Raw genomic sequence first — 63,602 nt, 5'->3', positions numbered from 1 at the left:
AAAATCCTTTGGTTTTGGTCAGAAACCCAGAAACAGGGCAAATTGAAAGGCCATTCAAATTAATAACTTGGGGCAAGGGATTTGCTTGTGTTTTCACAGCAGTTGGACTGGCGGCGAGGCACGTGAAACCGTACCGAGTCCAGATGCAAGCAGAGACAGACCCCAAGACCGGAGGAAGAGAAGTGGGCACGCAGACGTGAGCCGGTGTCAAGACAGCAGACATCCTTTCGTTCTACGTGCAAAAGAGACTTTGGGACTTGTTTTCTTGGGGACTTGGTTGGTGTTGCATTTCTGGGGATTCCCAGGGAAAAGAGGGCATTGAAAATGAAAGAACTATCCTTGTGCCTCATTCTCTCCTTGGTTGCCTTGAGCAATGCGGCAGTTTTGCCCATGGCTCAACCAAAAGAGAATGTTTGGGAGACTCTAGCCAATGCATCAGGTTTGGACACCATCTGCCTGACTCACTCAAGACCAGGGAAACCTTTTTCAACTTGTTTAGTGGGGTTGCCAGTGAGCAAATGGCCGATTCCAGAAAACATCCCTCCAAAGATTTCAAAGTCCATTGTAGATCCAGTGGGCCAATGGGATGTTTGGATGAAATTCCTTCCTGCGGCTCCTTTTGAACCCCAGGAACTGGAAATTCTTGGATCGGTCCAAATGCAATTCTGTGTGAAATTCGGCCTTTTTGGAGTGACAAAAAATAGAACTGTTAGACGTCACCCCAAACCTCAGTTTTTACAGAAATTCATCCTCTTGGTGTAATTACACTAAGATGCTGAAGAAACCATCCAATCATGTTCCAGCTCAGTTGCCGAGGGAAAATTTTTTCATTTGTGGGGACAAAATTTGGCCTGCAATTCCTGCAAATGCCACAGGTGGTCCTTGCAGCATTGGAATGCTTTCATTGCTAACACCCGACATGACATTGATGAGAAAACTAAAACAGAGAGGGAAAAGATCGGTTCAAATGTATGATCCAAATTGTGATGATGATGTTCACACATGGAGCAAGGCTCAGAGAATTGCAGTTGCAATTTTTTCACCACAGGCAGCGTCAGGAGCAGCCTTGACACAATTGGATCACGTGGGTTGTTGGTTGAGCAAACATGCCCGAGCTGTCTCTCTTGCACTGAGTGACATGTTGTTAGACATTGATAGTGTAAGATGAGCAAGCCTCCAAAACAGGGCAGCGATTGATTATCTTTTGCTGACCCACGGGCATGGGTGTGAGGAATTTGAGGGAATGTGCTGCATGAATTTGTCGGATCATTCCAAATCCATTCATGAAAACATCAGACAATTGAAGGAGAGTGTCAACAAACTTGGAGAGGTAACTGGGTCATGGATGGATGGTTTGTTCAATTTGTTTGACCTTTCACCATTGTGGAAGGAAATTTTGAAGATAGTTATATATATTTTAGTAGGGCTTGTAATCCTTCTCATGATTTTGCCGTGTTTGTTTCTATGTATACGGCAAGCCATGGACAAGGTGGCCAAGAAGGTGTTTTTGGTTAAAACAGGAGGGGGAGATGTTGGAGTCCAGGGCATTCCTTTGGTTGCCCTGGAGGGTCAGGGACCTGGGCAGGGGGGTCTGGGACCCCAGCCCAGAGCTCAGAGAGACACTGGCTTTGATTTCAGTCCATGGGAAAAAACTTCCTACACTGAGAGAAGGTTTACAGGCCACAAGAATGTGAGAAATAGTAGTTTAGCTTATCACAGAATGAGAAAATAATAGTTTTAGGTTCCTAGCATTGAAGTGAATGGGGACAAGATGGAGAATCTGGGGCGTTGTCTCCTTCTCCTTCTCCTTCCCTCACTCCATTGCTGCATTGACGTGGCACAAAGTAGTTAGTGAGGATTGGGTCAAAGTAAAGATGACCTTTTTAGTAATAGTGATAGACATTGGTAAGAAATAGTAAATAAGAAATACGTAGTAATTAGTATAAAAGATAAGGACAGCCCAGCTCGGGGGGAGACGTGAGGAATCCATGCAGCTGCGAACATCTTGTCGGACTCCGAGAAAATTGTAAGATAAGAAACAATAAACGAAGTATGCAACCTTGAAAAATCTAAACCTGAGAACTCCGTCTCTTCCTTCGGCTCGGCTCAGAGCTGTGCAGGGGAGCAAGGACCCTGAAACCACCTCAATGTTGGGGTAAGACCCCGACAACTGTATACCCCTGTGTTCTGCATTGGTTTTCCCTTCTGCATTGGTTGTTTTGTCTATTGTAAAACCAGACGTTTTCTGTCATTCATCCCTTCCCTGCACCTGTCACTGTCAATTCCCCCCCCCCCCTCCTCATGGTCGCCCTGTCACTCAGAGACCCTTCCCTGGCTTCTAGAAAACTCCGGGAAGGGTGCCGAGTGATAGGCTGGGGCCCGGGAGACCCCCTCCCCTCATTTTGTGGTTGGTCCCCAGTTCTATGGCTCACACCCCCGGTTAACCCCCCGATTCCTGTGACTGGCTGACCGGTTGTCGCCACCCCTGTTTCCACCCCCCCTTAAAAGCTGCCGCACGCCTGGCCTCAGGGTCTCTCCTGGGCAACCGGTGCAGCGTGCAGCAATAAACCTACATTGCATCCTGCTCGAGAGAGTCCGCCTTTCATTCAGCTGCCGAGGTCGCTTACGTCATCAACGTGCCCGTCGCTGAGGGTGAGATCCAAGATCCCACAGAGAGGAAGCGGCGCGCTTTGTCCGCCGCCCCGATCATACCATGTTGTCACAGTGAAACTCTGAGCTAGCCTGTGGACGCGCGGGTCAGCACAAATTGGACACGGTGACACTGCAGCTCCGGCACTGAGGGAAAACTCTCTGGAATGGACAATTAGGTAATTACTTAATTCCTACGTGCAGCTACTGCTGCAGAAGGAAGCGCTCGGGTGAGCAGGGCAGTGCCCCAGAGAGCCTCCTGGGGCCAAAGGCATCAGTCCCCCCATACCACAGGGATGGAGCAGACAGCCGGTCTCATAGCATCCCCTCAGAATGCTCATTACCAAGGGCTGAGGCAGTACAGTGGGATGTCCCATCTCCCAGCACTAGCCCTTGTGTCCTGCTGAAGCTTCACCCTCCAAAGCAAGTGACACTTCTGCTTAGTCCAGATGTGCACTGGACTGCCAGAGACAAGCCAAGGTGTAATGATTTTAATTAAATAAAACCAGGCAGAAACACCAATTAATGTAAGGGGTTTTAGTGTTAATATTTTTTGTGGGAGGAAGAGATTAGGAGAAAAAATAAACAAAGCAGGTTTAAGCTTAAAAATGAACAAAAATAGTTTTATTACCATATATTAAAAGACTGAGAAAAGAAAAAAAGTTGAGAAACAAGAAAAACTTAAACTAAAACAGAATGATACCTTAAAACACGCTTCTTTCCTCTTACAAACTATTAACTTTCTTATTGAACAACACAGAAAGACACAACTTAGGATTTTCAGTCAGTTTCACCACTTAGACATAACTACTCATTACTCTAGGAGAAGAGTCCTTCTAAGATCTTTTTATGAAGATGTTTGCTACAAGACAAAATAGTCCAGTGCTCTCAATGTCACACATCTGCTGCCGCCCAAAGTTTTCGCAGACTGTGATGTTCTATCCGCAGAGCTTCTCAGTGTGTCTGGGGTATTATTTACGAATACTTCTTCTGATCTAAAATTATCTTTGTCTCAAAAGGCTGAGACCTCCTTTTGACCCAGGAGCGGGGGTTTCAAAGTTCCCAAATAAATCTCCATTACATCAGTCCTTAATTTTGATTAGAATAGCATTCTACCCAAATAATACTAAGATGCTGCAAAGAACAGTTCATTTCTTCATAATTTATCTTAGAAAAGTCAGGTTAAAAATGTCCACTTCTTCAATCCTATTCCAATATTATTAGTTCTTTCACTTCTCATCTAACTGACTTTATGCAGTGTCTGTTCTATGTACCTTTTGTTTTTTTCTTTCTTCTTTCTCTCGAGGAAGAATTGTGCTTTAAAAGTTCTGTGTTGCTAAGAAAGGGTTAAATTTGCCCGGGCTTGCAAAGGCCACGTGCAAGCACCGAGGCTGCAGGGCTGAAGAAAAAATGCAAGGCCGTGCTGATAAAGGAAGCTGGTAAAGGTCCTTTTTTCCACCCCTCGGTCTCATCTAGGGCGGTCCAGCTTAAAGTTGTTATGGAGCTGCAGGCTTGCTTTCTCCACTGCCAGCGGTGATTAAGCTGGGCCATGGCTTGGCCCTTTCTTCCGTGGTCTGAGCACATGGGCCCACACCGCCAAGCTGCAGCTGCCCCTCTCCCCTGCCAGAAAGCAAGGGAGCGGGGCTCAGCCGGCCTAAGCCTTCCCAGTGCAGGCAGCGGCCCCCAGACCCCCGGCCAGGTCCGGCCTGGCCACCCAAAAGGGCAGCAAGGCCCGACCTGAGGCCGCCCGCCGCCTCTGATGTTACCTCATTGCTGATCCTAAAGCAAGAGAGTGGGCGGTCAGCAGCAGATTAGTTTTAAATGTTCCTTCCAAAGTCACAATGACAGTTCTCATTGGTCAACTTAGCTGCCAGTATCCCACCCTGCTTTTTGATAGGTCCTTGTCCTCCCCCCCTCAACCCACACTACGGTTAGGGCAGGGAAAAACATTTTACATTTCTCTATATCTAGAAAACAAAATTGTGCCAACCCATGATACAAGGACTTGTGGCATCAGCCAGTGCTGCAGTAAGCCCCCTGCATGCCCTGTCCCCAGAGGGGTCCTGGCACAGATGGGTCTGTGCATTTCCCCACACAGGATGCTCCAGTTTGCAAACACCAGTGAGAGAATTCACAAACACTGACTGATTTAGCACACACACAAAGCCAAACAAACTTTGCAGCTGATTAATCCTCACAGACTGGCAAAACCTCCCAGTTTCACTGAAATAAAACAGTCCATGATAGTTTTGGGGAATTTCTGCTGCACCAGCTGGGGGGTGCTCCTGCCCCAATTCCCAGAGACAGAAAGCTTGGGAAGTTCAACAGGAGCCTAGGGCTGTGCTCAGCATGGAGCTATTTAAATGCACTTAAAAGAGCATAACTGAAATGGTGACATTTCTGAGATACTACAGACAAGATACACAAATTACAAATAGACACAAGTAATACAGAAGGAAACTGAGGTTTTTTGAGAGCTGTATTCCCATTCAATTTTAACTCCATTTGTATTCAAGCACCCAAGAGTTACTGTCTGGGGGTGTATGCAGGGACTCCCATGCAGGACAGAACTCCAGCAAAAACTTACTGCTACTGCTCTCTAGTTCTCTTCAAGACGCCTTTGTGAAAACAAGAAATATAAATCAGGCTACATTTTTAAGTACAGAAAGGGACATAAACAGAATGTTCACCAGGCAGTTTTTCCTACCCCTGGGACTAGCACTAAGCTGCTGGAGCCTGTCTGGGACAGTAATCCTGGGACATTAATCCCCTGCCCCAAGGCAGGCACCAGAGCAGCCCAAGGAATTGCAGCAGCTCTTATTAGCTGGAGCAGGGAGGCTCCCATGGCTAAACGCTTGAGCACAGCATGGGGTGGGCTGGCAGCACACGTGTGTACTCATACTCACCCCTGGTACCTGCCACTGACAGCACACTCAGCAGCTGAAAAGCAGCCACAGGCGACAGGGACACCTCCTCCTCTGGCTGGCATGATGAAATGCCATTTAATAAACTGCTTCTGAGCTACTTGGGTATTTTTGCACATGGTTCTGGTGACAGCTGCTGTCTGGGGAGGATCCCAGCTCTAATTCTGGCCAAGGGTTGTGATTAACTCCCAGGACAGAGGAATCTGGTCAGGTGCAGTGCTGGCTCCCTGCGAGGGCAGGTGTCTGCAAGCTGAATCCCTGGCGTGAATTCATACTAGCCTCCTCTCACTCGTAGAGGGTTGGGCCATTCATGTATGTCTTGGTTTGAAAGACAGGTATCTGATAGGGAGGGGTGGGGCCTCTCTAGGAATGGGGAATTCCAATCCCTTCCCTCCAAGTTATTATAATTTAGAAGATTAAAGAGGCTTTTCAGTCAGAGCTATTGTTAGGAAAATTAATCCACGAATACCAGAGGTTTATGTCCACAAAGGAGACAGAGGAGTCCTTTTACTTTATTCGAATAAAGGGAGAGGCCATGGGGCATTTCCCCTGGGGTCTCTCAGTTTTTCAGAGGACGCAGCCTCCTTTTTATCCTAATTTCCCGGCCACATTTCCCTCTCTCTTTCCCCATTGGCTGAGGTACTTGAGAGGTACAGACTTCCCGAAATGCCTAAGATTCCCCTTTTAATGTATAACCCCCCTAATTTTTAATTTTTATGGGATTTATGGGGTTTTCTCCATTGTTGCTTTCATCTTTCAATATTAAATTTCATTTACAAACAAACCTATGGTTTGTGTGTAAAGGCAAGTATCTTCTTTTCCATTCATTAATCAATAGAATATTTTCCATTGTTTCTCTTATCTCTCAGTGCTAGTTTTATCTACCAGCAGACTCAGAGCTTGTTTGTAAAGACAAATCTTGTCATTCCTCTCACTATGGGGAAAGGAATAACAGTTCTTTACTAGTAAGTATAACAAGGCAAACAAACAACAACTACAGCATTAATAATAAACAGAACCAGGAACCTCGACGGGCTTTGTTTCACAAAGCCCAGGGCAGTCTGATCTCTTCGGACCCCGAGAGCACCAAGCTGGAATGGTGGAAACTCCTGGGCTGGTGGATGGAACTGCGAGAGTACCCAGCAGGCAAACGGGGAATGTCCTGGCAGGCAAGGGGGGTGTCCTGGCAAAGTGAGCAGTACTAAAGAAGCCATGATGGCTGGGCAGGGCTGGCCCAGCTCCAGCAGGGCAGGCAAAGGGGGCTCCGAATTCCTGGGCACACGAGCAGATGATGGATGATGGTAGAATTCCCAGGACCGGACCCTCCGTTAACAGTGGACTCCTCACGCAGCAAACAGCAGCCCGACCATTCCTCTACAATGCTGAGAAGGAAAAAAAAACCTCAGCTCTCCCTCAGCCCTGTCCTTTTCCCTGCCCCAAACTTAGTGTGATCATCTCCCTCCCAGCCATGTCTTTTTGTGTTGTTCAAGTACCCTCTAAGTATCAGCACTTTGTTTCCTAGTAACTTATGCGGAAAAATTCTTTAAGACAAAAAGGAACAAATCTAACCCCCAACATTATACCAACTTTGCAATACCCAAATCCAGAGGTAAACCCTGTCCAGTGCAGCGTCTTGGGCAGAACTGGGGACATGGCATGAGGACTGTGACACAGGATGGGGGATTTGACAGCTCCTGGGTGCTGTCATAAATAAAGTAGCCAAATTAATAATTAAAACAGATTTTATTGTGCGACCAAAATCGGTCTCGGAAAGCCACAATCAAAAGAAACAGCGTTGAGCCCGGGTTCGGCGCTGGGTGAACAAAGATTTGGACTCTATCGCTCCGAAATCCCCTCTGTTCACGAAATCTGCCTCTGCTGGGCCAGTTTTATACAGTCTTTCGACTAAGGCAGAGTTTTTTCATTCTTTCTGTAGCTCTTCCTTACTTCGCATATTCACGCAGTCTCTTTTCTTTGCTGCTGGCTTGACAAAACAGTTTCTGGGAAGAGATGAATGCTTATCTCGGTTTACGGGAACTTGTTGAGATGCAGATTGTCCTTATCATAGATGCATATCGGGTACTCATCATCAGGAAGTCTCAGTTGCTGGACCAGACTGTCCCTGGTAAAGGCCCATCTCTGTTCAAAGCCACTCTTTTCTATTGCAAATCAGGTCCTTCCTTTTGCCACTGCCCAATTTCACAATTGCAAATAAGTCTCTTTCCTTGCCGTTGCTTTTTGAATTTTTTTTTTTTTATTTTTTATTTGACAAGCACTGAGAGGAATGACAAGATTTGTCTTTACAAACAAGCTCTGAGTCTGCTGGTAGATAAAACTAGGACTGAGAGATAAGAGAAACAATGGAAATGATTCTATTGATTAATGAATGGAAAAGAAGATACTTGCCTTTACACACAAACCATAGGTTTGTTTGTAAATGAAATTGAATATTGAAAGATGAAAGCAACAATGGAGAAAAACCCATAAATCCCATAAAAATTAAAAATTAGGGGGGTTATACATTAAAAGGGAAATCTTAGGCATTTCGGGAAGTCTGTACCTCTCAAGTACCTCAGCCAATGGGGAGAGAGGGAAATGCGGCCGGGAAATTAGGATAAAAAGGAGGCTGCGTCCTCTGAAATACCGAGAGACCCCAGGGGAAATGCCCCATGGCCTCTCCCTTTATTCAAATAAAGTAAAAGGACTCCTCTGTCTCCTTTTTGGGCATAAACCTCTGGAGTTTGTGTATTAATTTTCCTAACAGCACGAATTATTTTATATTATATATTACAGTGCCAACAATCAAATCCCCTGATAGCTCCAAGCATGCAGCCCCAGAGCAAGTGGGAGCACGGAGGTGACAGGATCCAGGGGTTTTTGCAAGCCCACCAGTGCCCAGTTTGTCACACTCCAGCACTCTGGGGTCTCTGGAGGATTGCCACCACGACCCACTGCCTGGCTCCACCACAGTGCAGAGACCAGTGGTAGGAGACCCTCCCCAGCTACCCTCAGGAGCCTGGGGTTGCTGTCAAACCCCACCAGAGCCAGGCTGGTCTTGTGGGCACCCCGAGAGCAGAGCACTGCAAAGTTGAGGGGGCTCAGGGCACAGGCAGGCAGCAGCAGTGGGGGCTGGCAGGGACACAGTGCTCCTCCCTGTCAGGAGCATCAGAGCAGGATTTACAGCAAACAGCATCGGACACATCTTCCCTTGACACCTGTTCAGTTAAAACCACTGCCCAAAGATGTCATTTCCTTCAGGCATGGACAAGGAGAGACATTCCATGCTCAGAGACACCAAGTGCCCATCCCATGCCCATCCCCTGCTCCCGGGCACCGCACCCCAGGATATTTCCAGGCTGGATAGGAGCCATGTACCACTGCCAGCCTTCTTTGGGGATGCCAGGAACGGCTCTGAGGCAGCTTCAGAAAAACCGTTATTGCCAATCCTTACACACACAAAGCTTCATAATGCAACAGTGAATTCTTTTCGCCCCCGTGGCCATTGGGGCTGCCAGGCTTGACCTGGAGAGGGATCCTGCTCCCAGCCCTGTGCCACAGGGCTGAGCTGCAGCCACCTGCTTCCCCAATACAAAGGGAATCAAAAGGTAGAAGAGGTTTTTCAGGGACAGATCCTGGCTGCAGGCAGGATGCAGAGTGGGCTGTCCCCACACCCTGTGCTGGGCTGTCTCAGGCTTCTGTTCCTGCTGCTGGGAAGAATTCCAAAGCCCTGAGAAAGAAGAGGCAGCAGCCCCAGCCCAGACCTCAGCCCCGTGGGTTTTGCTAAGGGAGGGCTGAGTTATGGGGAGAGGAAGGATTTAAATCAGTGCCCAGGATAAATAATTGCATGTTCTGTTTATGATCCTGAGACAGTGACACAAAACAACAGAAAAAGACTTGAAAAGAACCAGAAAACACAATCCTGGTGAAATCCAGCAGTTCTTGCTGAGCTCTGAAATTCACCCTTTGCCTTTCTCCTGCAGATATCAATGAGCTTATCAGGCTCCTGCCTTGCAGCAGCAACAGAAGCGGTGGGAAGCACAAGACAGAGATAGGGATGGGGAAGCACCAGGAGAACAGCCATGGGGATGAGGCTGCTCCAATGGCCCCCACAACTACTCTGCTCCAAGGGCTCCAGAGCCTGGAGCTCTCTGCAACCAAAATAACCAGGACCAGATGTCTTGAGGGCCTGAGGGCCACTATGCTCACAGGAGTTTCTTGTAAGCACAGGGACTCAGAGGGGTACAGAGATGTCATTGGGACCTGATAGACAAACAGATTGCACAAGGAACACAGACACTGCAGTGAGGGAGCCCAGCCAGGAGCCTGTGGGCCCACAGGCAAAGGAGGAGCTGAGAGAAAAGCCCACAATGCCCAGACAAAATGTGGTGGTGTGAGAATTGTTTTTATTAAGTTATTAAGTTATTTTTGTAAGATTTTAAAGTTATTTTTATAATGGTTTAGTTCACTGTATACCCCTGTGTTCTGCATTGGTTTTCCCTTCTGCATCGGTTGTTTTGTCTGTTGTAAAACCAGACGTTTTCTGTCATTCATCCCTTCCCTGCACCTGTCGCTGTCAATCCCCCACCCCCCTCCTCGTGGTCGCCTGCCTGCCACTCAGAGACCCTTCCCTGGCTTCTAGAATCCTCCAGGAAGGGTGCCGAGTGATAGGCTGGGGCCCGGGAGACCCCCTCCCCTCATTTTGTGGTTGGTCCCCAGTTCCATGGTTCACACCCCCGGTTAACCCCCTGATTCCTGTGACTGGCTGACCGGTTATCGCCACCCCCGTTTCCACCCACCCTTAAAACCTGCCGCACGCCTGGCCTCGGGGTCTCTTCTGGGCGGTGGGTCAGAGAGTGCTGAGCCCCGTGCTGCCTCTCCCCCTGAATAAAATCCTGTTTAACTGAGCCCAGAGGAGTCCGCCTTTTGATTGGCTGCCGTGGGTTGCATTTGCCATCTGCTGACCGTCGCTGAGAGGGGAACCAAGACCCCACAGGGAGGAGGTGGCTCGCCCGGCTTGCCACCCCGACCTCATACGTTGCCGCGGTGCACGAGACTGAGCTAGCCCGTGGCCGCGCTCATCAGCGCGAGGAACAGCACCGTGACAGCGGTTTGGCGTCCATCGTGGGGCACCCCCCGGTCACGAGGCAGACCCCGCGGCACGGACTTAGGCTGCAAGAGCCTGAAGAAAAGTCCTTGGACGCCCCGCTACCCTTGGTCGAGCGGCTTCGTAAGATCACGCTCCCAAGGGACGAAGAGGACAGCCTGAAGCGCCCAGCAGGTCCTCTTCAGGCAGCTGATCTCGAGACCCCAGGCTTCATCGCATCCCAGGAGGGGGTAAGCCTTCTTCGTGAGGGGGCTTACTTTCGGAGGGTGCTCCCGGTGTGGAGACCCTAATTTCGGGAGGGATCCTCCAGGAGTGGGGGGGATCTCAGGCTGCGCAGCTCGGGGGGGTGGTGGTTAGCCTCATCCCCCTGCGGGTTACTCTCCTCGGGGTGCTCTTTTGTTCTTTTTTGTTTTGTAAACTTTAAGTTTCGAGCAGTTGTCTTTTGGGTGGAAGTGTCCACAAGGGTTTTAGACACTGCGATTTTATTTTTCGGTGCGGACCCCCCGGGTTTGGGTTTTAGGTTTTGCCCGGTTTTAGGGGAGTGACCTCCACGTTCGTTTTCTGTTAAGTTTGCTTTTGTCTGGGTGTCATCGGGTGGGCAGCAGGCAAGGGGGATTTGTTCGGGTTGAGGTGTCCCCGAGCCCCTGATTTTGGTTTCGGTTTCGGAGAGATGGGCGCAAAACTCTCCGCTGCCCAAAAAGGTGTGTATCATAGTTTTAAGTCGGTTGTGGAGCTCGCCCAGTTAAAGGTTTCGAGGGGCGAGCTCAAGGGGTTTGTGAGGTGGCTTTTCCTGCACTTTCCTCATGTGTCCCCGGAGCAAGTGTACAGCCCCAAGTTTTGGACGGTTGTACAAAACAAAATCCATGATCTGGTGCTCCAAGGGGACAAGCAAGCCACAAAATTCTTTAATCTGGCTGTGCAGCTCTCAGCAGCTGCTTCAACTACCAACAAGGGAGTGCAGAAAAAGCCCAGTTTTAGGCAAACCTCCCCCTGTTCTCCCTGTCCCCGTTCCCCTTCCCCTTGTCCCCAGAAGGGAATTCTGAAGGGAGCAGCAGGACCCCAACCTGCTGGCTCAGGCTCCCCCAGGAATTCTCAACCCCCCCGCCCAGGCAGTCCTAGCCAGACTGCTTGGGGCTTCTTGGACAGCCCTGGCCTAGCTGCTCAAGAATTCTACCCTTCCCCATCTTCCCCAGTTAATAAACCTCGTGTTAGATTTAGTCTAGCTGAGACTCCCCAACCACAAAATGGCTCCCCTACCCCTTATCCCCAAGATGGAGGAGACCACATGGCACGGTTCTCCCCATCCCCCTCTTCCTCTTCTCTAAATCCTTTTCTTCCCGCCCCAAACTCTTCCAACCCCTTCCTTTCCTATACTCCTCCCCTTCATAAAAGGGCTCCGCCCATGCCTCCTCCCTCGCCGAAAACTCCACCCTCGGCTCCTGCCAGTTACTCCCCTCATGGGAACACCCACTTTACATCATCAGGTTCCCAAACCACGCCCCCTGCCAGAAGACCTGCCTCCTGGGCTTCCGGTTCCCACGCTCCCCCTGCTGGTTCCCACGCTCCCCCTTCCGGTTCCCACGGTCTGGGCCCGGAGGGGGCGGGGCCAGGGCCTGAGCCTGCAGGGATGCATCAGCCTTCCCCTGTTCCTTCGGTATCCCCAGTTGTTTATAAGGGCTCCCGAGGAGGGCAGCGGGTCCGAGCGATCCATCACCCGTTCCCCCAGTCCACCATCCGGGATCTGTGCAAGGCCCATCGAGATTATGGGCGGGACAGCCCCTATTTCAGGGGTTTGCTCCGTTCAGATCTCGATGCCGCTGTTGTTATTCCTGCGGACCTGAAGCAGCTGTTCTCCTGCCTGCTTGACTCAACAGAGTTCAAACTGTGGGTAGCGGCATGGAGGCAACAACTCAGGGAGGCCTTGCCCAGTCTCCTCCGAGACCCGGAGACTGCGGTGGACGACAACGGGAACCCCCTCACTTTAGAACACCTTATGGGTGAGGGGAGATGGGCCGACCCATCGGACCAAACCTCAGATATCCCCATCAAAGCCCTCCAGATTGCCAGGGAGCATGCAGTCTCCGCATTTTTTGGAATGGTGCCAGACGGCCCGGTCGTACCCTATTACAAGATCATGCAGGGGGCCAAGGAAAGTTTCACCAAGTTCGTCGAGCGGCTCACCCGAGCAATCGAGGTGCAAGTAACGGAAGTGGCGGTAAGGGATGGGATCTTGAGGGAGATGGTGTTTGCAAATGCAAATAACATGTGCTGGAGTGCAATTTTGAGTCTCCCTCTGGACCCCCCTCCGACCCTTCCAGATATGCTCAGGGTGTGTCAGCTAAAGGTCCCCTACATGCAGGGAAACGACCGGGAAGGGAAATCAATAACACCGAGAGTTTCAGCAGTGTCTGGCACCCTGGGACCGACACGCGGACCGTATGTGCCCCAGAAGAACCGGTGTCTAATCTGCCGGGAGCCCGGGCACTGGGTGAACACCTGCCCACTGCGGGATGCCGTTGAAGCTTTGAAAAAGAAAAGGGGGGAAGGCGGGGGGAGTGGGAACAGGGGAGGGTCGGGAGATAGCTCCCGACAGTTAAACTAAGGGGGGAGCGCAGGTCCGCCCGGCGCGAAGATAGAAATAGGGCGGACTGAGCAGCGGGGGAGGGGGAAGAAACATCTAGCGCCAATGATACACTGCCTTTCACTGAGACAGACAATAATACCGGACATGACATACCAGATTTGACATACAGTACTGACCATGACCTTTCAAAGCCAATTTTAGTAACATCATCAAGGCATGAACCTTATCGGCTGCGGCTCACCGAAGCGCTCCATCTGAGGACGGCGGATTGGACCTTCCTTTCCATAAACATCAAAGAACAAGGAGCCTGGCCAGTCCAAGGAAAGGAGCTTGTCATCATCGGGGACTGTAAGTACACCCCGCAAGAGGTCGAGATTCTTCCAGGGGTTCTTGTCAACGACCCCGGAAATCTCATCCTCTGGCTGCGCTGCACCCATCCACCCACATTTATTCCTAAGGGACAGGTGATCGCACAAATCATCCCTACCCGGGGACCGAACAACACCCCAGTAGCTTGCCCTGTGCAAGCCATCACTGAAGAAAGGCCCCGGGTAGACTGTGAGTTTAGGGTGGGTGGGGAAACCTTAAACATCAGAGGCCTTTTAGACACGGGGGCAGATGTGACGGTCGTGCCAGCAAAAGATTGGCCGTCACATTGGGCTCTGCAGGACGTGGCTGGACACGTTCAAGGTGTCGGAGAGTTGCAATTGGCAAGACAATCCAGGAGCATAGTGCAAATTAAGGGGCCAAAAGGACAATTGGCTAACATCCGTCCTTTTGTTTTAGATTACAAGGAGCCTCTGCTTGGCAGAGATCTCATGTCGCAATGGGGGGTCAAAATTGACATACCCGACCCCTCAGTGGAGATTTCCGCAGCGTCCATTGACGAGCGTCCCACCAAGAAACTTAATTGGCTGATGAACGAAACAGTTTGGGTGGAGCAATGGCCGCTTTCAAAACCAAAATTAAAAGCGCTCGAGGAGCTCGTGAAGGAGCAATTGGCCAAGGGCCACATCGTAGAAACCGACAGCCCTTGGAATTCCCCAGTTTTTGTAATTCAAAAGCCGGGGAAGGACAAGTGGCGGCTCCTTCAGGACCTCCGCCAAATTAACAATGTCATCGAGGACATGGGGTCTCTCCAACCTGGGATGCCTTCCCCGACTATGCTCCCCCAAAATTGGCAATTGGCTGTTATAGATATAAAAGATTGCTTCTTTCAAATTCCTCTGCACCCTGACGATGCCCCACGTTTTGCTTTCTCGGTGCCCACCATCAACCGGGAAGCCCCAAGGAGACGCTATCACTGGCGGGTTCTCCCGCAAGGGATGAAGAACTCACCTGTTATCTGCCAGTGGTATGTGGCCTCCTTGCTGTCCCCTGTCCGCGCAGCCGCGGGACAGGCCATCATTTACCACTACATGGATGATGTCCTGGTGTGTGCCCCGAATGATGACATGCTTTCCCATGTGCTTGGTCTGACAGTCGATGCACTGGTTGCTGCAGGGTTTGAGCTACAGGAAGAAAAGGTTCAGTGGATGCCGCCCTGGAAATACCTCAGGCTCGAGATCGGGAAGCGGACCATTGTGCCGCAAAACTTGGCGATTAAAACAAAAGTAAGTTCCCTCGCAGATGTCCATCAACTGTGTGGGGCTTTGAACTGGGTAAGGCCCTGGCTGGGTCTGACCACTAACGACCTAGCCCCCCTTTTCAATTTATTGAAAGGGGGAGAGGAGCTGAGTTCTCCTAGGGTCCTTACCCCTGAGGCGGAGAAGGCACTGGAAAAGGTCCAGGATGCAATGTCAAAGAGGCAAGCTCACCGATTCGACCCGGAGCTTCCTTTCAAATTTATCATCATGGGAAAGTTGCCGCACCTCCATGGGATGATCTTCCAATGGAGGAACATCCCAAAGAAGGACCGAGAAGGGAATGATCCACTCTCAATCATGGAGTGGGTCTTCCTGAGTCATCAACGGTCCAAGAGGATGACCCGGCCACAAGAGTTGGTGGCAGAGCTGATCCGGAAAGCAAGGTTCCGGATCAGAGAATTGGCCGGCGGTGACTTCGAATGTATTCACCTCCCAATTGGTTTAAGATCGGGCCAAATTTCTAAAGCTATGTTGGAACACTTGCTTCAGGAAAACGAAGCACTCCAATTCACCCTGGATTCCTTCACTGGGCAAATTTCTATTCATCGGCCTGCCCACAAAATTTTCAATTCGGAAGTTAAATTTGTTTTATCTCTGAAAGAGGTTCGCAGTAGGAGGCCCCTCAAGGCTCTAACCGTTTTTACAGACGCGTCCGGAAGGTCCCACAAGTCAGTTCTGACTTGGAAGGACCCTCAAACTCAGCAGTGGGAGGCTGATATTGCCGAGGTGGAAGGATCACCTCAAGTCGCTGAGTTGGCCGCTGTCGTTAGGGCATTTGAGCGGTTTCCTGAACCCTTTAATCTGGTCACAGACTCCGCCTATGTGGCGGGGGTGGTATCCAGAGCAGATCAGGCGATTTTACAGGAGGTGTCCAACATAGCGCTTTATGACTTGCTCTCGAAATTAGTTAGATTGGTCTCCTACCGAGAGCAACCCTATTTTGTGATGCATACGAGATCACACACCGATTTGCCAGGGTTCATCGCAGAGGGGAACAGGAAGGCTGATGCCCTTGCTGCCCCCGCTGAGATGGCCCCCCTGCCAAACATCTTTATGCAGGCAAAACTCAGCCACCAGCTCTTCCACCAAAACGCGCCTGGCCTTGTTCGCCGTTTCCACCTTACGCGGGAACAGGCCAGAGTGATCGTGGCCGCGTGTCCATCGTGCTCCCAGCAGGCTGTTCCAACTCTACATGCAGGGGTTAATCCCCGAGGGCTGCGGAGCTGTGAGGTGTGGCAAACAGATGTCACACATTTCCCACAATTCGGACGACAAAAATACATACATGTGTCAGTGGATACCTTTTCTGGAGCCGTGTTCGCCTCTGCCCACACAGGGGAGAAGGCCGGGGATGCCATAAAACACCTCATCCACGCCTTCTCCTTCATGGGCATTCCGAGAGAACTGAAAACCGATAATGGCCCGGCGTATAAATCCAGGGAGCTTCGTAGCTTCCTGCAGCAATGGGGGGGTGGAGCACAAGACCGGCATCCCCCACTCCCCCACAGGCCAAGCCATGGTTGAGAGGACCCATGGGACCATCAAGCGTGTATTACATCAGCAGCAGAGGGTCCTCAAGACAGAGTCACCATCAGTCAGGCTGGCCAGAGCTTTGTTTACCATTAACTTCCTGAATTGTTCTTACGAAGGTCTCAATCCGCCCATTGTCCGACACTTCGGTGCCAGCTCGCTGTTTGGGGTCAATGAACAACCTCAGGTCATGGTCAGAGATCCTGGGTCTGGAGGGACAGAAGGGCCACACGATCTGGTCACGTGGGGACGTGGATACGCCTGTGTGTCCACCTCCACGGGGCCGAAATGGATTCCAGCAAAGTGGGTGAGGCCCTATGTTCCCAAAAGCCCAGGGTCTGGCAAAATCAACAGTCCGCAAGTCACCATGGCAGCGTGGAGGTGGAAAAGGAAAACATCAAACGAGGAGAGCTGAACATCAGCTCCGGGCGGAGCCATCCCTTTCCCTGCTGTTGTCGAATTTAAGTAACGTATGTGTTTAGTGTCTTTCAGTTTTCCACATGGCAGCAACCCGAGCCGGATTCCCTGCTCCGAGGAAGTTCCATCTAACCCTCGGAGCCCTGATAATGCTCAGCCTGTGTCTCCCAGTCGTCGGATGGCTGGTCCCGCAACCAAAAAAGCAAATGTGTGGGCGACCCTGGCGCGGGCAATGGGGCAAGACCACATTTGCCTCGCGGCCACGTCAGCAGACAACCCACTTATGACCTGCCTTGTGGGGATCCCAAATGGGCCCAAGGAGTTACCCGCCAAGCTCTTAGAGATCATGGAGCAGACCAATAGAGAGGGTGCTTCTAAGGGTCAATCCATCTCCCAGCTATCCCCACCTGATTCCTTTTTAGATGTTGAAATTACGTTCCCAATTAGAAATCCGTTTTTGTTGTGGAAAAAATATATATCCACCCTTTCCACCTTAAGTTTTCCCCTCAATGAATTAGAAATTTTAGGTTCATCAAATGCATCTTTTTGTGTTCATTTTATGTTTACACCCCCTCAGGGTCAGGAGAGATCCTATCAGTTTATTTACCAAACCAAGAATGTTTACACAGCCAAGATATGGTGTGGCCGGATCACCCATGTAGAGATGGCCTCAACAACTGATAGGAAACCCCTGGCCCTTCCCAAAGGTGTGTTTTTAATTTGTGGGGATAGAGCATGGGCAGGCATCCCCCCTTACCTTGTAGGAGGACCATGCACTTTTGGCCGGTTGGGCTTGTTTTCCCCCAACAAGACCACTCTCATGAATTGGCAGAGAAAAAATTCCACCAGCAAAAAAGTCCAAAAAAGAGATTTGGCCTCGCTCGATGCCGACTGTGACTCGGAAATTATCCATTGGTCAAAAGTAAAGGGAGTGGCAGTCACAGTTTTTCTACCCTGGGTATCGACCGCAAAAGCTCTAGGTGAGCTGGCTCACCTAGAGTGTTGGGTAGCAAAACAAGCAAATTTAACTTCCAATGCGCTGGCCGGCCTCCTATCAGATGAGGAAGTAACAAGGCAGGCAACGCTGCAAAACAGGGCAGCTATCGACTACCTCCTCCTCCTCCATGGACACCGGTGTGAGGAGTTTGAGGGGTTGTGTTGCTTCAACCTGTCATCAAAAGCCGAGGACATCCACACTGCCATCCGACAGATGCGGGAGATGGTGAACAACATAAAAAGAGAAACAGACGACTGGCTGAGCAGACTCTTTACCAACTAGGGAATCTCCGGCTGGGTTTCCTCCATCATAAAGACTGTGTTGATTTGTTTGTTTGTTTTATTACTTGTTATCCTTGCTTTCAGTGTACTAAAAAAGATGTTGTATAATTTGGTTTCTGCCACCTCACACTCCCCCACAGTTAACCATGTCACCATGCCATCAGAAGAGGACCATGAGGAGGAAGGACTGGAGTTGGAAGAGGTGCTGGAGGGGACCCCAGAAGACGAAGAAAGAAATCCGGATGAAGAAGAGCATAGACTGGGGTACCCAACGCAGCGTCACTGACCTCCCTCCTCCGTTCCAGCCCCACTCCTCTTGAAAAAACAAAAAAGGGGGAGATGTGGTGGTGTGAGAATTGTTTTTATTAAGTTATTAAGTTATTTTTGTAAGATTTTAAAGTTATTTTTATAATGGTTTAGTTCACTGTATACCCCTGTGTTCTGCATTGGTTTTCCCTTCTGCATTGGTTGTTTTGTCTATTGTAAAACCAGACGTTTTCTGTCATTCATCCCTTCCCTGCACCTGTCACTGTCAATTCCCCCCCCCCCCCTCCTCATGGTCGCCCTGTCACTCAGAGACCCTTCCCTGGCTTCTAGAAAACTCCGGGAAGGGTGCCGAGTGATAGGCTGGGGCCCGGGAGACCCCCTCCCCTCATTTTGTGGTTGGTCCCCAGTTCCATGGTTCACACCCCCGGTTAACCCCCTGATTCCTGTGACTGGCTGACCGGTTATCGCCACCCCCGTTTCCACCCACCCTTAAAACCTGCCGCACGCCTGGCCTCGGGGTCTCTTCTGGGCGGTGGGTCAGAGAGTGCTGAGCCCCGTGCTGCCTCTCCCCCTGAATAAAATCCTGTTTAACTGAGCCCAGAGGAGTCCGCCTTTTGATTGGCTGCCATGGGTTGCATTCGCCATCTGCTGACCGTTGCTGAGAGGGGAACCAAGACCCCACAGGGAGGAGGTGGCTTGCCCGGCTTGCCACCCCGACCTCATACGTTGCCGCGGTGCACGAGACTGAGCTAGACCGTGGCCGCGCTCATCGGCGCGAGGAACAGCACCGCGACAACAAAACACAGAGGAAAACAGCCAGTGCCAATTCCCCTGGCCAGGGAGGCTTGTCCTCCCTGCAGGGCCTTGGGGGAACACCTGCCTTCAACCCCTGACACACTCCCTGCTCTGCTTGGCCATCACCCCAGGATGAACAGAAATCCTGTTCCTATTTGGGTGGAAACCTCTCAGTGTAGTAAGATCAACTGTTAAAGGATACAAAGGCAACTTAACACACTGTATTTGAACTGCATATCACCAGCCTGAAGCAGTTTAGAGTAAAAGAGAAGACAAAGCATCCGTGTCTGCCAGAGCATCCCAACCTCAGGACCAGCTGGGAACCTCTAGGGAGCAAGGAATGGGGCACAGGGAACAGGCATCCACAGCCGCCATGTGGAACATTTACCAGATGTCCAGGACTTGTCTTCACCTCCCCAGGAGACACAGAGAAGGCATTAACCTCATCTTCCTCGCAGTCTAGGGCATTGTGGGCTCTCCCCAGGTCTGCCTTGAGCAGCCCCACCTGATCTGTTCTGTTGTGTCTGTGTCCAGGCTTTGTCTGGGAATGTTCATCAAAGGCCAATGCTTCACTGCTGCTGAAAAATTTATTGTGGCCTGTAGCATCCCCACTGTGCCCTGCAGGTCGCTGTGGGAGGATGATAAATCTTGATCAGTGCCTCCTGGTTCTCCTGGGAAAAGATCCCCAGAGGGATGGCAAGGATTTGTCATGGATCAGCTCATAACCAGGCTCATCCTCAGGACTGCACATGCTGCTCCTCGGACAGAGGAAGCCATAGACACCTTCCTCATCTTCAGATGATGAGGAAGAGCACGGGGCCAGGGGCTCATCCTGCTGGCCTGGAGACGCCGGTGGCTTTGCTTGGTGCTCAGTGCTCCTTGGATCCATCGTCCGTGGATGGAACCCTTGCCGCCACTGGCAAAGCTGGCAATGTAAAACCATAACTCATTAGCAAGAACCACACAAGAGACTACATTTATTTTGCTTTTCCTCATTTTACTTTCAATTCCGTTTGATTAGAAAGGGGTGTTATGGTCCTTACTCTTGGAACCTCCACACTCTCCTCACCAGAGCATGCAGACCCACAGTTACAACTCGACCAGCTGGATTTGTATTCTTCATTTCTCTCTTAAAATACCAAACTCCCTCTATACTTTCAGAGGAGGGTGTGCTTCACATTGTGCCCTTTTCACTGCTGGCAATGCAGCACTGGGGGAAGAGCGGGGGTTTGGAGGGAGTTCGTTGGGATGGATTTCAGGTGCTGTCTGAGGTGTGTTTCAGGCTTCTGGGAGGAGCTGGGGCCAAGACTTCTGCACAGGCAGGGGAAGTCTGGCTGAGGCAGGGAATTGCTCCATCTCCTCCCACCTGGGCACAGTGGAGAACAGAGTTCCCAGGTGTCAGGACCCTGCCTGCCCACGTGCCCCACTATCCCCAAGGCTCTGATGATGCTCCCTTGCTTCCATCAGCAGCACAAACAGCAGCTGCTCAGATACAGAGGGCTCCAAGCGCAGATATGACGAGGTACCAGGCATGGGGAAGCCATGGCACTCCAGAAAACTTGCCCTGTTCCCTTCCCTGAAACGTGGGTTCAGGGAGGGTAACCAGGACAAAAACACCAAACTCGTCCTTCTTACATCAGGAAGTGCACTTATTGGTTTTTATTCCAACTAGGATTCAGAATAAATAGAGCAAACCTTCACTCTTGTCTCCCAGAGACCCTGAACCCCCCAGCACAGGCATTGCCCCCTGAAAAGGTGACAGCAGAGCAATGCAGTGACCCTTGTGTCTGTCCCAGCAGCTGCCCCTGCTGCTGGGCTGTCACACCTGCCCTAGGTGATGCTCTCCCCATCTCCACTGAGGAACCCTCCGTGCTGGACAAAGCCTGTCCCATCCCACCCATCACTGCCCTTGCATTGAGTACTTGCAACATGGAGATTCAGCAGCCTCCAGCCTGACTTCCAGCTCCTGCAGCCATGTCACCTGGTTTCCCTGCCAGGAAAGCCAAAGGTCAGGAATCAGGTTCACAGTCCCAGCTGTCAACAGCTGCACTGTAAGGGTTACTTCCTGATTTACTGGGAAAGTCTTTCCTTCCACTGTCACCTGCCCCATTCATTTGCCCTAGGGTACAATTCAGCATGCAGAATATTTGCCTTAAAAGATTCGCTTGGGGGACAAAAATGCTAAATTCGAGCTTTAGCCAAACAAAGTGTAACTACAAAGCCCAGAGCTGCACTTGGGAACACCTCTTTTGAGCGGAACAGTTACATTTCCAGGACGGGCAAATTGTCGTCTTTTTTTTTTTTTTTTTTTTTTTTTTTTTTTTTTTTTTTTTTTTTTAATGCCCCTTGATGAATGAAAGTGTCTTCTTGCCCTGAGCAGGCAGAAACCCCACAGCAGGGCCAGGTGAGGCACCACAGCCCGAGCTGGTGGCTGGCGGTGGCGGCTGAAGCTGGCAGGTCACACCTCACCTCCTGGGGCTGCCTGCGAGCCCGGTCCCCCGGCTGTGCTCCCCAGAACCACAGGGAGGTGACAACTAAACTGCAAAAGGCTGCCAGGGTCGGCGCGGTCCTGCCGCCCTCTGGTGACCACCGGGCCATGGTGGCTTTCCCCAGCCCCACAGCCCATGCTCGGCCCAGGGGCAGTATGTCCCTGCTGCCACCAGCTCCGGGCCAAGGCTCCCCAGGATCATGTTATGGACGTCCTTATTGTCAGCCCGCAGCACAGCGCGAGAGCATGGACAAACTCCTTCCTAGCCACTGCCTCAGATCCTGGTATGGCTCAGGAATGTGTTTAATTGCTATTGGTTCATTAGGCAGTCAGGGATGGGCCTTAATATCCATTCACCTATCAGGCCTTTTCCTACCAGGTTTCTGCTCCCCCATTGCCCCTCCCTCGTTCAGCCACCGGTGATCCCTGGCCAGCACCGCTGAGGCACACACAGGTCCCTTGGGTGGCCTCCCAGCTGAGACCTCCCAGCCCTGAAGCCACTGGAACCCTGATTTTGGGGTACACCAGCACCACTGCTCCTTCCCTGACCAGTCTGTTAGCACCAGCAGGATCCGAGCCTGGGCAGGGCGATGTTCTGGCTCAGCATCAGGGCTCTGGCACGTGTGGCCCATGTCCTGCTCTCCATGTGGGGCCAGGGGACACGAGGTGGGGACTGGGGAGCTTCCCCACTCCTGCCTCAGCCAGGCCAGGGGAGCTCCTGGTACTGCAGGTTCCACAGGTACAGAGAGCACAGAGCTTCCATCCACATATCACATTGCCCATGTGACTTTCTGCCTGTTTGAACTTTTCAAGTTAAAACAAATAATTTTCCTTTTTATTGGTATTAAACAGATCAAAATTAAACATATACAACAACTTCTGCTGATAAACAGTATTAAAAAAATCCTAGTAGGAAAGAAACCCTGGTTTGTGCATTGGAAGATCAGCCATTTCTCTGTAGAGCAGTTCATACACTCCATTATAAGCAACACAGCTGCTTCTCCTTGCTGCCCATCCCCAGCAGCTTTAAACAAGGAAAGGCCTTTCCCCCTGGAAAGCACAACAGTTCTTACCACAGACATTTCCAGCACAAATTAAACCTCTCTGTTGTGGTGACAGGGATCACTCCCCCGCAGGGCCCTTGGGAGGGATGTGCTGCACACCTGGCTGGACAGGATGAGGGACATTCAGGGAACACTCAGCACTCACAGGTGACACCAGCACTTTAAGGGACTATCAGCTGCATTAATTCTAGGCATCTGCAAATTTCAAACAAGCTTGAGGCATTTTGTTTCCCTGAAACAAAATGGTTTGGTTGTGTTTAATGTGCCCATGTCCTGTTGGCTTTGGGACCACCCTCTCGCTGAGGGATGACTGGTTCTGTCACAGCAGGGGCTCTGCAGGACCTCCAGGAGCGGCTGAGGAAACCAGTTTGGTTTGAGCCCAGTTTGGGCTTTCTGACTTTCTGAAGTCATGTAAAAAATTTCAAAATATTACTGGATCAATTAAATGCTACTCCAATTATCCTTCAGATAGAACAGCTCAAGTCACAAGACCCAGAGAGAATCCAAGGATTTCTTTGAAAGTGTGGTTAAATTCTTGTAGGACAGAAAGATTTGGCTCAAGGAATCCCACCATAGCCATCAACAGCTTTATCATCTACTTCCTTTGAATACTTCTTTTCAGCTTCAAAAAGCTGAACTAACATTTAAATGAAAGAAAAATTGCACACGTAAAAGAAAAACCACATTCCATACTGTCCTAGGGTGATTGTGTATCCCCCAATCGTCTATTGGGTGCAAAGGGGAGGGGAAGCGCGGTTTGTTTTTCCCCAGGAAAACTCTGCTCCTTGGAGTGACCTTGAAGCGGGGGAGTTGGAACACTGCAAGACGAAAGAAGCTCTGTTGTTTTTTTCCCCGGGAGTTTGTTTAGTGCTAGCGTATTTAGATGCTGTAGAATAGCTGAAGCTTTTTTTTTCCTTTTTTTTTTTTTTTTTTTTTTTTCCTTTTTTTTCCTTTTTTTGCCCTCTCCTCAGAACTGTTTCAATCTCTCTGGACTAAGGACCTGGAGGAAGCACCAGGGGCCTCCACGGGGGACCCACCCCACCAAGACCAGCCCTGCACATCTCCTTTTCTCCCAGTGCCAGCAGAGACGGAGTGGTGGAGCACAGTGACTATCTTCAAGAGGAGACTTTCTTACTTTAAGTTTGTTATCCCTCCGTAAGCGGCATGAAGCTCTTGTCATCGGGTATTGTGCTGGGAGTGCTTTGCCTGTTTAATAAACAGGTTTTTTCCACTTCTCTCTGAGGAAGTCTTTTCCCAAACCGGTTGGGGGAGGAGAGGGGGGCCCTGTGGGAGGGTTTCTCCCAAAATCTGCCTGAAACCACAACACATACCAGCAATAATTTAATGGAAGCCTAAAATTTCCCCTTTTCATGGTTCCTATGTCTACAAACCACCACAGCTCCCCTCCAGCCCCTTGGTGCCACAGCCAGGCCCTGCCACACAACACAGCAGCTTGTCATCCACAAATGCAAAATTGCACTTTTAATCTGAAATTCAGCATTTTCCATCCCAACTCCCACCCATCGCCAGTGTTTACAGCACAGATTGCTCTTGCACATATAACTAGAAATTAGGCACATTCACACCTCAGCAGAACCCACAGACCTCAGTTTCAGTCTGCACAAATGTAGGAAAAAGGACATTTTACAGCAGCTTTTTCACCCCAGATATTTCATGGATTGCTGACTGAGAACAACAGACAACAGGAATCATTTCTGTAGTTTCCAAAAGCAAGTCCCAGCTCCCAGTGTCTGTGCCAAGACACCTGACTCTTGCACACATGTACCCAGGAGAGGTACACGATGAACCTGCAGGAGGAGCCCTCTCCCTTTCATTAAAGTATTAAGCAAAATTAAAACCCCACTAAACCCACAGAACAGTGTCTGACATCTCACTGGAAGTACAAGGGAACAGAATGCACGTTCGCACACATTTCTTTGCTGTCCCCGTTAACAACCAAAGGAACAGTGTCTTGGTTTGAAAAGACAGGTGTCTGCTAAGGAGAGGCAGGCCTCTCTAGGAATGATGAATTTAAATCCTTCCCTCCGTGTTATTTTAATTTGGAAGATTAAAAAAAACCTTTTCAGTCAGAGCTATGAGGAAAGGAATAACAGTCCTTTACTAGTAACTATAATAGGACAGACAAACAACAACAGCAATTATAATAATAGTAAAACAGAACCAAGAACCCCGAGGGGCAAACGGTGAAAACTCCAGCGCTGATGGCTGGAAAGCGGTGGATTGTCCTCCGCAGGCAGGGGGGTGCCCTGGCAGACGAAGTGGGCAGTGCCGGAGAACCCGCAGCGGCTGGACCCGGTCTCACCCAAAATCCAGCAGGGCAGTGAAGAAACTCCGAATTCCTGGGCGCTCCAACAGATGATAGAATTCCCAGGACCAGACCCCTCCGTTAACCGTGGACTCCAGGCAGCTACCAGTCGCCCGACCGTGCTCCCTGGAAGCCGAGAGCAGCGAGCCCCCCCACCCTCAGCTCTCTGGGAGCTTTTTTTTCTCCCCCAAAACTAAGTGATCAACTCCCTTTTGTCCGGGTCAAGCACCCTTTAACTAACAGTATTTAGTCTCCTAGCAACTTATGGGGGGGGGAAAAATTCTACAGGAAACTTAACCCTCAACAAACAGTCACACAGAGGCAGGTGAGAGCAGAATTCATATCCTGCTTCAGAGCAACCAACACCTCTAGTACCATTTACTTCCCTTCCTTTAAACTGTTTTTAACACTTTGGGGCCCAAACCCTGGTATGGTTTTTCAGACCCAAACAGCCTGTGCAGCAAAGCCTCAACTTCCTGCACAGAACCCCTTGTTATTATCATACATACACATTCATGGTACTTTCCAAGGAATTTTCACTTCCCAAATGCAGAGTGAGAGCCTGGTCCCTGCTACAAAGCAGTCAGCATTTCTGCAGGACTCTGAGCTTTGTTCCCTGTGGTCACAGGTCTGTAACATGCCGTGAGCCCAGTCCTCTCATGGATGCAGTGCTGCAGGCACCAAGGTGGAACCCTCTTTCCTGCCACATGAAGGGATGGACACACACAATACATGGATATGAGCAAAAGCAACTCCTTGCCACCAGCTCCAATTCCCTATGTGATATATGTCCTAAAGTTAATTCGTGTTAAAAGATATAAAATGTAATACCATCCCTATAAGTTTTGTTTTAATCCAATATGCTATGAGTTAACTCAGAAGAAAGCAGCTCAGTAAAGGTACAGGAATTTCTCTTGCCTGAAAAGACAAGGGGGGGGGGGGGGGATACGAGACAAAACATGATTAGAATTACCAGGAGGGAGACACAAACATGCCTCTGCTGGGAATCATTAAAAAGGAATGTAACATATGTTCTAAAGTTAATTCATGTTAATAGAATATAAAATGTAATACAAACTGTATAAGTTCTGTATAAACTAGCATGTTGGAAGTTAAGTTTAGTTTAAAATAGCATTTTGTGAGTTAACTCGGGGGAAGGTGGCTTAATAAAATGCAAGAATTTCTCTAGCCTGAAAAGGCATGGGAGGGACACAAGGAAAGCTTGATTGGAATTACCAGAAAGGAGGACAGAAGACTGTCACTGCCAGGAATCGTTGAAAAGAAACAAAAGGCAATGGAAAACGGGGATGATAGCCTGGAGGACCCGATGATTGTATCAGATCCGTATCTAGATGGTCTCTGTCTGGAATTAACATCTCCACACCACACCTGGACCCGACCATTAACAGCATTGTCCTCCTCGGCTGATCCATTCAGACTCTTAGAACTAAAACCTGCATGTTTAATGAAGATGCCTCGGAGGGAGGACTTTCGACATCCCGAGCCTCTCTCCGCGATCCAGTGTATAAAAAGAGACTGCTGCAAACCAAAAATGTGAACTTGGGGATAACAGACTGGCAGAGTGTGTTATCGTTGTTCACCCAGCGGCAACCCGGGCTCGACGCTGTCCTTTTAATTGTGGCTGTCCGAGACTGTTATTTTGTCTCTCAATAAAATTCCAAATTTTGATTTATCGAATTTGGTCCTCTCATTTATAACACCTACAAAGAGACTCAACTGAGTTTTGACTGAACTCTCCTTTCCTGGGAAAGCCCCAGTCCCTCAATGCCCTGGGTGTGCATCCCACCACTCTACAAGAGAATGAAAAGGAGTCAGACACGTCTCTTTCCTCTCCACACATCATTGCAGTGAAGTTCTATGGTTTGATAATGCATTTTTATCTTCATTGAGAATCCAAGCAGAGGCAGGAAATCTGCCAAGTCATGCAAACTTCATCTCCCAACAGCTTGAAAATCCAGGATCTCTCGCTCTCTCCTCAGATGGAACATCCCCTGTCCCAGTGTGCATTGTTTATTTAACACCAATACAGAACAGGGCTAAATAAACCTCTCAGCAGCTGGACCTCAGTATCTTTCACAAAGAGGGACACACAAATGAGCACTTTTTGCAGCTCTCTGGCTTTGTCCCACAACCTGCCTTTTTACAGTATCCTTATATATAAATTAGAAAGAGATAAAGCCAAGGATTCACTGCAGCATCCATGAAAAAGTCCAGTCCGTGTACCAGTCCCTCAGCATAGTACTCACTGGGGAGTAAAGGTCAGGATCATCCAGCTGATGACAAAGTAGAAGAGGAAGATGGGGTACACAACGAGTGCCTTGCGGTTGGGGGGCTGGCTGTCCGCCAGGAACGCCGTGGATGCTGCGGAGACACAAAGCACGTGGAGCAGGAGCAGCAGAACCCTCACAGCCCCCACTGCATGGAGCAAACTGTAGTGAGGATCTGCACTGCAATTGTGTTGAAAAAGAAACCACTGCTCAAACCAACAGGCTGTAATCACCAAGTGCAACTTCCTTTATCATACAGAATGACAAGTCATGGAATCATGGAATCACAGCATGGTTTGGCTTGGAAGGGATATCCAGTTCCATCCCCTGCCAGAGCCAGGGACACCTTTCACTAGCCCAGGTTGCTCCAAGCCCTGACCAGCCTGGCCATAAATGCTGATTAACACTGTACAGTGAGAGCCAGACTTGCAGATAAAGAACAGGAGAAATCATGCAAATGTATCTCTATAAAATCGGCATTTTCTAATAGTATTTATAACAATCATAGAATAAATCACCAGTCTCACAGAGTTTAACACTAAATCATCATTCTGCTGCCCAAGGCAATTTGCATATGACCATGGAAATCACCAGGAGCAGAGGCAGCAGCTGAACCTCTGCCAGCTCAAGGATTGGAAGAACCGTTTCTACAGCCCTTCAGCAGCCCAGGGACACCTTAGACTAGAGCATCCCTTGGTTTTGCCTGAGGGAATTAACACAGATCAAGCTCCCCAAGCACAGGGCACACATGAGGGACTCACCCAAGGTGGACCAGCTGAACATGGCCCCCACCACGACGAGGCGGATGATGAAGCTGACAGTGCCCGCACCCGCCAGCAGCACCAGCCTGCACACCAGCATGGCCACGGTCAGCGGCATCACGCAGTACCCCAGCACACACAGGCTCTGGAAGAAGGAGCTGCACAGGGAGACAGCAACAGGGAAGCAGCAGTCAGGCCAGGCAGGGCAGAACTCTGTGCACAGGAGCGCGTGAGCTGCCATGGAATAAACCCACACTCACATGGTCCCTCCCAGAAGCTTCGAGTTGAGTGTGATGACAATGGCCCCAAACCAGATGATGACAAAGACCTCGGCAAACTGGGGCCCTCCGTCATCCTTGCTGTCTGCAGAGCCACCCTGCAGCATCCTGGAGTGGGGAACAGGAAGAAACAGCTGCAGTGGGGAACAGACAGATGGAGGCATCAGCATTGATGGAGTTTTCCCAGACTGGAGTAGGTGCCAGAGTAGAAGTCCCAACACTGATCCCCAGTTATGCTGCAGGCCCATAGTTTTTCATCCATTTTATATTTTCATTATATACTCAGTTTTGCAGAGGAAAGGAAAATAGTTATGGCTCAACTGAGGTGATTTCAGTCCATTTGTTTCCCTGTTTTTTGAGGGCTATGAAAGTATTCAGAAGGGAATCAAGCCACGGACAACAGGCTGAGATGGAAATTAAAGTACCAAAGTTTTGGTACCTCTCAAAGCAGCAGAGTAGTGTATGATTGAACAAACCACCCTCAGAGAAACCTTGGAATAACTACGGGATGCAGGCACCACAGCTGAATCAGGACAACTTGAGACACATTCAATAAAACCATTCCTAGGCCAGGGGACCAGGAAAAGATCATCCTTAAATCCTAAATTTAGGGACAGGAGGTTCTAATGGGCTTGAAGTGTCACAAATACATTTTATCAGAGAACCCAACCAAGCAGTGCTTGCACAAGACAGAGAGGGATCAGATGAAATTGATCTTAACACATTAATTCGTAATTTTTAATGCCTTATTTCCCTCATGCACTGGGCTACAAAACCCCAAATTCCCCTGGAATACTCACAGAGCCAGGGACACACACAGCACCAATGGGCCCCAAAGATCCCCTGCAGGGAGAGGGAAAACACATCACAAAAGTCACAGAACCATCTCAGTTCCGCTTTCCTAGGAGTGACAGAGGCCCTTACCCAACTCCCAAGGTGCCATTTTTCACATCTCACTGCTTTACAATTTTCTTACTCAGCATCTTACACCATGATCTATAATAAAATTCATTCAAGACCCATCAGTTGCTAAAGCTCCCAGTTCCACTCGTCCTGGCCCATGCCACCCTGTCACAGAGCCCTGGTGACACCCTGGATGTCAAATCTGCTGCTCAGGATGTCCAGCACTCCCGAATCCCTGTCCTGCTGGATTCTGCCCCTCCTCTGGAGATCAGGAAGGCCCCAGCACGTACAGTCCCTGAGGAGCATGCTGCTCTTCCTAGGATACATGACATGGACAAACTTCTTCCCAACGGCCTTCAGGTCCCTCATCTGAAATAAACAAAACACTTTAATTCATCCCCTCACAAAAATTACAGCTCCCAGCTAAAGCAAAGAGACAGAAATAAAGGAACATGGCTGGCAAATCAGGAGAGGATCCAACCCAAGTTCTGTAGCATCCTCTGCAACAAACAATGGCTACTTTTCCTACATTCCTTAACAACCACAGCATCATATTCTTTTCTTTAACAACAACAATATTGTATCTTTTAATAATGACAGAATATAACCAACAACTTGCTTGCTCCTCTAGGAAAAGAAAATAAATGAAAAATACCTTCAGCCAGTAGAGTTTCTCACAAGCTCCCACTCTGCCCTCACATTGATTTCAGGATCCCAGAGAAACTTTGGGCCTCAATTCAGACAGTTTTTGACCCACAGGAATTTGTTTTACGTGATGAGTTCTAAAACAATCCCCGCTGAAGTACAGGTTGAGCAGAGCTGTGCAAAAACACAGGTTTTGCACAACAGCTGCCAAAGACACCAGAAAACATGAGTTTTAGCCCAGCCATGGGCTCAGACTCACAATTGTGTCCTTGACTGGCTCATCCAGTGTGGAGTAATCCTCATCAGGAGAGTGAGATCCCACAGGAACAGTGATCTCCCCTTCCACTGGAATATCCTGGGATATGGACACATCTGCCAGACCTGGGAACTGAATGGGTACAAACCTTTAGGAAGAAACACAAAAATGCTCGTGTGCACTTCAGATGGGTTGGGGAGGGACAGAGCTGCTTGGAATTCAGGGATACAATGAATAAAAAGTTCTGCAGCAGGGCCAGGCTGTTGCTGCCCGATGTGAGCAGGTCATGGCCTGAAGAGCTGAGCAGGTGTGTGTGAGCCTGTCCTGTCACCCCCAGAACCCGTCCTCTGTGCTCTGTTCCGGCAGCAGTAACTGAAAGAAATAAAAAGCTGTCTTTTAAGGGAGGTACTGCCTGAGGCCTGCACAGCCGCATCACCCCCCAAGTACCCACATTTAACAGCCCCGGGGAGCTGCACGGACACCGCCAGCCCAGGCACACACCGAGGCTGCTCAGGAACCAGGCTTAACCGTGTTATAAGTGTATATTATAAAGTTGGCTTTTCGCAAGATGTGCGCTATATGATTAATAACTTTGTTGTAAAGATATAAGTTTTTATTTCTGCTATTAGTAAAAAATTAGGCATAGTGGTGACTTATTAAAGAAATATGGGTATTGATCTAGTATCGATACCCAACTGTGACGGACAAAAACTCTCTAACAGTTTAAAGTTAGAAAGTGTATGTTTATTATGGCCGGGCAGCACTCGGGATAGCTCCTTAATATGCGCTGCGAAATTCACAGGTAATTACAAAACCATTTATTTACATAAGTGTTGAATACCTAAAATACAAATGCATATTCATACTCCTGTCACCTCCCCTCCTTCGCTTCGTATGCTAATTGGCAAAAAGGCTATTAAGCATGTGTAGTTTGTTTCTTAAAATGAGTCAGGGGTCTATTCTGGGGAGGGGTCACCCAAAATGAGGAAGTAAGATGAGTCTTCCTCGTCCTGACCTTTCTACCTTTTCAATGCATTCATGACAAATGATTCCTTGGTAGAACTTACAGTTTCCTGTGTTCAATGGGTCCTTTAAGCAGGAAGTCTGCAGCTATCTTATGTCCTATTTACCACATTTTGTTTTTCATTACAAGCACAGCTACATAAACATAAAGCTGACAAGCAATGAGTTACTAAATCCGGGATAGCTTATCTAAGATCCGGCTTCTGTTAACTGTGAACAAAGCTTACCTATCTACTTCAGCTAATTCAGCAACTTATTATCTTAACTTTCCTAAAAATCCTTAATTCTTCAGATTTAATGTCTCAGTGGTAGTAGTTGATATAGTATGCTTAAACTGTCTGGTCGGGATAACACCCAGTGAACATGTAAAGAAGACCCTGCTATTGATATACCAACTATCAGCAGCTACCATCTGAAGAAAGTATGGACCAAGGCCCAAACTGGAGGTGATAATGAAGATACAGCCAAGAAACATGAATATGCAACAGACTGATGCAATAGAAAGGGTATTTAAAGAATATCTCTGAAATAGCAGGTTGTGAGCTTGGCTGAATGCCAAGTCACCCGGCCGGCTGTAATTTTGCTTAACCTCTCTCCTAATTGTCTTATTTTTTATTTTATTAAACCTATTTCTTAAAATTTACCAGGAAAGTGAACCTCGTTTTTCACAACCGGGCTGATGCCTCCCCGCCTGCGGGAGAAGAAGGCTCTGGGGTGCCCGGAGGTGAAGGCAAACAGGGCACAGCCCGACCGGTTCTACGGCAAATGCTGGGGCAGGCAGGGCAGGGATGGCACGGCGGGAGGCCGGCGGTTCTCCGGCCCTGCGCCTGACCCTGTCACCTTTTCTGTCTTCTTTTCCTGTCGCCTTCCTCGCCCCTGTCCTCGGCCCCTTTCGCCGTCTCCACCCTTCGGACGAGCCGCCGCCCGCCCAGGCCTCCAGACCCCGCTCCGCCTTTGCCCGGCACCTGACCTACTGCCTGGCCCTGCTCAGGGAGACAGGGAAGCCCGAACGCCTCCGGCCCGCCCGCAGTCCGGCCTCCACGGCTCCCCTCCTGGCTCTCCCAGCTACCCCCAGGGCCCCCTCGGTCGCACTCACCAGAATCCCCCCAACCCCGCTCCCCTCCGCCGCCGCCATCTTAGCCGCCCCGACGACGTGGAAGCCATTTGACGTCATCACCGCGCGCCGTTGCGTCACGCGCCGCCGCCGCGGCGTCCATGGCAACGCGTGCGCGCGTCACCGCCCCCGCCCCGCCGGCAGGGGGCGCACTCCGACCGGCCCGCGGGGCGGCGGCAGCGCTCGGCCCGGATCGTGCGGAGCGGACGGGAGCGGACCGGCCCGGTCGGGCTGGGCGGGCGGCGGCCCCGGGCGGCTCATCCCGGACTACACCTCCTAGTGCCAGCAGCGCGGCCGAGGCGCGGCAGCGGGAGCGGGCGGGGAGCGGCGGGCGGGGCCGGCCGGGCGGGGCGAGCCCGCGAGATGCCGGCGGCGGCAGCGCTCCGTCGGCGTAGCGCGGCGGAGCCGGGCCGAGCCGTGGCCTGGGGCACCCGCCGCTGGAGTTCAGCGACTGCTACCTGGACAGCCCCGACTTCCGTGAGCGCCTCAAGTGCTACGAACAGGAGCTGGAGCGAACCAACAAGTTCATCAAGGAGGTGATCAAGGACGGCAACGCGCTCATCGCCTCCATCCGCGGTGAGCGGGCCGAGGCAGGGGTCCGGGCAGGGTTCGGCCGGTCACTGGGGTGTGTCCCGTTCCCTGGGCATCGCCTACAGCCCCGTGCTGGAGCCGCTTTGGGCCCGTGCCCTGCATAGCTCCGGGAAGGGCTGGCGTTCTCCGGGCAGCGGCCGCCATCCCCGGCGTGTCCCTGTCCCTGCACTGCCACCCCCGGGGCCACCCGCAGCTGTCCCCACGCAGGGACGGGCCGGATCCCCCGTCCCGTTGGGTTGACACCGGCTGCGAAACCGGCCGAACCTTCCCAGGCATCTGTCTGCTCGTATGGGGGCAGTGATCCCTGCTCGGGGAAGGTGCTCCGTTATTCTGCATCTCCCGAGCGTGGGGGGAGCGTGGCGGGTTCGTCGCTGGGCATCTCGTCACCCTGGGGCCCCACTGTGAGCATGAGACGGGCCCTCCATCGCCCTGCTCTAAGTCCTCCTTTTGTTGTCGGTGTTCTGTCATTCTTTAAATCACGGTGAGCATTTTTCTCAATGAAATGTCGATTTCAATGTTGACTTTGTGGGAGTCGTCTGTTCAGAAGTGCTGACAGATCACCAGAGCACCTGGGCCAGGTTGTGTCACCTGAAACCACCAAGTCCCACGTGTTTGACACTGACCTTCTGACTGCTTAGATTTGTTCTCCCTCCCCACAGCTGTGGAAACACCTTCATACACACCTTCCTGGACTCCATGATCTTAAAGGTCTTTTCCACTCCAGATTATTCCATGATTCTCTGCTGTTATCAATGCAGTAGAATCCAGGCCAACAGAGCATCCACAAGGGCAGCGGAGGGACACAGACAGTCTATGCTGGTCACACACAGTCCTGCCAGCTGGTTGGTTTCAGTTGGTGTTAATAGGTTTAGCTGCTGCCCTTTTGTTCAGAATAATTCAGAGCTTCCTTGTTATCGAGGGGTGGCTGGAATAGCACATGTTTGCCCATCTAGAAGCAGCAGAGGCAAAAGCTGGTGTGACTGAAACAGCTGACGTCACAGAGCTGTGAGACCTAACGTGGGTACAAAAACTCAAATCTCTGCACAGTCCAGGGCAAAGAAAAAAACCAGCAAAATGGAAATCAGAGGGATTAAAACAAACCTGCTTGCTAATGGAAATGCTTTTCTTCATCACTTTGTTTAAAACCATTTCCCTTTTCAATGTTTGTAGTGTACAGGGGTATGAGGGATTTTGCTGGGTCAGCAGACCTGGCCCAGGGAAACTGGCCAGGGAGGAAGGGCAGCAGCAGAAGAAAGCAGAGCACACCCAGACAGCACTGAGAACCCCCAGGGCTGAGGATTTCTTGCCTGAAATTCTGTGGGGCATTTTTGTAGTTGATCCAGCAGGCTGCCAGGGAGGTGCTGGGGGCAGTCCTGCCTGGGCTTCCATCAGCTCCCTGTGTTTAGCTAACAGATTACTTAAAAAAATAGATATATCTCTGAATTCTATCCATGTGGAGCTGTGGGTGGGAATCTGGTGTACTCACTGGCCATGGCCTCACTGCGACCAGCTGGCAGATCCCAATGTCCACTCGGACGGCCATGGCTGACAATCCCTCTGTGCCCCTTGACAAGGTGGGGTGGAGGTGCCCTCAGCTGCTGGGATGCAAAAGTGGTGGTGATCCCATCAGGAGAGTGAGATCCAATGAGGATAGAGGGTGAAGTACCTGAAGGGGCCTACAAGAAAGGTGGAGAGGGACTTTGGACAAGGGATGAAGTGACAGGACAACGGGGAATGGCTTCAAACTGAAAGAGAGCAGAGTTAGATGGGATAATGGGGAGAAATTCTTCCCTGTGAGGATGGTAAGGCCCTGGCAGAGGTTGCCCAGAGAAGCTGTGGCTGCCCCATCCCTGGAAGTATTCAAGGCCAGGTTACCTGAATGAGGGAGGTGCTTTAGGTGGCGTTAAACTCCTTTGGTCTTTCATGGATTAAGAGAAACTGGTTCCATTCCCTCCACCCAACTGATGTGTCGCCAACTGGAACAAATAAAATTCTGGGGTGAAGCTCTTCCAGGGGCCTGCAGCCCACCATATCCTGGGGAGGGTCATCCTGCAGTCACAGCCCTACCAGTGCTGCCTTTGAGTGTGTTATTTTCTCTTGTTGACTGACACCCCCCCCAACAGCTGAGTAGTCACAACTACGTAGGACACCATAAGAGAACAAAGTATTTGGCATTGCCAAGTAGAGAATTAAACTGACGAAAGCAGAGAATAATATTGTTCATTTGTAACAGGCTTGGGTGTGAAAGCCAATAACAGAAAATAATACTTTGAGTCAGAAATGGAAATTATTTTTGTTGTAAAGTTGGCTGCGTCCCTTGTTTTTTGTGCCAGGAGTATGGAGAGTCACTGGCAGTGCCAATTGATGATGCTGGTCCCACACGTTGTACTGGCAGTGCTGAGACCACCGTGGCCTGTCCCTGGTCAGGAAGCAAGGACTGGGAGGTGTCTGTCCCTTCATGTTGATGCCCATCTGTGATCGTGACACGCAAAGCAACCACACGGAGACGAGAGATTTGCAGGGCAGAGATGTTGCTCCGAGAGAGCCCAAGGCTGAGCCAAGGCCGAGAGCCCCTCTGCCTGTTTATTTGTTACTTTTTATACATTTGTGGGTCTGGCTGTGGATTGGCTTCTGGAGTTATCACGTCCCAGCCGAATGGCCAGACCAACTGTCAGTTACAATTGTTTTCAGGTCAGAAATATGCAAACAAAGGACAGGGAATGAAAAACAAAGGATTTGTTTATGTTACATGTGTGAGAAAAGGCAAAAATTGCTCCTAATATTGTACAGAAGCTAAAAAGACTGACTCCATCTTATGAACAATCAAAAGGCTTTAAAAAACTCAGAAAAACCAGGGTGACACCCATCCCCTTGGGCTGGCCAGGATCAGGACCTGATGTGGGCACTGGGGATTCAGCTCCAACGGCAGCTTGTCCATGCCCAGAGCTTGCCATGGCCAGCACTGGTGTGACAGAGGAGCCCCGCTCAAGGCACATGCTCTAGGGTGTCAGACCAGGGTGTCAGAAGTTGTGACTCCATGGCATCACTGTGGCTGCTTCACAGCAGTTTCCTTCTGTGCTTCAATGTGGGTTTCTTTAATCTCTCCTGCTCACTGTGCTCTGCTGTGTGTATGATAATGCAAAACCACCTATTTCCCCTGGTCTTTGAATTTCTCTCCCAATTAAATATCAAATGAAGTTGGAGAAATGTCAGAGGCTTTTCTCATTAATACCTGTGAGTGCTGTGATGGTGAAAATTGTCCTTTGAAGCTCAAAGAGCTGTGAGTTCTCATGAAAATGTTGTGTATGTGGTTTTGCACTTGATTTCTGTCCAGCGTGAAGCTCTGCAGAGTGCCTGGGACTGTGCTGGCAGTTCCCAGCCTCCCCCAGTACTGTGAGCACTTCATTCTGAAGGATAAAGTGATAGAGGAATGTATAGAGACTGTGTGAGCTTTTCCCCACGAATGGGGTTCCTTGGACACCCAGGGAAGGTCCCACCATCATCATCATCCCTGCAGGTCCCACAGGGCTTTGTGTGGGAACTGGTATGTCCCCTCAGGGAACTCGTGTCCCTCAGCATGGTAGACCTGTTCTGGGCAGGTTTCTGTGCTGTCATTGCATGTAGTGCCTGGGGGTTTAATGCTGTGGAGTGTGGGAAGCGGTGTTGCATTGGAACAGGTTATTTTAATGGGATTGAAACAACCCAGAGTGGCCTGTCTGCCCAGTTCCCCAGAACCCCATGTCCTGGTTCTTGGGAAGGCTGTGGGGACAATGGCTGGAATCTGTTCCTGCAGTATGTACAGCCAGATCCTGGGGACTGTGTCCAAACAACCCTAAAGCTCCTCTGGAAAATGGGGAAGGAGAAGGAGTCTATCCCACACCAGGAGATGCTGCAGCTCTCCAGGCAAGCATCAGCTTTGCTGGGAGGCACAGCTGGGCATTGAGGTGCTACAGTGACAATGTCCTGTCCCACAAAGACAGTGTCCTAGGGTAACTTTATGATGCTTGTATCCCCAATCGTCTGTTCTGTTTGTGCTGTATATTGAGTCCTGTGCCTTTAAGACTGGTTCTAAGAGCAAGGAGAAGCGCGGAGTTTGTTTTGAGAAAACTACCTGACTCCTCCACATTCTTCGGCAGACGGGGTGTTCGGCGGAAGCTTGGAGAGACTGCAGGACAGATTTTTTTTTCTTTGCTTTTAGTTCGTTTCAGCTAGCTAGGGCAGAGAAGTTCCCTGGACTGGTTTTTTTCCTTTTTCTTGGAACTGTTTAAACCTGCTCTGGACTGAAAACCCAGGGGAGCACTGGGGGCTGCACCTGCGGCCCACCGGGGCCTGGACCTCGGCATTTTCCAGCAGTGCCGGAGAGACTGGGACTGATGAGAGACTGAGAGAGAGAGCCGAGCTACACCCACGGCAAGGACTTTCTCAATTTGCCATCTCACTTCAGAAGGAGAGGTTTTATTGTTTCATATTATTAATTCTTTATACTTGTATGCACTTCATTTGTTTAGTAAAATAGTTTTTTCCACTTTTCTCCAAAGAAGTTGTTTTTTTTTTAACCGGACCGGTTGGAGGGAGGGGCCACTTGGGTTTGCTTCCCAGAGGGATCCTCTACAGGGGTTTTCCCCCAAATTTGTCCCAAACCAGGACAGACAGCTTAGCCATGAGACAGTATGGAGCAGGGGGGAAATGACCTGCTGGAAAATGCATCACTCCCCTCCAGCAATAATGTGATCTCTTGTACTTATTGGCTCCTTGCTGGTCTTCCTCATCCTCACTGGGGATTTCAGCTAGTAAGGGCACCAGTTACTGCTGGTGACTTGTAAAATTGCTTCCTGACTTCCCATCTCTAATTGTCTCAAAAGACGTCACACCCAGAGGCAGACCCCAGCTCTCCTTGGGAGCATCTGTACCCTGCAGGCATCCTCAGCACAGGTGGGCAGAGAGGGTCTCTGCAGCCAACAGCTGCTGATGAAGCAGCTCCTGCTCCTGGGCTGCAAGCTCTGAGCACACAACTAGGGTCCCAGTTGGTGCAAATCTAAATCAGACATGCTTTAACCAGAGACTAAAACACAATAGCAGAAAAAAGAACAAAAACCCTCCCAAAAGCCAACTCAGCGCCAGAGCCGTATCCTCAGTGCAGGCAGGAGAGCCGAGGGGCCAGCACAGGATCTACCAGATCCAGCTGCAAGGCAGATCCCACCCCGTGTTCTGGGGCTCAGGGATGTGTTTGCTGGGTTTTGCTTCCCCTGGAGCAGCTCTCTGGCTGGGCAAGTTGTCACTGTTGGGTTTGCTTTGCTGGTAGCTGAGGTGCCAGGCTGGGCACAAGATGGTTTGGCCATGCTGTGATGGCCCCAGGCCTGGCTCCTTGTCCCTTGCACCCTCCCTGCTGCAGTCCTGAGCTCCCCAGCCTCACCCCCAGGAACCACTGGCTTCTACTGGTTACAGCTGCTCCATCCATGCCCAGGTATGCCCAGGGCTTGGTTTGTTTTAGGAAGCCCTGTTGGGGAGGAAGAAGCCAAAAAACCCTATAAATATGATTGCCTCTATTCTGAGAATGAGAAACCTGTAAGTGAGATAGAATTGAAAGTAAGTTTTGATGTTTGAGATGTATTAGATACTGGATCTCTGGGAAAACAGTTATGTGACCATCTGAAAGTTACCTGCAGCCAGACCCAGAGGTCAAATGGAATGTTCTGTCTCACCCCCCAATGGTTCATCCCACACCTGTACCCCTCCCCTGAAGTATCAGGTATCTGTAACCCCATTGGCCCAAGTCCTGTTCCAGCCCACCTTGAAGACCCCTGATAAGGGGTCCCAGGGGGGCTGGACGGTCTCTTTGCTTGCACCCTTCCCTGAGGACTTTCCTCTCTTGGAATTTCCTCTCCCTACTTCTCCCTTCCCCCACCTTCCTAGGCCTTGCCACGAGCTGCAGCCTGGCAGCTCAGAGCAAGGCCTCCACATCCCTTACAATAAACCTCATCTTCTAAAACCTAACTTCAGAGATCTCTCGTCTACATTTATCTACACCGTCCTGGAGTCCTCAGCAGCAGGAGGAAGCAATTTCTACAAAGCCCAGGGCAGGAATGTGGGCAGGGGTGGCTGGCAATGGCACCAAGCCAGCCCTGTCCCTGCCAGCTCGGGGGCTGGTGGGAGGGCTCTGGACCAGCCTTGGTCCAGCTTAAACAAACCAATTGTAGTGGTTTCACGTTCACCTGTTTCTGTTTGCCAAATTTAGTGTAGTGGTCTTAGTGTTTACTCTCTTTTTTCCCCTGTGAGATAGGATCAGGAGAAACAAAGCAGGCTCAAGCTTAAAGATAAACAAATAGTTTTATTAACACACACCAAAAAAAGAGAAAATAAGAATCAAATGAAACTTTTAAAACACTTCTCCTCCCCCCACAAACTGTTCACTTTCTCGAAAACAACATAGAGAGACACAACCTGTGATTTTCAGTCAATTTCACCATTTAAACATAATCTTTCATCACTTTGGGAGAGGAATCTCTCTAGAGTCCCATGGAGACATTTGCCACAAGACAAAAACAGTCTGGTGGCTCCCAATGTCACAAATCTGCAAACACCCAGAATTTTTTCAGACTGTGCAGTCCCACCCATTAGCAGCCTTTCCCCTGGCTACTTATGGGCCTCTCAGCGTATTTGGGGTACTGTTTAAGAATGCTTCTTCCAGTATAAAACAAGGATTCTCTTCTTCTATCTCTAAAATCATCACTATCTCAAAAGAAATAGAGACGTCCTTTTACCCCAGGAGCCAAGGGCCTCAAATCACTTTCTCTCAAAAAATCATCTTCATCTCAAAGGCTGAGAACCTCCTAACCCAGGAGCGATGGGCTTATTCTGTTCAAAATTCTCAGTTAAATCTTAATTATATCAATCTACAACTTTTGACTAGAACCAGCATTCCCCCAAACAACATGAAGATGTTACAAGAAATAGTCCATTTCTCCATAGTTTACACCAGAGAAGTCCAGCTAAAAATGTCCACTTCCCCAATCCCTTCTTCCAATAGTCTTTATCAGTTCTTTCCCTCTTGCTCCACTGACTTCATGCGGTGCCTTCTCTACGTTCATTCTGTCCCTTTCTTCTCTCTCTCAGGGAAGGATTAAGCTTTGGAAGCTTCATGTTGCCAGGAAAGGGTTAAATCTGGCCAGGCCTGCAGTGGTCAGGTGATCTCTGCTGGGCAGCAATCTCTCTGCCGCTGCACCTCAGATCGGCCGGGTTTCCCCCCACACACATGCTTTTCCTCTCCGCCCGGGAGTCACCGGAGGGGGGGGGGGGGGGGGGGGGGGGGGGGGGGGGGTGTGCTCTGCCCACTCCTCGGTGACAATCGGGGCAGGCTCGACCCAACCAGGCCTATAGCTATTATCAAGGGGTCCGGCGGACATTCCTTCCCCGCTAGGCCGGCTCCGGGGCTCCAGGATAGGCTTTAAAAGTAGCTGATGTTAAGCTGCAGCCTCTCCTCCCCTGCCGTGAGCCGATGTAGCCCGACCAGGCCTCCGGCCGGCTCCCCTGCCCAGGTGTGGGGGGGAAGTGGCAGGCCTGGCCTGCCAACAGAATGGCCTGACTCGATGTTACCTGTTCAACTGGCTGGAAGGAAAAGGGCCTGGCTTGGACACACTCAAGATTTATATGGGTGTTTTCCAAAGTCGTATTCAACATTCTCAGTGGTCAAAGCATATGTCAATATCTAAAATTAGCTTCTGATAGGTCCCTGTCCTTTCCAAAACAATTCCAAGGTCCTGAGAGGGCAATATTCTATATTCTTCTTTAACTAAAAACCAAACTGTATTAACCCATGACACCAATGTGCAATATTTTGTGATAGCTTTTTCCAGCCCGGATATGCTTCCCGAGGACTTGCCTGCATACAGCAGCACAAGGGGCCAGGACAAGAGGTGAAGTAATTTTCATGTGTTTAAGGATATTTTTTCTTGTGCTGCACATGAGGCATGCAGGGAGCTTTTCATCCATCTTCTATTGCCTTTTCTGGCTCCTTCCCTGGGAGGATGTGGGTGTTATTCAATGTTGTGTGTGTCTCACAGCGCATGGCTCACAGCAGCACTGCTGCTGACCTAAGAGTTTCCTCTTGAGTCACTGTATGAAGACTCAGCTTTTCTGGCTTTTTTCTTGAGGTATTGTTGGAATATTTTATTTCCTAATGCTGTTTGTGGCACACTGGTAACTACGGATGAGGCATCCCATGCTTGCCCCCAGACTTTTCACAGGTGGCTTCTGTCCTGCTGGGTGCCAGCCTGGCTCTGTGGAGTGACAGTGGTGTGCCCACTCTGTTCTGCTGCAGCCAGACACCTGTGGCACATCCTGGCCACACTGCATCCTCCTGCCCACACAATGTGGCTCTGATCCCTGGCTGCCCAGCCATAGATCTGGGCTGCAGGGAGGGCCTGCAGTGCCAGGTTGGGCCATTCTCCAGGGACAGAGGGGCAGGTGCTGCTGTGGGGGCTGCAGTGTCCAGAGTGCTGCTGTGCGGCACTGCCTGGCAGGATCACAGAGGTTTGGAGAACTGTGGGTTCATAGAAAAAAACTCTGGTGAACAATCAGCACCATTTACAGGTACTGAGCACCAAAATGCAGCAGCTTTGGAACTGCAGGAGAAGTTCAGGAGGCAGCAGTTATTTTTCCTTACTCAGCATTAAATGAATCTTCCAAACATGTAAAGCTTCTGTCTGAGGTTCTGACATGTGTGAATGAGAAAGCTTTTGGAACCTTGTTGTTTCTGTTCTGGGGATGGTGAATTGTCCACACTGGCCTGTGTTGTGTCTCTCAGCCTCCTCAGCACCGCTGGCTAAGTTGCTCCACTGGGAGCGGTGATCCCAGGCTGTGCTGGCTGTTTTTTCCTGGGGCACATTCAAACATGGCGTCTCTGCCCCATGTCCTTTCTTGTCACTGAATTCTCCATGCAGGTGAACGTGCAGTCATGAGTTGTTCAAGTGATGATAAGAGCAGCAGAATAGCCTGAGATAAAGTCTATATTTATAAGTACAGCCCAGAAGTCAGTTGCTCTCTATCTGATCTCTCTCCTTTTTAACCTGTTCCCCCAGCCAAGCCTGATTTTGAAGAGCCTGGGGATGTTTAAAACAAGAATAGATTTATTAATGTTACTAAACCTTGTAGCTGTGAGGATGGAGAACAAGGGACACAATCTGTTCCTGTTCCATCACAGGATGAACTGGTGACTTGCAGAGTATCGGGGGACCCTTTGAGGTGGAAGCACAAAGCCAGACCCCCAAGTCCTTCCAGAGGTGCCCAGAGTGGGGGTAGCTCTTGGCAAAGCCCCCCTAAGTGTGCTCTGCAGGTCAGGCTGCCCCAATGTCGGTCAGGTTGACGGTGCCCAGGAGTCTCTCGGGAGGTGCCAGCTGGTGCAGGAGAGGCCGTGTCCATGCTGGCATCATCTCCCAGCCTGGATCAGGAGGGATGCGCGTTCCTCCCCGCACCGAACCACTTCGGATCGTTGGTAAGCTGCCGGTGATTCCCCCCTGGCGTGCTGTGTGACTCAGCTGGCCACTTGCTCAGCCCCGCTGCGCCCTTATCGAAGGAAACTCTGAAATCATCTGCGCTCGGAGCGAGCGCGGCTCCCTCGCCCGTCGGAACCTGCCCTGCCTGGGAAGGGGGGCTGCAGGGAGATGCATGGGAGAGCTCTGCAGATCATGAGATGTCTCTGTGGGGATTACTCGTGCTCTGCCCCGGGTAAGAGTCTGTTGTTTTCATGTTTGTTTTCCCTGTGTCCGTCCTGCCTGTGCAGCCGGGAGCCGTGGATCTTGGAGCACACCCTCTCCTGCCGCTCACGCCAGAGCACTGTGCCAAGAGCTTGCTTGGCTGCTCTCGGAGCCGGGGGCTCTAGGTGGACTGGAGCACTGCAGAGATTTCTGCAGCTCTGCCTTCGCTCTCCTGAGAAAGCGGCTGCTGCCTCTCCCTGATAGCTCATTCCTCCCAAGGGAGGGGAAAATCCATTTGTTTTCCATGGCTCAGCTTTGTGTATTTTTATTTTTCAAAGAGTCTGTCCTTCATTCCCCAGCCTGAGAACCTGTCCCCAGGCTGGTATTCTGAAGGTGGTGACTGGCTTCTGTGGGACAGTGTGTATAAATAAGTGCAGCATCCAGAGCCACCTGCCAGCCTCACCCTGCTTCCAGCTGGCTGCCTGCTTGGCTTCCAGCCCTGAAGTGTCACCCGGCTGCCGCAGCCAGAGCTCACCTGTCAGTGCCATCCCTAGGGCTCACCTGGCACTGCCATCCCCACGGCTCACCTGGCCATCCCTGCTGCAGGGACAGGCATCCAGCAGCCTCTGTGTTGGGAATTCTCAGGAAAGCTGCTGAGCGCTGCCGCCCTTGGAGCCTCCCATGCGGGATTTGGGAGCTGCTGACTGCCCAGCACAGGAACTTCCCACCACTTCCAGCAGCAGTGCCGGTGCCCGTGTGTGGCGGTGCGAGAATTGTTTATTAGGTTTTTATAAGAAGTTTATGTTATGGTTCATTTCACTGTATCCCCATTTCTGTAACCCTTTTGTGTTTTCTGTATAATAAGGTGTTTTGTGTCAATCATCCCACCCCCCCCACCTATTCGTGTCCACCCCCTCTGCCCTCCCCCTGCTCTAGGGCAGCCTGTCTATCACTCCAGGAGCCCTCCCAGGTTGCGAAATCTCAGGGAGAGGGCTTCAGGTGATAGGTAGCCTGGGGGGAATTCCTTTGGCTCTGGATTTTAGTGGTCCAAGGCTTAGGGGTGGGCACACTTTGTTACCCCCTGAATCCCCTGATTTGTTGTCTTGTTGTATCCTCCCTGGAACCCCTCCCCCGCTTATAAGGTGGAGGAGGGAGATTCAAACTCTCTTCAGCTCTGCTCTGCTCTCTCTTGCTTGCTGGCCCCCCTGGCCTGAGGTTTGGACCAGCTGCGGACTTCCCGCAGCTGGGCCAGAATAAACATCTTTTAACCTGCAAAGCTGAGAGCCAGCCTTTTCTTCTACTGCCGTTGCTGTCACAACACTACTTGGTCCAGCTGCTGCTGGGAAGCCGACCAGCAGGTAAAAATAACCTGCGTTCCTATCCAAACTGGGAACATCTGTAGCTGTGCTGACCAGAGCTAGCTGGAGGTCAGCTCCCTCCTGGTGCAGGGACAGAACCAGCCACACCCGTGGAGCTGGGCACTGTCCCTCAGCTGTGGCTTTCCCTCCTACACCCAGGTTCATTGTGCTCCAGGGCAGTGCTGAGCAATTCCCTGGTGTGCTGACAGTTGGACTGCGACACCAGGTGATCTGAAATTCCTGCAGGTGTGGCAGCACCAGCCCCATGATTTGGCTTGGTCTGTGGTGAACCAAAGAACTGTGATGGCGTTTTCTCCTTTGTGACTCTTCTCTGCCTCTGCAACCCTGGGAGCATTTGTTTAAAAAACAGTTGCATTATTTCTTACTGCGCATTTCACCACTTTTGCCAATTTCTAAGGCCGCTCATCTTTTGTTAACTTCCATTTCAGTTGGCCACGTGTTTTGGTCTGGCTGCCCTGTGTCTCTTTCCAGTTTTGCTGAAGCAACTCCTCCAGCTTTGCAGGGCTGCAAGGTTGATTTGAAAGACCAGCAAAATGCTAACAGGGAAAAAACTATTCTCTGAGAAATTCAGGCTTCTAAAGTGCAGTTTTACCCATGGCTCATCCTGAGGAGCACTAAGGGAAGTGCTGATGCCAGCGGGAGTTTTGCTGCTGTGGGGAGAGCAGGGGTGCCCTGGCTGAGCTGGGTCAGTCAGGAGGCTGTGCTACAGCATCCTGTGCTGCCCTTGTGTTTCAGAAGCAAAAATCATTAAAAAAAAATCATCCAACACACTGTCCCTTATAAAAATATTAAACATACAGCCCAAAGTGCCGCTCTCTAGGAAACTAGTACAAGCCAGTGAGTGTCACTGGGAGAATGGTGTGTTCCATGTCTTGGCTTTGAAATGTGGCTCTGCTGCATGATTCTCTTCCTGATCAATGTATCTGTCACTGTGGAGGTCTTGGGAAGAAGATGCTGGATAACTTAATCCATGTCGGGTTTGTTCCCCGGCATTCAGGTGGTTTTAGAGTCTTTTTTGCCTTCTGCAAAGCTCTGAGCCAAACGCATGAAAGAGACGGAGCCTTCAAGTTCTGATTTTTCAAGGTTGCATGTTTCATTTATTGTTTCTTATCTTACAATTTTCTCAGTGTCCAAAAAGATGTTTGCAGCTGCTCGGACCTCTGACGACTCCTCTCGAACTGGGCTGTCGTTATCTTTTGTACTAATTGCTACATATTCTTTATTTATCATTTCTCGCCAATGCCTATCACTATTACTAAAAAGGTCATCTCTACTCGGACCCAATCCTCACAAACTACCTTGTGCCAACGTCACTGCTGAAATGGAGTGAGGGAAGAAGAAGGAAGAAGTTGGAGACAACGCCCCAAATTCTCCATCTTGCCCCCATTCACTTCAATGCTAGAAACCTAAATTTACTGTTTTTTCACCCTGTGATAAGCTAAACTACAATCTTTCACACTCTTGTGGCCTGCAACCCATCCTGCAGTGCAGGAAGCCTTTTCCATGGACTGAGATCAAATCCAGTGTCTCTCTGAGCTCTGGGCTGGGGTCCCAGACTCCCCTGTCCAGGTCCCTGACCCTCCAGGGCAGCCAAAGGAATGTCCTGGACTCCAACAAATCCAAGGGAGAGTGAGAGTGCATCCTTCTCCCAGAAGCTGTATCCCACATCACTCACTCACAGTTTTCTCCAAAACAGATCAATATTCCCCAAAACTTTGTTGTCCTTCCAGTCTTGCTTGGCTGCTTTGTGTTTTGGTTGGGATTTCAGGCTCGTATGTTGCCAAACTTCTAAGCTGCTGGTGAGGAGACCCATGATCTCCTTGTGCTCCAGCCATCCAGGAAAGCTCCTCTGTGTGTTTAACTCCCTTGAGCTTTGAGGTGCAGCCTCATAACCTTTGCCAGCTCTTTTGGAGCATGGCAGGTTTGGCAGAGCCAGTTTCCTTCAGGCAGTGAGGGAGATAAAGCAGGTGTGAGGATTATATGATGAGTGTGAACCACTGCTATCTGGGTCCTTGGGTATTTAATTTTACAGTAAATAAGAAAATGAGCCTGTCAAGCACGTTTGGGCACTTCCCACAAGGCTGGCTGGGCAAGAAGAATTCATGAGAATAAAAGATTGAAGTTTAGGACAGGAAACAGAAACTGTGGAGGGTGGGGGAAGAGTGGGAGGGGGATGTGTGAGTGGAGGTGATGGTCCAGAGGGCAGGTAACTAGCTTGCAGAGCAAAAGGTCACTGGTTAGGGAGAGGTACTGAGAAATGTCTTTTTACTGGGAGCATAGCCCTGCTCTTCTGCCTGGAGCCTAGGCTGGACTGGCTGTGAAAGGGAAGCAGCAGCTTATAAACAACTTGGTCAATGAAGGGCTGATTAGGAGAGGCAAATGTGTGACAGAGTGTGAGACATCCAGTAAATTCCTTTGCAAAAGATTTGTAAAGCACAGCTAAATATAGCAAGTTATTTTTAGCAGTTCATGCTAGCCACTTACTCCTGGCAAGTGGAAAACCCGTGTCAGTGTGGGAAAAATGGCCTTTGTCCAATGTATCAAGATTTCTGAGTCCCCACAGAGCCTTCAGGGGCACTTGCGGATGGCTCGCCTTGGGTCAATGCCAGGCACTGCCTGTCCTGGGCCACTCTGTAATTCCATAGTGGTGAGCATCTCTCCTCTGTGCAGCACCGAGAGGGCTGGATTCCTTGCAGGATCCTGTGTGGATTTGGGACTAAAAGCTGACTGGAAGGTTATTTTTTATCCTCATCTGAGAAAATCAATACGTTTCTGTGTTTGAACAGCTGTGGAGTATTTGGGAGTGTTCCATGAGTCAGGGCTTGTTACTCCTGATCCTGATGGCACATCTGCATCTGGGCTTGGGGGAGGGGGGGGGGGGGGGGGGTTCACGGCTTTCCAGGCTGAGGTATTTTTGTGGGACAGAGACTGGGGACTTCATGCAGGTAGTACACACAGTGTAAATCCAACAGCTCAGAGCAGGGTCTGGCCCCTTGGCTACTTACTTTGTGTGTTGGCTCCTAAAACTCTGCTGCAAGGACAGAGAATTCCCAGGAAGCAGTGGGTTGGGTACTGTGTCCAAAATCTTGTCCCCAGGATGGTGATGGTGATCAGCTCCATCTCCTTAGTGATGCAACTCCTGGGGGAATTCTTTGGTGGGAGTTGGTAACAATGAGCACATTATTTTCCCCTCAGGAATCACAGCCCTCTCTCTGCATGCTGGGAAAAGTGGCATTTCTCATGCTGTGCATATGCCGTGCACAGCCCTCCACCAGGGAGGAGAAAATCATCCATAGGGACCATTGGTAAGAAATGTAGGTGTGTCCTCAGCTGCTGTGTGTCAGGGTCTTGTAATGTTTCCCTGACAAAAATGGATTTCCAGGGTTGAGATCCCAACCCGAAAATTTCCATGTTTTAAAATGCTCTTGTTTAAGGGCAGACTGAACTTTTATTGTCTTTTGTTTGCTTATTTGAAAGGAAAGTGTGTGGCCGGCTTTGATAGTTCTGTTTTCAAGCTGGAGAAGAAGAAAGCAAAATGCAAAGATGGAGCTCCTGCTTAGCTTTGCTCTGGTTATTTGCACTGCCACGGTCAAACCAGGGCTGTGTTTTCCCTATTGATTCTTTATGGGTTTTATTCATGGGTTGCTGAAGCTGTGACTGAGTTGCTCTGGCACTGCAGTCTCTGGGTCGGGGGGGATGCAGAACCTCAGGAATTGCTTTTTTCCCCATGGAAATCTCTGCTGGCTGCTCTTTCCTGAGCTGCCCATGTGTAGGTGCAGGCAGGGAGACCAGTGAAAGTCACTTCCCACCTTCCAGTGTGGGCTGGGACATCCTGTCCCTTCCCAGGAACAGGACAGGGATGCTGCAGCACCATCACTGCTCAGCTATTCATGCCTTCAGCTGGATCAAATTAAACTCAGGACTGCCTTTGCAGTGGAAGTGTCACTGGCCAATGATTGCAAAGATGATGAGGTTGGGGGGTGATATTTTTATTTTGTTTTTCCTCCTTAATTTGCAGTGTGATGCCCTGGGAGCAGCATGTGATGGGGATTAGCCAAAGGGCTGCTGAACCCACTGCTTGCTCTGCCCCTTAGCTTCTGGAGGAGCAGCAATTCCCACCTGGCTGTTTCCTAGGAAGAAGTAGAGTGGTGCTGTGTATACCAGCTGCTGCACAGCCAACGAGTGTCATATAAACAAGGGCTATTTGGGTGTGGATAACGGGGGTGAGGGTGCTGGCAGCCTGACCCTGACCAGTGTGATGTGTACCCTCCACACCTACTCTCCTGGACAGCTGGAGATGTTCTGTTGGTTTTTGTAATAAATGTGCTAAAGTTAATTCGTGTTATCCAATTATAAAAGGTAAATGTTGAACTGTATAAAATATGAATGTTAAAGATGTGCTCAAATGAACATAAGTAAGGGTAAAATGTAGAAACCAAAATTAGAAAATTTCCTAGCTTGGGAAGCACAGGAGGGACACGAGGAAAGTATGATTGGAATTACCAGGGAGGGGGCCTTGAAACTATTGCTGCCGGGAATCCCTGAAAAGAAACAAAAAACCACGGAAGAAGAAGATACAAGTCCGGAGACCAAGATAATCACTTCAGATGGATATCTCTACTTGTCTCCGCCGAAATTAACATATACACGACACACCCGGGCTCGGCCATCAGCTGCATTGTTCCACCCTACCGGTCTATTCAGACTTCCGATACCAGGACTTGAATAATTAATGAAGACGCCTCGGAGAGGATAACGTCAGAATTTCGGACTTCACTCCGCGATCTTGTGTATAAAAAAGGGTGGCCGGAGACCAGAAATTGTGAACTGGGGGGGGATACCAGGCTGGCAGAGCTTGATATCCGTGTTCACCCGGCACCGATCCCGGGCTCGGCGCTGTCCTTTTAAATTGTGGCTTTCCGAGACTGATATTTTGTCTCATAATAAAATTCTAAATTTTGATACTTTAAATTTGGTCGATTTTATTTATAACAGTTTTCAAATTGTTTATTTCTAAAAATCAGGCTGTTCTTTGCACCTGTGTCACATTGATGTCCCATTGTGTCCCTGTGGTGTTAAATGAGGCAGCCCAGGCAGGGCCCTCCTGTCATGGCTCAGAGATCCTGCTGGTCCCCATAGCTGTCACTGCTTGGTTGTCACGGCCACTTCTATTTGTGTGCTCAGGGTCATGGTTTCTTCTCTTGGGAACAGAGGACATTGCAGTCACACAGACTGTGACCTCTAAGTTGCAATTAGTAAAGCTAATTAAGGATGTGCACCTGTGACACCTCGAGCATTGCAGACCCTCTAGCAGCACCTCCGTGCCCCATTCTCTGGCCATGTCTGCTCACCTGTTCCCCCATGGTTCTCTCCTGTGGTGATGGTTTCTTTCTGCTTTAAATTCAAAGCACTGGAGGAAAAAGCAGCAGCACAGCCTGGTTTGGGGTTCTGTTTGTGTTTGTGTTTTGTCAGGGACCTGTGGTTTTTGCAGCAGTAGCAGCACTTTTTTGTTTGTGGTTTTTGGTTACCTGTGGTTGCTGTCAAAGATTGAAGTGAGAATCGTAGGTCCTTACTAAGCAGGCTGAGGCACATCCTTCAAGAGCTGCTGGCTCTGGAGGTGTGTTTATCCACACATAAATACAGCCCCGAGTTCTCTGTGTGCCTCCTGAGGCCGGCACGGCTGGCACTGGTGCTCCTGCAGCCTGGCTGGGGCCACTCTATGCAGGGACGGAACTTCATTTTGACTAGAAGAGTAAATTATTGTAACCACAAATGGTGAAACTTGGCATTGCTTCCTGACGCTGGAAGGGAGAGGACTCCTTGAGGACTCCTGATCAAATTAATTTTGGTGTTTCCATGGAAACAGGCTGAGCAGGCAGGGTCCTTGGGGTAGGGCTGAGCCTTGGCATGCTGTTCGCAGGGATATTCCAGCTTGGAGCATGGCATTATTCCTTGATCCTTGGGTCCTGATGCTGGGGGAGCAGGACAGGCCCTGCAGCTGCCTCTCCCTCCTGCCAGGCTCTGGGGGTGCAGAGCAGGAGCCTTTGGCAACCGAGTGTTTGTATTGAGGGGGAAAACATTTCCGACAGTTAAAACAAGGGAGAGTACGGACTTATCTCTCCCAGCGTGAGATGGAGCCCTGTTTTTCCACACAGCAAATCTCTTCCTGCTGGCTCCTTCCTGTGGTCAAGTCTCTTTCCTGTGGCCATGGCTTATCCCTTTCTCCCCAACCCCCCTGCCCTGCCACATCACTGCTGTCACCACCTGCCATTCGGGTGCCACCAAGGAAAGGGGCAACGTCCCACTGAGTGTCTCTGAACACTGACACCAATTCTCTGCTTTAGGGCCTGGTACTGGGCCCTGCAGGGACACAGCCCCCAAGTGGGGACATCCTCTGTTCTCCTGGTGCCAGCAGTCAGTCAGCCCTGTGTTATGTCCCAGTCACACCCCAGAGCTGTGGCAGTGCTGCGGCAGCAGCGATGCTGTCCTGTGCATGCACACAGGAGCTCTGTCAGGAGCCAGTGTTCAGCCAAGGCTTGCTACGTGTGGGAGTCAAGTTGTGTTGGTTTGGAGAAGCCTGGTTTCCATTAAGAGCTCCTCCAGAGCCCGCCAGGCATGCATGGTACAGGCTCACACCCCCTCTCACTCTCTCCCTTCTTCTCCCCTGGCCTGACAGGGACACTTGGCACATGGAGACCCTCTGTCCCTGCCAGGTACCACCCGTGGGACCTGCGTGTGCTGCTGTGCTCCTGCCTCACGGGTACACTGGAGCCATGGTGCCTTGTCACCTGCCCCCAGCCAGCACCCATGGAGGGGACAGACGGACAGACAGAGAGACGGATGCTGGCTGGGGGTGCTGCTGCTTTCAGAGGGTCTCAAGGACACACTGGGCTGGGAGGGGAGTTTAGAGGGAGGGATTGAAAATTGCCTTCGACCAGCAGCAGGGGAGGGGCTGGATGGGACCACAGCAACGTAATGGTGAGGGGGATTTGCAGAGGGATGAACAGATTCCCCTGAGCGAGGGCTGAATGAGCCTCCGGCCTGGCCTGGGCGAGCACTGGGGGACTGAGGGGGAATTATTTGCTGAGGTTTTCCATCAAGTCAATGACATCATTCTGTGTGAGAGTTCACCCATTTATGGGCTCCAGCCCCTGGCAGCTGGGGCTAAATAGCGACATTCAGGCCTGAATCTGCCCATTCAGGAGCAAAGGTTTGACCCATTGGAGGGAGCTGCTGAATGAGGCTTTTGAGGGAGAAGCAGGGACTGCATTCTGAGCCTGCACTGGGGACCTGGCAGTCCCCCCACTCCTGCCTGCCCAGGGACCTTGTGGAGGGTCAGGAGCTCCTGACCTGGAGACAGGGAAAGCAGGGCAGTCTGGGGACCTGCTGGTATCCCACTCAGGCCACTTGATTTCTTTTCCCCAACATTCATTTCAATGTTGTCCGATTTTTCTCTCCCCTTCACAGCAGCATTTTAGAACATCCCATGACTGCCACCACAGTAGTAAGTTTTATTTTCAAATAAAAAAAAAAATCCATGTACACCAAGTTCCTCTATACAACAATCATGGTGCTGGTTTGGCAAAGCAGTGGTGGGAGCTGGTTGCCTGTTATCATCTGTGCCATCACATCTTCCCCACTTGTAATTTCATGAATTTCTGAAAGTGCCATCTCTGTGCACTGCCACAAAGGAGTCCAGCCTGGGACTGTGCCTATAGCTGGAGTCCCAAATTAGGGAAAGTAGCAATGTAAATCAGTCTAACATTATTCCTTTGCTTTTCTTTTTGTCACCTACATCCTACTCTCTGAGGTCAAGCAAGTGCAGCCTCCTGTTTGTATCTCAGAAATTATAACTTTATGCAGGATGATGTGGTCAATCCAGTGAGTGTGCTGTCCCTGCTGGCCCTGGGTTGGACTCTGTTGTGGTGTTGCTGTCACATCCCAGGGCCCCTCTGCCAATGCCAGCAGACACCGTCCAGCCTCATCCTGCAGCCACACAGGGTGCAAAGACACAAAGCATCCTTTGGGCCAGAAACTTCTCTGGAAGGTCCAAAAATAATTTGGACTGAGCCTCAGAAAACATCAGGCAATTTCTTTGCTTCCAGCCCAGACTATTCCTCAACAGTGGGAGCAGTGGGTCCCAGGGCCATCTGTGGGTGCCCAGGCAAGCCCAGCTGAGCCCCCTGGCTCAGCTCTGTGTTCTGTGTCTCTGTCCTTCCCTCAGGGCCTGTCTGTGTCCATGACTCCACAGAGGGACAGTTATTTTTAGTCCTGCCTTTTTCCTCACATTTATTTTCTGACTCTACAGATTTTTCTCCCATATTATGAAACAATTCCTGTGAACAGTGGCCAGCCTGTCCGACAGCCCCTGTGCTCCAAGGAGCTGTGCTGGTGCACACAGAGCCCTGGAGTATCTCCTGAATGTTTTCCTGCAAGGAAGTGTGTCAGTGTTCCTTCCTGTATGTGGCTGGCCACAAGGCCATCAGTTGTTGTACTGTGTGGTGCATCCATTAGTGCTGCAGAAGCTTTTTCAGAGAGAGAAAAAACCCCAAATCCAATGCTCTCTGCAGCTCTGAGGGTTATTATGAAGCTGCAGCATTTTCTGCAGGGCTGAAATTCCAAATGCCTATGGATTTTCATAACTACCTTCCTATGGTCTTGTTCCATTCAGGATGAATTTCTAAGATGTGCAGCCTCTGTAGAACAATTGCAGAACCCCCCCCCCCCCCCCAGCTGATTGCTCTGTCCTTTTCCAGGATACTCCTCAGCAGTGCAGAAGTTCTCCCAGACTCTGCAGTCCTTCCAGTTCGACTTCATTGGTGACACACTAACAGATGATGAGATCAATATCGGTGAGTTCTCTGCTTTTTGAAGCCGACTTCCAGTAACTGGAACAGTCTCCCTCCCTAGGAATTAGCCTGCCTGATGGTTTTTAAGCAGCCTCAGGAGCCAGGTTCCAGGCAGCTCTTCCAGAACTTACTTTATGAAGTTGAACAGTCACAGGTCAAATTTCACATTCCCAATTCAGTGGATAATTTGCAGAGGTTTTCCATGGCTCCAGGCCTGCTCCGTGCTGCCAGGTGCTGGGGAGGAGGGGTGGTGCTGACCTCCCAGCCAGCCCCTCTTCCCAGTGCTGCTGTGGAGCCACGCTCCCAGAGCTGCCTTTGCTGCACTGGAAAGGCCTCACAGGAACAAACTGCCCCACACTGCCCTGCAAAGGCACCAGGCTGCAAACTGCTGGGAAAAAGGGTTGCTGGAAATGTCTCAAATGGAAAACAATGGTTGTCTGTGTCCTGAGAAGCCTTACAGGGCTGTTCCCTGCACATCTGCTTGGGGATTAGTGATCCTGGAGCTGTGTTACATCCCTTCCCTCCCCTGGCACAGTTCTGGGAGTCACTCAGCATCCATGGCCCGGGAGGGGGGGGGGGGGGCTGAACCGAAGGGCCTTAATGCCCCAAACCCTGCACGTTTCCCATGAAGCTGCTCTTGGCTTAGCAGGGTGAGTGGACCCTGTAGGGGTGATAGGGGGCTGGAGGAGGGACAACAGGGGATCCTAAGCCCCTGCGGTTCTGACTCTGCCCCATCAGACAAAACACTTGGGCCACCTGCCTGGGCTGAGGATCTGGGGCTGCCCATAGGCTCACAGAGCATTCATGGGGTGGGGCACAGGGCACAGGGTCTTTTCCAGGCTGCTCCCAAGGGCTGCACATAGGGAAAGAAAAGAAAACCAGCTTTTGTCAGGCAGCGGTTGAAGAATGGCAGCAGTGTGACATTGCTGGTGTTAGATCTCTCGGCTGCTGTCAGAAGGGGAAGGAAGCAGAGCCTGTTCCTCGGGCTGTTGTATTTAAAGCTACGTGAAGCAGATTGCAGCCTGCCCCTCCAAGGCTTGTTTCCTTTATAGAAAGTCTCTGGGTGAAACCTGCTGGAAATGAGTCAGCCTCCAAATCTAATGGTAGCAGAGGTGCTGAGCTTCCAAACACATGTGGGTCAGGGAGGGGAGAACTCTGCCATGTAAATGCCCCTCCAGGGAGCTGAGGGGTCTGAGGCAAACAGCCATGCAAGGAAAGGAGTGTGTCTCCTCTTGGTTGGAAGGGACAAAGCTCCAATGACCAAGCAAAGCTACTGGGAATGAGAGAGGTTGAATAAAGGGATTGTGGGATGGGGAGAGCAAGAGGAGATCACAGCAGATGTAAAACCCTCTGTGGTGAAAGGAGCATGTTCCCCTTCAGTTTTGCTGGAGAATATTTGTTTTGCTTTTTCAAGAAGAGGTCCCCAGTTTCCCTGTGGAGAAGCCTAGGCTGTGTTCCTCCTCCCAAGCCCTGGTGTGCCTGCAGGGGTTGAGGCTTCCTTATTCCTGACACAGCAGTGAGGCATTGACGTCTCCATAGCAGCTTCCATCTTCTGCCAGGGTGCCAGGGATCTGCGTGGGAGTGCAGAGCTCATTTGATATGCAGGATATGAGAATGAAGCAGAACACTTGCAGGCACTTCTTATGTGCTGCAAGAGAACATGTTTGGGTTGTAAATAGAGCTAAAGTCACGCTGCTCTCTCATTGTGTGGGTACAGAGCAGCCCAACACCCGAGCTGGTGGCAGCAGGGACACTGCAGGTGGCAGTCAGGACACTGGGTTGATGTCTGTCGTGAGCAGCACTATTCCCTGGGGATGTGAAAGGTCATGGATGCACCCATGTTACCCACAGCTGCGGCCTCTCCTGTGCTCCCTCCTCCGGCTCCTCCACTGTCACCTCTCAGGACCCCCCAAATCAGCAGCTCCTGCAGAGATGAAGGAGGCAGTGAAATGGGATGGCATGTTCTTCCCTCCCAGACACGGGAACCTAGAATCCTCTGGCTGTAAGGACCTTCCTGGAATGCTTCTGGCTGCCCAGCAGAGTTGCTCTGGCATTTCCAGGTGTCAGTTCCCAAGTGTGGCTGAGCAGATGGTGGCTGCTGGTGGCCCCCCTGCTTCACACTGCCCTGCAAGGGCTGACAAATTCTGACCCAGGCCAATAGCACAGATCCACCCCACTGCTCCCAGGCACTGCTGGGCTGGGAGCAGGATCTGAGCCTCGTGTGCATGGTGCAGGGTCAAACTCAGTGGGCTGTTCTGTGACTGGAGCCAGGAAACATGTTTCTGGGCTCTTCCTATAGAGCAAAGGGGAAAAAACAGCTAGGGAATGTATTAGGCACTGACATATTCCCTGTAAGTTTGGGGCTGGATTCTCTTTCTCCCTGTGATAATTCTTTTCCTGGCTCAGGCCCCTGGTGTCCATGCACTCCATCATCCTGGGGAACCACAGTGACAGCCACATGTGGCCCTGGGCGCGAGCACCATAAGCTGTAGGGCCATTGCATTGCTGGGTGCTGGAGCCCTCATTGGAGGAGAGCTCAGAAGTTCCTGACTCATCAGGAAGGTCTGTTGTGCCACTGCCAGCTGAGGGTCCGTGTCACGAGGCTGCAGTTGTTCCCTTTTGTGTATCTATCATAGGTTAGCACAATTTTGTTTTCTAAATATAGAGAAATGTAAAATGTTGTTTCCCTGCACTAACCGTGGCGTAGGTTGGGGGGAGGAGGACAAGGACCTATCAAAGAGCAGGCTGGGATATTGGCAGCTAAGTTGACCAATGAGAACTGTCAGTGCGACTTTGGAAGGAACATTTAAAACTAATCTGCTGAGACTGCCTACTCTCTTGCTTCGGTGATCAGCCATGAGGTAACGTGCTTAGGGCCGGGCCCGGGCCCAGCCCGGCCTGGGTCGGGCTCTGCTGCCTCTCTGGGCAGCCGGGCCGGGCCTGGCCGGGGGTCTGGGGGCCACTGCCTGCACAGGGAAGGCTTAGGCCGGCTAAGCCCCTTTCCCTTGCTTGCGAGCAGGGGAGAGGGGCTGCTGCAGCTCAGCAGTGCGGGGCCATGTGCTCAGACCACGGCAGAAGGGGCCAAGACATGGCCCAGCTTAATCACTGCTGGCAGCGGAGAAAGCAGGCCTGCAGCTCCATAACAACTTTGAGCTGGACTGCCTTAGATGAGACTGAGGGGTGGAAAAAGAGACATTTGCCGGTTTCTTTTACAAGCTCGGCATGCGCACGTGGCTTTGCAAGCCCGGGCAAAAAAATTAACCCTTTCTTAGCAATACAGAACTTTTAAAGCACAATTCTTCCTTGAGAGAAAGAAGAAAGAAGAAAACAGAAGGTACATAGAACAGACACTGCATGAAGTCAGTTAGATGAGAAGTGAAAGAACTAATAATATTGGAATAGGATTGAAGAAGTGGACATTTTTAACCGGACTCTTCTAAGGTAAATTATGAAGAAATGAACTGTTCTTTGCAGCATTCTTAGTATTATTTTTTGGTTGAATGCTATTCTAATCAAAATTAAGGACTGGTGTAATAGAGATTTATTTAGGAACTTTGAAAACCCCTGCTTCTGGGTTGAAAAAGGAGGTCTCAGCCTTTTGAGACAAAGATAATTTTAGATAAGAAGAAATATTCGGAAATAATACCCTAAATACACTGAGAAGCTCAGCGGATAGAATATCACAGTCTGCGAAAACTCTGGGCGGCAGCCGATGTGTGACAGCACTGGACTATTGTGTCTTGTAGCAAACATCTTCATAAAAGATCTTAGAAGGACTTGTGATAAACATTAACTATTTTTTGTTCACTGGAGATCAAATAACTCAAGATAACAGGAAGTTACTATGTTACTATCTAAGCTTATAGGCAAACATACCCTTGCCCAAGCCCAATTTCTTTTCTCTCTCTCTACTTGCTTAATCAGCTTTAAGTTTCAGGAATTCCAGCTTAGTTACCATATAAGGAAGAGGACAACTACAGCCTTCATCTCTGCGACCACCGAAGGACAGAAAGAGACCCTCCCAGCAACGTCACACATACATCATCGGAGGAAAGAAGCAAGATAAAAGCAAGACTGAAAAACCTGCCAATTCACGGCAGTTGGTGGAGCGAGACTCCCCTGCCGTCCAGCGCTGTATTTGCCTTTGCTTTGCCTGCTGCAATGTAATAAATTCCTATTGGAACTTTTCTTCATGTTCATAGTCTATTACAGACTCTTCTCCTAAAATAATGTGTAGTTATGTCTAAGTAGTGAAACTGACTAAAAATCCTAAGTTGTCTTTCTATGTTGTTTAATAAGAAAGTTAATAGTTTGTAAGAGGAAAGAAGCATGTTTTTAAAGTTTCATTCTGTTTTAGGTTTTTTTTCTATTCTTTTAGTGTGTGTTAATAAAACCATTTTTTGTTCATTTTTAAGCTTAAGCCTGCTTTGTTTATTTTTCTCCTAATCTCTCCCTCCCACAAAAATATTAACACTAAAACCCCTGCATTAATTGGTGTTTCTGCCCGGTTTTATTAAATTAAAACCATTACAGTATCCCGACAGCTGTAGAATGAATCCTCAGGCTGGATTTTAGCAGGACAGGTACCTCTCCCAAGGTGCCATTGTGGATGAAGGGAGAAGGCCCTCAGCTTGCAGAGAGAGCACAGGAGTACCCTCTCCCTGACCTGTGGGACAAGCTAATCCTGTGCCTGCCTTGCTGTACACTTGCTGTGCCCCCTTGGGTGCTGCCCAGCCCAGTATGCTGCAGGGAGGGAGGGTCTGAACTGCAGAGCTCTGGGGTCTGACAGAGCCACTCTGGGATGTTTCCACCAGGGCAAGAATGAGCCTGGGGCCCACCAGACCTGTCCTACTCTGTGCTGAGCAGGCTGGAACTGTGGGAAACCTTCCCAGCTAACTCCCAAGTAGTTCCCAGGTACACTGGGGTGATCAGGTTGTTTCCCCAGGCATCCAGCACACAGCCACGCTACCTGCATGGGCAGGTGTCGCGGGCTTACCCCAACATTGAGGTGGTTTCAGGGTCCTTGCTCCCCTGCACAGCTCCGAGCCGAGCCAAAGGAAGAGACGGAGTTCTCAGGTTTAGATTTTTCAAGGTTGCATACTTCGTTTATTGTTTCTTATCTTACAATTTTCTCGGAGTCCGACAAGATGTTCGCAGCTGCATGGATTCCTCACGTCTCCCCCCGAGCTGGGCTGTCCTTATCTTTTATACTAATTACTACGTATTTCTTGTTTACTATTTCTTACCAATGTCTATCACTATTACTAAAAAGGTCATCTTTACTTTGACCCAATCCTCACTAACTACTTTGTGCCACGTCAATGCAGCAATGGAGTGAGGGAAGAAGAAGGAGAAGAAGAAGGAGACAACGCCCCAGATTCTCCATCTTGTCCCCATTCACTTCAATGCTAGGAACCTAAAACGACTATTTTCTCATTCTGTGATAAGCTAAACTACTATTTCTCACATTCTTGTGGCCTGTAAACCTTCTCTCAGTGTAGGAAGTTTTTCCCATGGACTGAAATCAAAGCCAGCGTCTCTCTGAGCTCTGGGCTGGGGTCCCAGACCCCCCTGCCCAGGTCCCTGACCCTCCAGGGCAACCAAAGGAATGCCCTGGACTCCAACAGGCAGGTGTTTGCCCAGCCTTGCCTTGCAGCCCGGAGAGATGGGAGTTTGGCTTGGCACTGTCAGTGCTCTGCTGCTGAGGTTTCCTCCCCTGTGACAAATTCAGCCCCTTCCCAAGTTCTCCTTTGATGGGCAGGGAGAGGGGCTACATGTTCCCCCTTGGTGTGGGGTCAGCTACTCCCACCTAGTCTTTTATTCTTATTTCAGTTTGATAAAGGAAAGATTTCATGCTATTTTTATTGTAGTTGGACTCCAACTGCTTATCAATGAGATCTTTTTGTTTCACTTCTAACATTTTGGGGAGTGGTGTCAGTGTCTGTGACCATGTCTATACCTGCTGCCTTTCTTTCTGTACATGGACTTTGTGCCTCCTGGTACTGAATGTGATCTTTGTCATTCCAGGCCATTTTCATTTGACACACTTGTCCTCGTCCTGGCAAGCACCTGCAGCTCTTCCTGGGACAGAGGTGCCAGGCCCATCCTGGTGCTGCTGGCAGCTGTCCAGGCAGGCCAGGTAGCCCTGTCCTGCCCACAGCTCCCACTGTGGCAGGGCCTGTCCTGCTGCAGGCCCTGGGGTTGGCAGCTCCCCTCCCTCCTGTTTGGCCTTTCCCTGCATTTGCCCCTTCTCTGCTGCCTGTATTGCCATCTCTATAACACAATTCCTAATAAAAGCTAATTAATATCCTCTTACCTTCCCAGGGCCTTCACTCCTTCATTGCCCCGGGCAGGAGACCCTCCTCTCCCTTGCATAAATAAATACCCCTCAAGGCCAGCCTGCACCTGGCATTGCTTCACACAGTTTCTGCTAAAAGGGGCCACCTCGTTTTCTTTGCCAGCCTTTAGACAGCCATGCTGGGAGTGTAGCCACATTGGGGTGTCCCACACTCTGGTGCAACATCCCAGCTCCACTGACCAGCCTCTTCTTTTCTTACAGCTGAGTCCTTTAAGGAGTTTGCAGAGCTGCTGCATGAAGTGGAGCTGGAGAGGTCCATGATGGTAAGGAGATGAGAACTGGGCTCTGTCATTCCTGACACGGCTAAATGCCAAATCACAGCCACAGCACCATGTGCCTCAGTGTGAGGCTTCTCATCAGAGGGAAGCTGGGAGCACCGGGAATGTGCTTTGTACTCATCTGGTCCGCAGTCCCATGGCCGTGGGCCCTGAGCATGGGGCAGGCACAGCAATAGGTGTGGGGGGCTGTGGCTGTGACTCTGCCAGGCAGTACAGGCAGGCACAGAGCCCCAGGCCCTGCAGCTGGAAGGGGCTGCAGTGTGTGCAGGCTGCTCACCAGCTGCTTCTATGGTGAAACCAAGGGTTAAAGAATTAGAAGTGTTTTTGCTGGGTATGGAAAGGGAGGTGTCCCCGAGCCCATCTGTGTTGGTCCAGCTCCTTGTGAGGGTTTTAGTGTTTACTCTGCTGTGAGATAAGATTAGGAAAAAAAGGCAAAACAGGCCTAATTTAAAGATTACAAAGATATTTTTATTAACACACACAAAAAGAAGAAAATAAGAATCAAAAAACTGAAACTTCCAAAACACTTTTCCTCCCCTGTTGGAGTCCAGGGCATTCCTTTGGCTGCCCTGGAGGGTCAGAGACCTGGACAGGGGGGTCTGGGACCCTGGCCCAGAGCCCAGAGGGACATTGGCTTTGATCCCAGTCCATGGGAAAGGCTTCCTGCACTGCGGGAAGGATTGCAAGCCACAAGAGTGTGAGAAATAGTAGTTTAGCTTATCACAGGGTGAGAAAACAGTAGGTTTGGGTTTTTAGGATGGAGGTGAATGGGAGCAAGATGGAGGATTTGGGGCATTGTCTCCTGCTTCTTCTTTCTTCTTCCCTCACTCCATTTTCTGCAGTGACGGTGGCACAAAGTAGTTTAAAGAGATTGGGTCAAAGTAGGGATGACCTTTTTAGTATAAGTGATAGGTATTGGCAAATAATGATAAATAAAGAACACGTAGCAATTAATATAAAAGATAGCGACAGCCCAGTCTGGGAGGAGTCGAGGAGTCACCAGATGCCCGAGCAGCTGCACAGACCTTTGTTGGGCACTGAGAAAATTGTAAGATAAGAAACACTAAACAAAGCACGTAACCTTTAAAAATCAGAACCTGAAGACTCCGTCTCTTTATTACGTTTGGCTCAGAGCTTTGCAGAAGGCAAAAAGACTCTAAAACCACCTGAATCTCGGAACTAAAAACCGAGACTCCCCCACTACTTTCACTTTCCCACTGTAATGGTTTTAATTCAATAACCGGGCAGAAACACCAATTAATGTAGTGGTTTCATGTTTGCCAAATTCTGGTTGCCAAATTTCGTGTAGTGGTCCTAGTGTTAATTCTCTTTTTGTGGGAGAGAGATTAGGAGAAAAGCAAAGCAGGCTCAACCTTAAAAATGAACAAATAGTTTTATTATCACACACTAGAAGAATGGAAAAAGAAAGCTGGGGAAAAAAACTAAAATAAAACAGAATGAAACTCCAAAAACACTCTTCCGTCCCCCTACAAACTGTTAACTTTCCTACAAAACAACATAAAGAGACAAAACCTGTGATTTTCAGTCAGTTTCACCATTTGAAAATAGTCTTTCATCAATTCTTTAGGAGAAGAGTCTCTCTTAGAGTCATGGATCCGACTGTTATATGTGTATATGATAATTCGTGCAAATAAAATTGTCATATATATTTTTATGTACTGGTAAAATATATTCTTATAAGCTTTAAAACTCACAAGCCGGAAACTGCAACATAATGTCAAAACCACCTGGACAAAGGAGGGAGGACTTCATTTACAATAAAATAAGCGTGGCCAGCTCGGAGATGGACCATCCATCAAGGTGATCTGAGGAATGCCAGGCGATGAAAATGTGATAAATATCCGGAGATTGAGTTAACCAGGGCCATCAGAGAGATACATCTCAATGCCGGATTCTGGGAACACAATCACAGGTGTTCATCACTTTCCGGACATGTTTTGTTCAACTTGCCACAGAGAAAGAACTCCTCATGAATATGTGTAGTCTGAAACAGAAGAAAGGGGACTCAGCCTTGGGCAAAAAAAAGTATAAAAATTGCTCAGACAGGACAGTCGGTGTGGAGCACAGGAGACCCTCTGCTGCAGCGGGCAAACCTGTGTCTCACCCAGTGCTGACACCCGGGCTCGGCACTGACCTTTTTTTTTTTGATAGTGGTGTTTTTGTTGTTCCTCTCTAAAATTCTATTTAGACCTTTTTTAATAAATTTCCCTCAATTAATAAATTGGAGCGTTTTTCATTTATAACAATCTTGGTGGCCCATACAGGGATCCGATTTAGGGGAGTCAGGGGGACCCTTTTTTGTCCGGGTGGCGCCCCGCCGATTTCGGCAGCCAGACAGGATTGGGGAGTCCCGTAGAACCAATCGGATCCTGGACCCAGAACCAAAACCATAATCAAAAAGGGGATAAAATGGGCCCAGAGCTCTCGGGAACTCAGAGCAGAATCTCCAAGGCCATGGGTTTTTTTTCACTCATAAAAATCTACGTGCACAAAGAATCCACGCAGGAAAAAGGACTGTAAGTATCGCGTGGTTGAGTGAGGGGTGATCGAGCGTGTGTGTGAGACATGACACTGTCATGGGGTGCGAGCAGACCCCAAAAACTGCAGTTCCACTATCCCGTGAGGGACGTGGTGGTCGGTTACGGGGGAAGCGAGAGGAATCGGTAAAACTCATTTCACGCGTAAAGCCTGCAACTCGGGGAGTTCAGGGGGTTGATCACAGGCAGATCGAGGAGGGAAGGTACATTCTTAGGTGTTTTTAGAACTGGTAAACCTCTTTGGTCCAGGACTTTGGAAGTCCGGGAAAAGAAAAAGGTAAGAGAGCTCACCACCAGTCGCAGGTCCACAGAGCAGTTCACTGTGTGACTGATAGGCTGGTAATATTCAATCGGGATTGACTAAAACCACGGTATCGACCGGGACTGATCTAAGGACTTTGTTCAAGGAATTAAGGTAAGCAAGCTTGTTTAACTATGGGGCAGAAAAAGAGTAAAATTCAGGGAAAATCTCAGGGAAAACCTGGTAAAGGGCAGCGGAACTGCTTACCAGAAATCCCAAGGGGGAGCCTGTTGGGGTGGATGTTGGAACACTGGGGAGACTGCCCCGAGAGACGGAGGAAATCCAAGGAGAAGATGATTCACTACTGTGTGGAGGTATGGGGGAACAGGGAAATTGGAAAATATCAGTTTTGGCCCACATTTGGCCCATTTGATACAAGAATGTGTCAGGCATTATATGCTAGTGTATTTGAAGAAAACGGGCCAGAGGGGGAGGAGTTGGACTATGCCAAATTGTGGGAATATGCTGCTGCCTGGCTGTTCCCAGCCCGGACTCGGGGCTGTAAAGTAAACCAGGGTGAAACCTGGGAGCCCTTGGACAACCTTCCACCCCCGTACCTAAACCAGGTCCGGGCCCCGGTGCCCGCTCCGGCGGGTCGCCCGCCTCAACCCGCACAGGCACCAGCACTGCCGCATAACACGCAGCCCTCAGCTCCAGCAGTGCCAGACCCGCCGGGTCCTTATGTCCTAGGGTAACTTTATGATGCTTGTATCCCCAATCGTCTGTTCTGTTTGTGCTGTATATTGAGTCCTGTGCCTTTAAGACTGGTTCTAAGAGCAAGGAGAAGCGCGGATTTTGTTTTGAGAAAACTACCTGACTCCTCCACATTCTTCTGCAGACGAGGTGTTCGGCGGAGGCTTGGAGAGACTGCAGGACAGAGATTTTTTTTTTTTTTTTTGCTTTTAGTTAGTTTCAGCTAGCTAGGGCAGAGAAGTTCCCTGGACTGGTTTTTTTTCCCTTTTTCTTGGAACTGTTTAAACCTGCTCTAGACTGAAAACCCAGGGGAGCACTGGGGGCTGCACCTGCGGCCCACCGGGGCCTGGACCTCGGCATTTTCCAGCAGCGCCGGAGAGACTGGGACTGATGAGAGACTGAGAGAGAGAGCCGAGCTACACCCACGGCAAGGACTTTCTCAATTTGCCATCTCACTTCAGAAGGAGAAGTTTTATTGTTTCATATTTTTAATTCTTTATACTTGTATGCACTTCATTTGTTTAGTAAAATAGTTTTTTCCACTTTTCTCCAAAGAGGTTTTT

The 63,602-nt window shown here is 50.1% G+C and overlaps 1 protein-coding gene across 9 annotated transcripts; it reads right to left on the bottom strand.

Moving 5' to 3' along the window:
• Nucleotides 1–18,753: 18,753 nt before the first annotated feature.
• Nucleotides 18,754–32,400, bottom strand: LOC120764929 (protein YIPF6). Of its 9 annotated transcripts, none has more exons than XR_005704326.1 (9): nt 32,323–32,400; nt 30,207–30,335; nt 29,593–29,671; nt 29,200–29,242; nt 28,382–28,507; nt 28,122–28,279; nt 27,340–27,454; nt 25,582–25,772; nt 19,999–20,119 (listed from the first exon to the last, which is right to left on the bottom strand). XR_005704326.1 is itself a non-coding variant. In XM_040089086.2 (8 exons), exons 1-8 carry the CDS (start codon nt 32,398–32,400, stop codon nt 19,909–19,911), a joined length of 939 nt encoding a protein of 312 aa, XP_039945020.1. In that variant the 3' UTR covers nt 18,754–19,908. The 9 variants fall into 9 exon arrangements, 6 of the variants coding, with proteins under 6 accessions (XP_039945020.1, XP_039945027.1, XP_039945024.1 ...); XR_009208597.1 differs by lacking the exon at nt 25,582–25,772 and adding an exon at nt 21,117–21,184 and having other exon boundaries at nt 20,002–20,119; XR_005704327.2 differs by lacking the exon at nt 19,999–20,119 and adding an exon at nt 21,621–25,198.
• Between the last annotated feature and the right edge of the window lie 31,202 nt (nt 32,401–63,602).

This window comes from Hirundo rustica, chromosome W (assembly GCF_015227805.2).
Source record: "Hirundo rustica isolate bHirRus1 chromosome W, bHirRus1.pri.v3, whole genome shotgun sequence".
NCBI lineage: Eukaryota > Metazoa > Chordata > Aves > Passeriformes > Hirundinidae > Hirundo > Hirundo rustica.
Note: the sequence above shows the minus strand (reverse complement) of the source record. Positions and strands in the feature narration are given on the sequence as shown.

Coding starts and splice junctions, on each gene's coding strand:
- LOC120764929 (XM_040089086.2), bottom strand. CDS start 32,400: ATGACGTCAAATGGCTTCCACGTCGTCGGGGCGGCTAAGATGGCGGCG. Junction 29,672..30,206: donor AGCCAGTCAAGGACACAATT/GTGAGTCTGAGC, acceptor TGTTTATTTCAG/ATGAGGGACCTGAAGGCCGT. Junction 29,243..29,592: donor CAGCATGCTCCTCAGGGACT/GTACGTGCTGGG, acceptor CTCTCCCTGCAG/GGGATCTTTGGGGCCCATTG.